The sequence below is a fragment of the Lolium rigidum genome, chromosome 1 (genome assembly GCF_022539505.1).
Source record: "Lolium rigidum isolate FL_2022 chromosome 1, APGP_CSIRO_Lrig_0.1, whole genome shotgun sequence".
Classification (NCBI taxonomy): domain Eukaryota; kingdom Viridiplantae; phylum Streptophyta; class Magnoliopsida; order Poales; family Poaceae; genus Lolium; species Lolium rigidum.
The window spans coordinates 305,725,001-305,794,706 of record NC_061508.1 but is presented as its reverse complement, the minus strand read 5'-3'; the positions used below and the strand labels follow the sequence as shown (position 1 = coordinate 305,794,706).

Here is a 69,706-nt window from a genome sequence, read left to right as displayed (position 1 = left end):
TTGACTCGATAAAATGTGCCATTCCAACAGCCGAAAAAGCACTCGACAATATATTCTCGGAACGCCAAAGTTGCGATCAATTTCCGAATGCCGCAAATTTGCGAAGGTAAGACCCCGGATCCGTTCGCTGGGCGTGGCATCGCCGAAGACTGCGCTTCCGCTACTTTTATCCGTATCAACAGATACGAAGAAAAATCCTAACGGACGCGTTAGGTACCCGATAAATTTTACTGGGACTCGATAGAATGGTAAGACCTTAAGCGGCGCCTGTCGAAGTTTGCACCAGTATCCCGAGGTCATGTCCAGGGACGTGATCTTGAAGTAGGTTTTTGCGGATTGCCACGAGAGCAGTTAACTAGTACCTGATCCGTCAGATGAACTAGCCCCAACTACCATTATCCCTGTACAATATAGAATTTTATGTGAAGAAATATAGGAAAGTTAAAGCTGTCGAATAAAAATAAATAGTGGAGATTTTCCCTGACTCTACGATTCAAGCAAAATCTCGGGGGCTACTGACATAGGCATCCCAAATGGGCCTGCCGAAGATAGTACCCGGGGTTTACTGAAGGCCCACTACCCGAAGAATAAGAAGATTCGGGAGCCCAAGATATATTAAGGAAAGTTAGAGTTGTAATAGAAAGTGTTATTTGTAATCTGGCGGGATGAGTTAGAAACCGTCCCGGACTCTGTAACTTGTACAAAACGAAACCCTCGGCTCCGCCTCCTATATAAAGGGGGAGTCGAGGGACGAAGAGATCATCGAATCATTGTTTACAAACCCTAGTTTTCATAATCGTCGAGTACTTTTCGGCTGAAACCTTCGAGATCTACTTGCCCTCTACTTCCAACTAAACCCTAGCCTTCAATCCATAGGCATTGACAAGTTGATACCTTGTCACTCTCCACCTCAAGAAGCAAACACTTGTGTGAACTGTGCATTGATTCCTACATACTTGCATATTGCATTTGTTATATTACTCTATGTTGACAATATCCATGAGATATATATGTTATAAGTTGAAAGCAACCGCTGAAACTTCATCTTCCTTTGTGTTGCTTCAATGCCTCTACTTTGAATTATTGCTTTATGAGTTAACTCTTATGCAAGACTTATTGATGCTTGTCTTGAAGTACTATTCATGAAAAGTCTTTGCTATATGATTCATTTGTTTACTCATGTCATTTACATTGTTTGGATCGCTGCATTCATTACATATGCTTACAATAGTATGATCAAGGTTATGATGGCATGTCACTCCGTAAATTATCTTTGTTATCGTTTACCTGCTCGGGACGAGCGTAAACTAAGCTTGGGGATGCCGATACGTCTCCGACGTATCGATAATTTCTTATGTTCCATGCCACATTATTGATGATATCTACATGTTTTATGCATACTTTATGTCATATTTATGCATTTTCCGGCACTAACCTATTAACGAGATGCCGAAGAGCCGCTGTCGTTGTTCTGCTGTTTTTGGTTTCAGAAATCCTAGTAAGGAAATATTCTCGGAATTGGACGAAATCAACGCCCAGGGGCCTATTTTCACACGAAGCTTCCAGAAGACCGGAGAGTCAACGAAGTGGGGCCACGAGGCGGCCAGATGGTAGGGCGGTGCGGCCCAAGCCCTGGCCGCGCCGACCTGTCATCTGGGCCCCTCATGTGGCCCCCTGACCTGCCCTTCCGCCTACAAATAGCCTTCGTCGCGAAACCCCCAGTACCGAGAGCCACGATACGGAAAACCTTCCAGAGACGCCGCCGCCGCCAATCCCATCTCGGGGGATTCAGGAGATCGCCTCCGGCACCTCGCCGGAGAGGGGATTCATCTCCCGGAGGACTCTACACCGCCATGGTCGCCTCCGGAGTGATGAGTGAGTAGTCTACCCCCGGACTATGGGTCCATGGCGTAGCTAGATGGTTGTCTTCTCCTTATGTGCTTCATTGTCGGATCTTGTGAGCTGCCGAACATGATCAAGATCATCTATCCGTAATGCTATATGTTGTGTTTGTTGGGATCCGATGGATAGAGAATACTATGTTATGTTGATTATCAATTTATATCTATGTGTTGTTTATGATCTTGCATGCTCTCCGTTATTAGTAGAGGCTCTGGCCAAGTTGATGCTATTAACTCCAAGAGGGAGTATTTATGCTCGATAGTGGATTCATGTCTCCGTGAATCTGGGGGAGTGAGAGAAACCTCTAAGATTATGGATGTGCAGTTGCCACTAGGGATAAAACATTGATGCTATGTCCGAGGATGTAGTTATTGATTACATTACGCACCATACTTAATGCAATTGTCTGTTGTTAGCAACTTAATACTGGAAGGGGTTCGGATGATAACCTCGAAGGTGGACTTTTTAGGCATAGATGCATGCTGGATAGCGGTCTATGTACTTTGTCGTAATGCCCAATTAAATCTCACAATACTCATCATATCATGTATGTGCATGGTCATGCCCTCTCTATTTGTCAATTGCCCAACCGTAATTTGTTCACCCAACATGCTATTTATCTTATGGGAGAGACACCTCTAGTGAACTGTGGACCCCGGTCCATTCTTTACATCTGAAATACAATCTACCGCAATTGTTCTACCGTTCGCTGCAAACAATCATCATCCACACTATACATCTAATCCTTTGTTACGAGCAAGCCGGTGAGATTGACAACCTCACCTGTTTCGTTGGGGCAAAGTACTTTGGTTGTGTTGTGCAGGTTCCACGTTGGCGCCGGAATCCCTGGTTTTGCGCCGCACTACATCTCGCCGCCATCAACCTTCAACGTGCTTCTTGGCTCCTACTGGTTCGATTAAACCTTGGTTTCATACTGAGGGAAAACTTGCCGCTGTACGCATCACACCTTCCTCTTGGGGTTCCCAACGGTCGCGTGCTGTACGCGTATCACCCCCTAGTGTGTCACCGCCTCGTCGCCCTTCCGACTCCGCCTCTTCGCCTATAAAAAGGTCACTGGCCTAAATCTTCGATACGGAAAAGCCACGGCACGAGAAACCTTCCAGAGCCGCCGCCATCGTGAAGCCAAGATCTGGGGGACAGGAGTCTCTGTTCCGGCACGCCGCCGGGACGGGGAAGTGCCCCCGGAAGGCTTCTCCATCGACACCGCTGCCATCTCCACCGCCATCTTCATCACCGCTGCTTGTCTCCCATGAGGAGGGAGTAGTTCTCCATCGAGGCTAAGGGGCTGTACCGGTAGCTATGTGGTTAATCTCTCTCCCTATGTACTTCAATACAATAATCTCATGAGCTGCCTTACATGATTGAGATTCATATGATGATGCTTGTAATCTAGATGTCATTATGCCGCTCAAGTGGATTTTACTTATGTGATCTCCGGAGACTCCTTGTCCCACGTGTGTAAAGGTGACAGTGTGTGCACCGTGTGGGTCTCTTAGGCTATATTTCACGTAATACTTATTCACCGAGTTATGATTTGAGTTGGATGTCTCTATGAAATTGTGGTGTGTTAGTACCTCCTGTGAATGCTCAAAGTGACAGCGTGGGGTGTTCATTAGTACTTGGGAATACATCTTTAAGGTTTGCCTACATGATGAATTAGAGTTCGTTATCTTTCCAATGAGTAATTCAGAATAGCATAGTGAGGTGCTTATTTATATTCCTTTATGATTGCAATGTTGAGAGTTTCCACTAGTGAAAGTATGATCCCTAGGCCTTGCTCCTAAATACTGCTATCGCTGCTTGTTTACTGTTCTACTGCATATGTACTGCCTGCAATATTACCACCATCAACTACACGCCAGTCCTGGACAGCAAAGCACTTTTCTGGCGTTGTTGCTACTGCTCATACTTATTCATACCACCCGTATTTCACTATCTCTTCGCCGAACTAGTGCACCTATTAGGTGTGTTGGGGACACAAGAGACTTCTTGCTTTGTGGTTGCAGTGGTTGCTTGAGAGGGATATCTTTGACCTCTTCCTCCCTGAGATCGATAAACCTTGGGTGATCCACTTAAGGGAAACTTGCTGCTGTTCTACAAACCTCTGCTCTTGGAGGCCCAACACTGTCTACAAGAATAGAAGCACCCGTAGACATCAGACGTCCTCTCCGTCAAGGAGTTCCCCAAGAAGCTCCTCCTCGCGCACCTCCCGGAGGACTTCGACATCATCTGCACGCACCCCATGTTCGGGCCGGAATTGGCGGGCGGCGGTTGGGCCGGCCACCCGTTCGTGTTTGACAGGGTCCGCGTTGGCGACTGCCTGGCCCGCCGCGCGCGCGCCGAGGCGTTCCTCGGTGTCTTCGCGCGCGAGGGGTGCCGCATGGAGGAGATGTCCTGCGCCAGGCACGACGAGCTCGCCGCCGCGACGCAGTTCCTCACGCACACCGTGGGGAGGATGCTTGCCTTGCTCGATCTCAAGCCGACGCCCATCGACACCAAGGGATATTGTTTCCAAAAGACAATTCTTTGTTGCCTTCATCGCTGGATGGAGCATAGCGACTTCTCCTGAGAATGGACCCACATTCCAGTTATATATGTGTTGGTTATCCTTACCTTTAGAGGTCTTCCTTTTCTTGTTTGATGGCATGTTTGCAATACCCATGGTTGTTCAAGGAATAAGCTACCCTAGAGAATGTAAAATTTAAGTTGTTGATTTCACACAATTACCAAATTACTTTTCATTAAGTTCTAACCGACCACCAAAATTGTAAAATAACAATTGATAACTGCTTGCATGTGCATCTACTCCTGTTTCCATATGACTCATTTTTTAAGGGTAAGTAAGTTTTTTCATATATGATACCTGAGAACTTAATTGCATTGGAATTGCAAGACCCGCTAAGCCATAGGTTTAGAGTATATACCATATGGGAAGTTTAAATCGCTTCCCAGCTTAGGATCACTTAACTGACTAGTTGTTATCTTCTATGGTGTCTTCGTGTGAGCCGGTTCTGCAGCGTAGCTGGTCGACGATTCTACGCTGGTTGGGCGGCTTCGTGTGAGGACGGCGTGGCTGGTGGGCAGTTCTGTAGTGGTTCGGCGGATTTGTGTGAGGGGGGCGCCGTTCCGCGGCGTGAGCGCGAAGGGGACATGTTCATGGAGGACTTGTTTAGTGCCCGATGATGACCACAATGAGCCGTTCAGCGGGCGGGCTGGCAATTGTTTTAACGTTGATGATGAACTGTTTTGATCCAGTGGATGTAAATTGTACGGTCAAGATCATTTGGATCGCCCCACTCAGGGTCTTTTTGTACTGGTATAGAAAACCAAAATGTTAATACAATGCTAATCATTTCCAACAAAGTCCATAAACCTGATATAGTTTACCAACACACACTTAAATAACCAATCATCGTATTTAACACCCGCACGACTAACATAAACCTAGTTGTCTTCTATGTCGGTCATGTATAGGGAAGCTTCTTGCTCTTTGCATTTCTGAATCACCTCAGAGCAAGAATAGTTAAAAATGACCACCCTAAACACATTTGGCTTCACTACTTGAAAGTGAGGAAGTACCCTATCATAACACGGTGATCAATGGCAAAATTTGTTTACTCGTTGGAATCCTTCAGCCTTATTTTCCACTCGTAGCCAGTTTTGGTCTTAGTGTGATTGTTATCGGGACATCCCTAACCTAGGTGTTATTAGCGCCTTGCGGAAGAGGGTAGGAGAAAGCTCCTCATGGAAGTGTACAATCTTTGCCGGCCTTGCTCCCTCTCAGCCTCTTGCTATAGCTTCTTTCTCTAGGAACCTCGACGAGGATCTCAACCTTCAGCTTCAAGTACTTCAAAAATTGAAAGGAGATAATCAGCAATGCAAATACATTTTAACAGGGAAAGCCTTATTCTGACCCTTGAGGCCTTGAACACACAGTGTGCAATAGTTTAATCATCAGCACTAGAACAATAAAGAACAATGAAGAACAGTTAGCCATAATTGATAGTTCAAAGCAATAAACATTAATAAAAAAACTACCTTATAATAATAAGCACAAAAAAAACCACAAAGATGGTCCTATCGTACCAAAATAATACATAGATAGTGTACTAGTACATGGTTTGTGGATCGCTTTAACTAAACTGTGCCACTGTTTAGTCATCCGCTAATGCAAAAAAGTAAACAACAAAATAATGTGTGTCATACTAGCAAGCACACATATTTCAATAGATGATCCCCCCTTAGCATAGGTAGCATGTGTGTTTGTAGATAAATCATAATTGGCATATACGACCAAATGAATCATCAAACCAAAAACAATAATTGTCCCCAAAATCAACAACAAATGAAACTCTATGCAGTCAAGTCCAATCAAATTAAGGGGACAATTCAAATACGAATCTGCACATTAACCTATCTTAGACTAGTGGTAAGTGAAAGCCGAATATTACGAAGAAAGAAATTTTTAGAATTGAGGGTGAAGGTGTGATAGCCGGTATGTGTGACAGGGAGAGAAGCACCATTGCCTACTATGATTATATGTGCTGAAAAGGGGACGGAGGAGGAGAGAATACCGTGATCGGATGCCATATGAGACGAGGCGCCGGAGTCCATGACCCACTCCTGGCCGCTAGGAAGCTGCATGTTCTGGAGAGCTGTAAGAAGAGCTGGGTCGATCTGTTGTTGCTGTTGCGGCTGGTGGGCGATCATCATGTTGTTGGCGGGCTGCTGGTAGCATGTGGCGGTGTAGGCCTGGTATGGTGGCAGAGCTGGTCGAGGCCCCAAGACGCCGGGGGTCGGGGCGCGCCAACGGGGCTGCCATGTGGAGGGCATCGCAGGCTGCTGCTGCTGTAGTTGATGAGCGCGCGTAGGGAGGCCGGTCCAGGGATTAAACATCTAAGGACTGTTGCTGTCACGGCCGCGGCCGCGGCCACCGCCACGTCCACGGCGGCCTCCGTTGCCACCACCCCGGCCAGGCTGGAAGGGCGAAGGAGCGCGCAGAGAAGGAGGACCGCTTCCATGGCCGGTGGGAGGAGGGGCGCCCCCGGCGTGCGGTATGTTGCCGTCGTTGGGAAGCACGCTGTTGCCGCTGGCCTAGAGCGTGGTAGATGCCGCGTGCTTGGCATCAGTCTTCTTTTGCGCCTCCTCGAGGACCAGGCGGAGCGCGTCTGCATGAACGTGGGGAACGGCACCTGGTAGGGAATGAAGGAGCGGAGGTGGTTGTATTGCTCGTTGAGGCTGCGTAGAACCGTGAGGACGAGGGTGTCATCCGAGATCTTCTCACCAACATCACCGAGAGCATCGGCAAGAGATTTTAGCTTGGCGCAGTAATCATGGACACTCATGTCGCCTTGTGGCGTGTTGCGAAATTCCGCGTCAAGGGCGAGGGCGCGGCTTTTCTTGTTGTCGTGGAAGAGGTTGGCGATGGAGTCCCAGATCTGTCGCGCCGTCGAGCCAGGGGATATGACGATGCCAAAGAGCTCGGGTGAGATCGAGCCGTAGATCCAGGAGAGGACGGTGAAGTCGTCACGCGCCCAATCGGAGGTGGGGGAGGTGTCCGAAGGCGTGGCCTCGGCGTTACCGGTGACGTGGCTGGTGAGACCATAGCGGCCGAGGGCGACAAGGAAAGAGCTCGCGCCACTTGATGTAGTTGGAGTCCTGCAGATCAAGGGTGATGGCGACGATGGTCTTGACAGAGGAGACGTAGGTGGAGGGGTTTTGGGGAGGGTTGCTGTCGATGGCCTTGCCCATCTCGGCAGCACGGCGATCGAGCTCGTCCTTGCGCGTCTGAAGAAGGGATTCACGCTGCTTCAGCTCGGCTTCGAGCTTGGTGATCTCGTCCGGAGTCATCGCGACAGCGGGGTATGTGGTAGGGTTTCGAAAAATCTAGGGTTTAGAGGGGGGTAGGATCGGCTGGTGCTCTGAGACCATGAAAGCCGAATAGAACTTGAGGCTGCGTGATGAAAGTCACGGCCTCCCCCCTCATATATTTATATGCCAAAGAGATACAAGTACAAGGCAATTACAATACATATCCGTATGTAGCTAGGAGTCTTGGAGTCTACTCCAAGGCGGCGTGGACGCCGTGTCCTTCTCCTTATCTAACAGTAAGCACATATATAATACAAGTGCAGTCGAACTAATACACGCCGTATCAAACACTAAATAGTAAAGATTGGCCTAATTGGCAGATGAAACCTCATATAGTGAACTACAATCAAATCGATTCATACACATATCTACACATTATAACAACTTTTTAAAGAGCTAACCAACAAATACTTCTGTAGCTAGACTAACACATGCAAAATCAAACTAAAGACCACCGTTCGAGTTAGAGATCTACATGCATGTGATCCACAACCACTGAAACTAGCGTCCTAATAATTCTTCCACTCCAAATTAAGTGACTCGAATAAAGATTTGTATGTATCTACACACCAAAATGCCTTCTAGATGCATACAAATCTATATAAATCCGAGCCACTTAACTTAGGACGGAGGGAGTACATATCTACCATCCCAATGCTTCGTAAGTTAAGGAAGAAGTCTCACCGCCATGACGACGTAGTGCATTCCAACAATATGAGCAAAGGTCTTGTCCGAATCTTGCAGTATTAATGGTTGCGACATATCTTATGATGTGCTGATGATAGAAGAACCACCTTCCAAGTTGAAAAAGGAAACGATCGATTCGACTGTTCCTAGCAAATGTGACACGGAGGTGTTGAAAGAACCAATCCCCACATGCAAAAGGATACAATTTGCCCAGGTTTGGCTCCGGTGGCCCTGGTTGGCCTTTTTTTTTTAAATCATAGGCACAAGGAAAGCAGCGGACAGCCCAGGGTACATTCGGCCCATCCCAAGAACATTGGGCCCAATTTATCAATAATAGAGCCCACATTCTTACGTCACGTGCCGTCTTTGTGTACATTCGGCCCATGTTAGATTCGGCCCATCTAGCTCCGATCTGGTGGTTCACGCCACGCATCGTCCAACCGCACCAATATCTCCAGGGTAAGGGAGGAGCGGCGATCCGTCGGTGGCGAGCCGGACGGCGGAGAGGATGACGACCATGGCCAACGGGCAGGGGCTGCGCGAGGTGCCGGACGCGGAACCCGACCCCCTCTCCGACCCCGACGAAGCGCAGCCAGATCTGGAGTGGGAGGGCGAGCGCGAAACCGGCGCCGGCGGCAGCGACGAAGAAGAGGACGTCGACGTCGACGGCCTCGCCAGCTTCTTAGAGTTCGAGATCCTCTGCGGATCCAGCGACGAGGATCCTCTCGATGTAAGTTCCGCTCGACCCATCTCTCACTTGATTTTTCGATTTCCGTGTGCTGGTCGTGATTGGGAATCGACTGCAGGAGCAGGAGGAGGAGAAGGATATGCCGGTGATACATGATGCTAAGAAGGGTAAGAGGAAGTCGGACGGAGATGGCAGCGGTAGCGGCAGCGAGGATGAGCATCAGAAGAGGGCGAGGAGGGAGAAGGGAAAAGGGAAGGCTTTGCCTGCAGAGCATCCTCAGATCGACACGGGCATGTTCACAAATATCCCTGTAGAGCTGTTCCTGCAGATATTCAAGTTCCTCTCTTCCGAGGACCTCATCTCGTGTGCCCTCGTCTGCCGCTTCATGAACGCCGCTGCATCTGACGAAACCCTTTGGCGCCGTTTGTAAGCTCGCTAAAGATTGCTCCTTTTTATGAAAGTTTGCATCCTGTGCAGTTGGACTCAGACTAACATTTTCTTTACCTGTTTTCCATTTTGCAAAGGTATTGTATGAGGTGGGGCCTGTCATCTAATGCCACCTCTAACGCTAAACTCAGGGACTGCGCTTGGAAGAACCTCTACATTCAGGTAGCCTCATCTGTTTTTCATCACTAACATACAGCTCTTTTTTTTTTTGAGAGAGAACTAACATACAGTTTGACCTCACTGAGGGGTTGACAATCATATAACGGAAGCTAGCTTCAAAGTTCATTAGCTATATCCAATTAGTTTAATGTGAAACTTTCCATATAACTTGAACTACACTTTTCCAGAATAGATGCATGTACTACACGGGCAGCTGAATGTGTATAACTGAAATTTTTGTTTTTTCTAGTCATTTGAACTAAATATTGCCTTTTTCACATTATAACACATGCATTTGTTAATGATTTTGTTGTTCCTAATCCCAGCAAGACAGAGAAGATATGGTTGAATTCGTCAGGTATACACCTACTGAATTCAAGGAGTACTATATCCAGATGCAGGCTGCAAAAAGGAGTCAAGCTCCTCTTCCCTCAGAAGTATTCACTACTTTTATGCCTTTGTGCTATCTCTTCATATATGTGTAAATTTCACGAAGCTAGTTCAGTGCACTAGATTTGGAGGAATTACAAATTGAAGGAACGATTTCACTGTGCTACATAATTAGGGGCCTTTTATAATCACAATACAGCTTTTAGTGTGAACTTAAATTCCAAATAACCCTGATATCCCAGGCCAACAAGCAAGCCTCTCAAAATGAAGTCTTTATCTACGTAGTGAAGTACAAATATGAAATATTATTTACTTGTGTGAGCCGGCAACTTGTCATAACCATTTTGATGTGTGCATAGGAAGGTTTCAAAGTTAGACCCACCAAAAGCCTGTAGTTCTGTGATACCCTGCCTCCTAATCTTTAACACTGAAAATTTTCCTTAAACATGTAGCTCCAGCATATTTTGTGTATTGAATTTCTAGTGTTGTGAAGTTCAGTTTTCATTGATATATATTTTAGTTGACTTACATACCTGGAAGATTTTTTTGTTGGCCAAAACTTGACCTTTTCTTTTCTAAATTTTAAAGGTCAACGACGACAAGATTATTCTTGATAAGACAGTAGCTGATCAGGTGTCTAGTTGGAAAAGCAGAAGAGGCCTTACTGATGATGCAGTCAAGGGGCATTCTTGTTCAGGAAGTACTTGCTTGTACACCCAGATTGGTGATGCTTATATTTGTGAGAAGACTGGTCGTGTGCATGGTATATATTTTAATTTCCTCCCACACTGTCTGGTCACATGTGAACTGTGTATGCCTGAAATGGTTTGTTTCTTCTTTTTTCAGTATGCGATGATGCATGTCGTGAATTTGTCTTGGACCAATCTAGTGGGTTACTTGTCTGTACTATATCCGGGCACTGCTTCGAGAGGTTTCTGTGTCCTGATGATGAATGGGACACTTGTGATACTGTAAGTCCTAGTGCATGCCATATCTTATCTTTTTCTATACATATATTTAGCAATGGTAGACGGGTCCAGAATGAACTTGCCAGAGCGAAAAATTCTCTATAACCCTTACTTGATGATACCGACAATTCTTCAGTTCTATTTGATTTTCTATTCTGATCTTGTACCTGTTACTAAGCTTGCTTGTTTGTAATTATAGGATCAGCAGCAAGGTGGTGTGACTGATGAAGCAGAGCCATTCATGGGATCTGGACGATTTGGTACTAATTCGAGTTTTATTTCCTGAGTATTTTTTTCTTCAATCATGCATGTTGCATTTGATTATAAGAGCAAATCTAAATGTTATGGAGTTTCTAAGGGAGATTATGAACAATGTAGCTTTGGGCATTCCAAATAGATTCTAGGGATAACTCATAAAGCTGCGGCATTTCTAAATTGTACTATTTAGAAATTTAAGCGCTTGCTTCTGCTGCTATGAAGTACTCCCTCCGTCTATAAATAGATGTCTGAGGTTTTTCAAAATCTGGATGTATCTAGACACTAAATAGCATCTAGATACATCCAGATTTAGACAGATCTCAGACGTTTATTTATGGACTGAGGTAGTACTAGATAATGTTGCGGCTAGTTATTGTTTGATTATCTATAAATGTGCTTACACAGTAACAATTCCTATGTCCTATGTTACTGCATGACCAACTAAGTACTGGTAGTGGTAGAGATACTCGTCCTGAACTGTAAATGCAAATGTATCTGTTGTGCTTACTTTACATTTTATTTATCGGACACAGCAGCCCCATTCCGGGATGTCATCATAGGGTACTTAAAATAGAGACGTTCGTTGTCTTTTACAGCGAATTGAGTACTGATTCATGTTTTGATTCTATGAACAGCTCGCGCTTACCAGTTGGGTTATGACTGTGCCGATGAGAAGGAACTCGAACATGCCTTGCGATTCTGCTGATATGCTCACCCGTGTTGGCTTTGTGATACCAAGTTTTTTGCTTGGCAAGGGGAAGTAAGCAGCAGAAAGCTTTGGACTACGGTTTACTTACTTCCAAACACTGGGGAAAGTCTACACTTTGAGTGAAAACGTTGTCTGCTTCTTGGGTCAGTCGTTGTAGGTGTAGCTGATGTGTTGTTGTATATTAGTATCCTAAATTATCAAAGATGTATTCCCTAGTAATAAAATAAATGCTTGACCACTTGTAATCCTCACAACAGTATCACGGATGTGGTTGAGGCATGTAATAACTTGTATTTTTTTTATTTGGCATAGTAGAAATCAGGAAGTGTTTCACTTTCTGGTATCCGTATTCTTTCTGTTGTATGTTTGGTGTGTACTGGCATACTGGCGAAAGCAACAATTGAGAGGTGAAGAGGTGCAACTGGTATTCTCGGATCGCGACTCTTGCTGTACGTCTGGTTGCGCAGTTTTGATGCCTTGGTCAAAATGAGTTGTCTCAGTTTCATACGGTTTAATACTGGGAGAAATTCCAAGTGACACCGATTTAGTTTCATTAGTTTCATCATAAAGCAGATTTTAGTACTATATAGATTCGATGTTGTAGATATTTGGATTTGCATTATGGCAACAAAAAAAAAATACTTTTTTAATATTGTTCTTTGCACCGTTCATGGGGTCGCTTTAGCGCACGGTGGAATGTGACCTCTTTACGAAGGTGTCTACACGGTTGGTGCGGAAAACTTTATTACCGCTGCATAGTCGCGGATAGCAGCTCGTCATGTCTACTTTTACTTTCCGTAGTTCTGAACCATTTGTGTCGTCTTTCTTCGTGCTTGCCTTTTACTTTGGATATTTTGAGCAGGTTTGTTCATCTTAGCTACAGAGAGACTGGATATAATGCTTAAAGATTTTAGGTAGTAAAATGCTTAAAGATTTTAGGTAGTAAATTAATGCTTAAAGATTTTAGGTAGTAAATGCTTAAAGATTTTAATGGTATGAATACTTTTTTAGGTGCATCCCAACTTGTCTACACTATTTAAAAAGGAGGAACATGTTTCTTATTCTGCCAATACGTCAAGCTTTTGGTCGTTGTTCGTCGCTCCCCTTGCGCTCGCCCCGCACGCGCAGCTACTGGGCCAAGCCCAACTCTCACCGAAGAGCCATATTCGCTCCCCTATCTGTAACCGTGGAGGCAGAGAGGTTCACCTGCGCACCCCTGATCCCCAACACCGCCGGCGCCCCCTCTGGATCCCCATCTCCACTGTCCCCCTCTGGATCTCCGTCTCCACCGGCGCCCCCTTCATCCCCAACACCATTGCCGCCCCTTTGATCTCCGTCTCCACCGCCCCCTTGATCCACAACACTCCTTCTCACACAGACCCTATTTGAAGGCTGGAATCGAGTTTGCATGCCTGGGGAGGCCGTCGTGGTAGTGACGAGGTCGTCATTGATCTGCACCTGATGGTAGGTGGGCGACAAGGACGGCGCCGCGGCCTCCACCAGCTTCCACGGGAACGACGCCATCGGCAGCCCCTACGCATCCTTAGTCTGCGCCCGCGCCGGCGAAATCCACCGCTGCAACACCTCGTGCCTGCGCCGCCGCGTCCTCCAACTTCATCTCCTTGGTCTCCTCCCTCAAGTCCTGCCTCGCATCTCAGAGGCCCTCGCCTGGTGAGCAGCATCACGGAGGCCGTCGCCTGCCTCCACCCCTCGACGCCTTCCGTAACCTGCAGGGGTGTTCTCCAATTAGTGCCGGAATTATTTAGTTTCATAGACTCTAAATTTAGCAGGCTAATAAGTGTTGGTTCAGGATTGAGGTTCTATATTATTTAGGTGTGTTTATAGTACATATGGAAGCATACTGGAGGTCTGAAGTCTGAAACGCATTGTCAACAGTTTCCTTGATAACAAGCACACGATGTCCAATATATCATACGGTAGTGCCTACCCTGTTCTTAATAATAAGAGATATTATTTTCTCACTGTGTCTGTTGTACGAATAAATATTCATGTTTGTACTACTTTTTTTTTCTTCAGAATTAGGGTGAGTTATGCACCACCTGAAAGCACACCTTGCACCAAATGAACTGCTGGGATCAGGTTGGACATTTGAGTATAGTGTTGGCATGCATCCCAGCTACGAGAGGTATTATGTTTTTCCGTCAATGCAATGTGGTTTGCCGGAGGATTTTTGTTACCCTCTGTTTGGATTTATATGGCCAGAGGGGCAAATTGCTGGCTCCTTGGCGCTTAGTTATTGGCAGGCTAAACAAATGCTCCAAAAACATGTTGATTCCATGTGTCTTCAATTAACAATGAGAGAACCATTACTTTCATGGTCAGATCGAGATATATTTTGTAGTGGATCTTCAGCTAGGATACATATGCATTTCCCATCTTCTGCAATGATGTTTTATTTTTATTTATTTCCTGTGGGAGCTACAAGGTCTTTGTAAAAAGGGGACATATTTGTTCTTATCATGGTGCGAGTCACCTCTTTAATTGTGCATCTATTTCTTTTAAATTTTGGGCAAGTACTATCGTACTAAAATATTTTGATGTCGCAGTCTGCATGATTTGTCCTAAAAAACCCTGCATCTATTTCTTTGTCCTAAAAAACCCTGCATCTATTTCTTTTACCTACGAGAATATTTTGCTGCTCTAGCTTTCAGGTACTGGACCAATGTGCTTGTATTGACCATCGACATATTCTCTCTGCTCACCACTTGGCATCCAATGTAAGAAATCTTGAAATATCATGAAATGCTAAATATTTGTTGCAATTAACTTTTGTTTTAGCATGTCTGTTAACAACTCATTTTCTACTCTTACGAGTTATGATCCCCACCATCGAGTCCGCCAGCGTCGACGCTGCCAGGTGGTGGATGCCTGCTTGCCAGGGCCACGTTGACGCGAAGCATATATGTCCACTGCCTGTCTTGCCGTAGGGGAGTTCCGCGAGGTCCTGATCCGGCATTGATCCGATGACGCCTTCATGGCTAAGAGGTGCGTTAGAACCTTATACTGCGATGTGTCCATACATTTGTGTCATATTTTAATGAATCATGCACCAGTTTGGTGCTCCCTACGGCCGGCGACGTAGCAGGCGGAGGTTCCTCTTGACTCGTCGTGCAACACCTTTGTCGATCTGGGTGACGCTGCAGTAAAGATAGAACTGTTGTTGTGCCAATTGTCTCCCTCCCACGCCAGTGAAGGTGCATGAATAAATATATCTGTTGCCCTGTGTATAAATTATACTTACGTGCCTTTTCAATTTAAACCATGAAATATATCATTATATTACTTTAGTTTTCTGCATCTACTTGACTAGAACGAGTATGCTTCAAACATAGCTAAAAGGGATGCTTTCCATGAGAAAGAGAGATTTTTCTAAATATCTGCACTCCAAATACACATCATGGCTCTTTTTGTTTGTGTAAATTTGTTCATAATGACTATCAAATGTCCATCCAGTACTCTGTTTTGGTTTACCAAGTACTAACATTATAGGATGTCGCATATTCCATCTCATATTTGCTTAAGTATTAGCATATGACTTGTTAGGCTGCAGGCTCATTCTCAGTTTTTAAAAGTATATACGAACCTTCAGATTTTTCAAATATTTGCAGAAGTTTCGGTACTAAAGAACATCAGTTTATTCAAATATTGTTCGAAATAAGGAGAATTAGCAAAGATGATTTGCAAATTAATGTGTGAAGAGCATCTTTTTTTATCTATTCATATGATTTAGCAGCTTGATTTGTGTCTGTCGGTACCGGTGCCCTCGGTGGGTTGGTAGGTGTGGCTTTGAATTTTGCAGAGATATTTTGGGGGCATATCTCCTATTTCCTCCCAATTAACTTGGATTGTGTTGTACCAGCTAAGATCTATGTCTTCCTTTGGTTGGTATTAAACAACACAATCGTTACTAGAAAATTTAGGGAAAATATAGGCATGTTAGTGATCCAACTTGTGTTCTATAATCAGAGATGTCTTTTTTTTAATCATTTCTTCCGTTACAATAGTCTGGACAATGTCGCTCAAATTATTCAGTTAACTGTGGGAGATGACCTTTTGTCAATTTTATGATCAAAGATGTTATTTTTTCTATCATTTGTTCGTTACAATCTTCGTGCCCAACAGGTCAGCTGTCGCTCAAATTATTCAGTTAACCGTGGGAGATTGTAAGGGTATTTCACCCTTATCCATTATTTTGGTAACGATGACACCGTGCTAAAGTATTTGGCCTAATATGTTATCAAGGTTAATCTCAGGTATTAGGCAATGAGGCATAAATGGTGTATCAAAGGAACAAGAAGGCTAAAGGAGACCCCCACTTCAACAACAATCAAAAAGGGGTCTACAGCAGAAATCCGGTCTGCAGCCCGGTCCAACCGGGCCAGCAACCGGCCTGTCCGGCGCACAGCTCGGTCCACCGGTCGCCAACCGGGGAAGTCCGGCGCACGACCCGGTCGGCCGGTCGCCAACCGGGCTCTTCACCAGAACGCAGCGAGTCCGGTTGCCGACCGGTCAACCGGCCTACGGACCGGCGAGTCCGGCGCACGGCCCGGTCGACCGGTCGCAAACCGGCCACCAACCGGCCGCTAACCGGAGGAGCTCCAGGACCAGCAAAAGGCGTCCGGTCACTGGCCCGGTCAGACCGGCCTCACCACCGGGCTGTCCGGTCTGTGGCCCGGTCAGACCGGGTTTGTCGAGGAGAAGCTGAGGTGGCAAGTGACAACGGCCATATTTCGAAGAACACTATAAATAGCCCTTCTCCTACCTCTAGACGGTTAGGCAACACATTACAAGCTGTTCTTGAGCTCTCTCTCTCTCACTCCATTGCTAGAAACACCAAAAGCCTCAGATCTCCCTCCTCCTCCACTCAAACTCAAATCCCTCCGGGGAATCATTAGAGGAGGACCCGATCTACCGTTCTACCAAGCCAAATCTCATTCCCCCTTGTATTCATTGAGAAGCTTGCTTCCTAGGGTTCCTTGGAAACCCTAGGTAGGCAAGAGGAGTCCGGAAGCATCCGGGCCGTGGATTTGCTCCGGGCAAGATTGTGAAGGTTTGGAGGCTACCTCAAAGTCTACCACAAGTGAGTGAGCTATTCCTTCGTGGGATAGGCTCCGGAGAATAGGGTGAGCCTTCGTGGCGCGGGGAATCCTTCGTGGGACCTCCACTCCTCCAAACGTGACGTACCTTGTTGCAAAGCAAGGGAACACGGGAATACATCCTCGTCTCCGCGTGCTATCGGTTATCTCTAACCGAACTCCTTACTTGTGATTTAATCGCTCTGTGAGAGCCTTCGTGCTTGAGTTAGTTGTATCCTCATATAGGTTGCTTCACCTAGTTTGCATTAGGCTCATCTTTATATTCCACAAAGCCTAATATTGCAAAGAAAGAATTAAAATTTGTAGAAACCTATTCACCCCCCTCTAGGTTTGCCATCTCTATACTTTCAATTGGTATCAGAGCCTGGACTCTTATTAAGGGCTTCACCGCCTTAAGAGTGAGATGGATAAACTCTTCGAGGGTCTAGATGACGACTCTAACCTTTCGGTTAAAGAGATGAAATCTAGATTCTTGGCATATGAGGCCGAGAAGAAGAAAAAGGAGGATGAGTTACAAAACCAAATGACAGAAATGTCTGCCATGCTTAAGAACCTAACTGCGGGTGGAACTCCTAGTGGGGCTTCGGCCTCTAAGGAAACCTACCATGATGTTAACCATGACTATCCCAAAAACACTTCACCCATGCCTCATATAAACCATAGTGGGACCGTTCCCCATTATGATGGAACTCACTTTCCACATTGGAAATCTGCTATGGAATCTCATATTCGCAGCTGCAGTGTGGAGCTATGGGAGCTCATTGTTCATGGACATCGGGAGCCACAAGATCCTACTCGGTTGACCTCCACCGAGTTCTACAACCGTCAACTCAATGCATCCGCACGTGACAAGATTAGAAGTGGCATCAACCGCAAGCTTCTTGATCAAGTCGATGACATTGTCTCCGCTAAAGAGTTGTGGGATCGGATCGTAGTACTCCAAGAGGGAACCGATTTGATCCAATCAGCTCTCTATGAGACCGCAAAGCAAGAGGCCCACCAGTTCATGATTCGAGATGGAGAATCCGTATCCGATGCCTATGCTAGGCTTGGTGCTCTGAAAGTAAGGGTCAAGGGACTTGGTGCTGAGAAGTACAATGACGGCTTCGAGATGAACGAAGCCTTCATAAAATCCAAGGTCATTGCTATGATTGCCGTCAAACAAGAAGACACCAACCTTGCACTCAACTTGCAAATCATGACCAAGAGTGCCGATCTCAACTCCGATGATCTAGTCTCCTATGTGGCCGCCAATGAAAGCATGGCCAAAGCCGGAAAGAGGCTCAAGGCAATGAATCGTGTTGATGAAGCCTCACACAACCATGAAGCGTCACACAACCTTGCTCTCAAAGCTAGAGCCGACCATGGAAGCAAAGAAGACTATGAAATTGAAGAGGATGAAGAGATGACTTCAACTAGTGACATTGCTACCGACTTTGCTTTCTTTGCCAAGAAGTACAAGGCAAAGTTCCCAATGCTCCTCAATGACAAGAAGAAGAAGAGAACTTGCTACAATTGTGATGAAGATAACCACTTTGCAAATGAGTGCCCTTATGAGAAAAGGGTAGACAAGCCAAAGTTCATCAAAGGGGTCAAGCCAAGATTGAAGCCGAACCCAATCAACGATCGGTACAAGAAGAACAAGGGAAGAGCTTTTGTTGGGGCCGAGTACTTGTCCGATGAAGAAGAGGAAGATGAGGAGAAGGAGGCCGGAGTGGCCGGTTTAGCTTACTCTAAGCCCGGGTCACTCTTCACATATGACTACTCCAAAGATTACTCCACGGAGAATGATGTTGGCTCTTCCTTCATGGCGAGAACAACTCAAGATGATGACTCCGATGACTCTCCCTCCTCTCCAATCATTGGCTCTTGTCTTATGGCAAGGGAAACCAAGGTAATGGAACCTCCACCTTCCCTATCTAGTGTTCTTGATGATGAAAACGAAGATCTAGAAGAATTAATAGTGCTTAAGGAACTCTATGATGTTAGATGCACCCTTCGTGGTGAAGCTCTTGTCAAGTTTGATTTCTTGATGGACTCACTCAAAGAAAAGGATGAGTCCATTGAGGAATTAGAATATCAATTGAATGAGAAGGAACGGAGATTCAATCTCCTAAGACAAGAGCTAAAAACCGAAAGGTGCATATCTCAAGGCCTTAAGCAACAAATTGAAACTTATGAACTTGATAAAGTTAAGGACCTAGAAACTATTGATAGGGCTCAATTATTGACCCAAGAGCTCAATGCCTCAAAGGAGGAACTTGAAGTTGCTCATGCTTCTCTCACTAGGGATCTTGACCACCTTGAAAGAGCTAACAAGCTTGTCAAGGATGAGCTCAAGAAACTTGGAGAGAACCATGATCTACTTCAAGAGTCCTACAAAAGGGCTCTTGGATCAATGAAGGATCCCATTGATGTTGAAAAGCTTGCTTGTCCCTCCATTTCCTTTACTAGTGAGCATGCTAAACTTGTTGAGGAACATATTCGTTTACAAGAGGAACTTTCTTTGCATGTTGAGACCAATGCATATCTTGAGTCCTTGGTGACCAAATATGGTCTTGACTATCATCCTAATGAATCTTCTTGTGAGCAAGCATCTATTCTTGAGGAAAATGTTAGGCTAACAAAGGAACTTGCAAAGTTCACCACCGCCAAGAACAAGATGGGATTGGATGACCTCTTGAGTAAGCAAAGGTCAAACAATCAAAAGTATGGACTTGGATATACTCCCAAGTCCCACAAGAAGAACAACTACAAGAAGGAGAAACCCGCTCAAGATAAGAACAAGAAGGTCACTAACAATGGCAAAGCCTCAAAGGGCAAAGCCACTAGTGGTGACCGCACGAGGCCAAACGATCACTATGCATTATTTGTTGATTATTATGGTGATGTCTATGCTAACTATGTTGGCCCTCCTAATGGCTATGCTTATAGAGTGTACTCAATTTGGGTACCAAAAGATATTGTTGCCATTGCAAAGGAACCCATTAATCGATGGGTTCCTAAATCCTCTACTTGATTTTGTAGGGGTATTCCTCCGGTGGTCCAAAATGGGTGTTTGATAGTGGATGCACCAATCATATGACCGGAGGAAAGGGTGTGCTTGATCAATTCATTGAAGATATCAACAAGAAGTCAAGCATTACCTTTGGTGACAACTCAAAGGGAAAGGTACTTGGGTATGGCAAGGTAGCAATCTCTAAGGACTTGTGCCTTGAGACGGTTATGCTTGTTGAACACCTTGGCTATAACTTACTTTCTATATATCATCTTGCCGATGCCGGTTACAATTCATATTTCACTAAATATTATGTGCAAGTCTTTAGGAGTGACAATCTCAAATTGGTCCTTGTTGGATATGTGGAGAACAATCTTTACGTGGTTGACCTCTCGAAAGAGAGCCCTTCCTTCTCCACATGTCTAATGGCGGCCAAGCATGACGAAGGATGGTTGTGGCATCGCCGCCTTGGTCATGTTAACATGAGGAATCTTAAACAACTCCTAAAGGGTGAGCATATTGTGGGACTAACCGGCGTTTCTTTTGAGAAAGATCGTGTTTGTAGTGCATGTGTAGCCGGAAAGCAACTCAAGAAGAAGCATCCCATCAAGAGTATTGTTACCACATCTAGGCCTTTGGAGCTCCTTCATTTGGACCTCTTTGGGCCATCACATTATGATACTCTTGGTGGGAGCAAGTATGGACTTGTCATTGTTGATGATTACTCAAGATACTCTTGGGTCTTTCTCCTTAAGTCTAAGGACGAGACTCATAGAGAGTTCATCACCTTTGCCAAGAAAGCTCAACGTATGTATGAATCCGAGATCAAGGCAATTAGGACCGACAATGGCACCGAGTTCAAGAACTACACTATGCAAGAGTTTGTGGATGATGAGGGCATCAAGCATGAGTTTTCGGCGCCATACACCCCTCAACAAAACGGTGTTGTTGAAAGGAAGAACCGGACTATCATTGAGATGGCAAGAACCATGTTGAGTGAATTCAACTCACCCCACAACTTTTGGGGAGAAGCCATCTCTACGGCCGTCCACTACTCCAACCGGCTCTTCCTCCGTCCCCTCCACAACAAAACTCCATACGAGCTCCTTACCGGTAACAAGCCTAATGTCATGTATATTAGTGTCTTTGGATGCAAATGTCTTGTTAAGAACAACAAAGGAAAGCTCGGTAAATTTGAAACTAGAACCATAGAAGGTATATTTGTTGGATATGCGGAGAACTCTCACGCCTATAGATACTACAACCGGTCCTCCGGGACTATTGAAGTATCTTGTGACGTGGTGTTCTTGGAGGATAATGGCTCCCAAGTGGAGCAAGTTGTTCCATGTGTTGCAGGTAATGATGATGATCCATCTAGTGCCATCAAGCATATGGGCATTGGACACATCCGGCCCATGGAGGTTCATAAAGATGATCAAGATGATGGAGTAGATGTCTCAAGCACGCCACAAGTGGAGCCCAGCTCAACTCAAGCCGAACCATCAAGTGCAACTCAAGAACCATCCTCTACTCAAGATGAGTCGCAATCCGAAGAACAAGAAGAAGATCCTCATTCCATGGAGCAAGATCATGATGACGATCAAGAAACATCCTCAACTCATGATCAAGCTCAAGTGGTCCCTCATGATCAAGTACTAGCAAGAGATGAATTCATTGATCATGAAGGAACCGTTCGGAAGATCAAGGCCGCTACAAGGGCAAGTGACATGAAAGTGGATCAAGTCCTTGGTAGCATCTCAAGAGGAGTGGTAACTCGTAGACACCATGCATTACTTATTACTTATTGTCAACATCATGCTTTTGTGTCTAGTTTTGAACCACTTAAGGTACATGAAGCCTTGGTCGATCCGGATTGGGTAATTGCCATGCAAGAAGAATTGGAGTGTTTCACTCGTAATGAAGTATGGTCTCTAGTTGAGAGACCCAAGGATCATCGCATCAATGTCATTGGGACCAAATGGGTATTCAAGAACAAGCAAGATGAGAATGGCATTGTTATACGAAACAAAGCAAGGTTAGTGGCGCAAGGGTTTGCCCAAATAGAAGGTATGGATTTTGAGGATACCTTTGCGCCGGTAGCCCGTCTTGAAGCTATTCGTCTCTTGCTTGCATTTGCATCTTTCCACAATTTCAAATTATATCAAATGGATGTGAAAAGTGCATTTTTGAATGGTCCCCTAAAAGAAACCGCATATGTGGCTCAACCCCCGGGTTTCGAAGACCCATGCCGACTCAACCACGTGTATTTACTCCATAAGGCACTCTATGGTCTCAAGCAAGCTCCACGTGCTTGGTATGAGTTCCTTAGGGATTTCTTACTACATGATGGGTTTTGCATGGGTACGGTCGATTCCACCCTTTTCTGTTGGAGATATGCCCTAGAGGCAATAATAAAGTGGTTATTATTTATATCTTTATGTTTATGATAAATGTTTATATATCATGCTATAATTGTATTAACCGAAACATTAGTACATGTGTGATATGTAGACAAACAAAGAGTCCCTAGTATGCCTCTTAACTAGCTTGTTGATTAATGGATGATTAGTTTCATAATCATGAACATTGGATGTTATTAATAACAAGGTTATGTCATTGTATGAATGATGTAATGGACACACCCAATTAAGCGTAGCATAAGATCTCGTCATTAAGTTATTTGCTATAAGCTTTCGATACATAGTTACCTAGTCCTTATGACCATGAGATCATGTAAATCACTTATACCGGAAAGGTACTTTGATTACACCAAACGCCACTCGCGTAAATGGGTGGTTATAAAGGTGGGATTAAGTATCCGGAAAGTATGAGTTGAAGCATATGGATCAACGAGTGGGATTTGTCCATCCCGATGACGGATAGATATACTCCGGGCCCTCTCGGTGGAATGTCGTCTAATGTCTTGCAAGCATATGAATGAGTTCATAAGAGACCACATACCACGGTACGAGTAAAGAGTACTTGTCTGGAGACGAGGTTGAACAAGGTATAGAGTGATACCGAAGATCAAACCTCGGACAAGTAAAATATCGCGTGACAAAGGGAATTGGTATCGTATGTGAATGGTTCATTCGATCACTAAAGTCATCGTTGAATATGTGGGAGCCATTATGGATCTCCAGATCCCGCTATTGGTTATTGGTCGGAGTGAGTACTCAACCATGTCCGCATAGTTCACGAACCGTAGGGTGACACACTTAAAGTTGGATGTTGAAATGGTAGAACTTGAATATGGAATGGAGTTCGAATATTTGTTCGGAGTCCCGGATGAGATCCCGGACATCACGAGGAGTTCCGGAATGGTCCGGAGAATAAGATTCATATATAGGAAGTCATATTCCAAGTTTGGAAATGATCCGGTGCATTTATGGCAGGTTCTAGAAGGTTCTAGAAAAGTCCGGAAGAAATCACCATGGAAAGTAGAGTCCCGGAGGGACTCCACCTTGCATGGCCAGCCAACCCTAAAGGGGAGGAGTCCAAGGTGGACTCCCCTAGGGTGGCCGGCCAACCCCCTCATGGAAGGGGGAATCCCACCCCAAGTGGGATTCCCACCTTGGGTAGGTTTCCCTACATATGGGAGGTTTCATTGTTGGGGTCTTATTCGAAGACTTGGATACCAACACTTGGGGATTTCCACCTATATAATGAGGAGGAGAGGGAGGGGGCTGCCTACACTTGGCCGCACCACCTAGGGCTGCCCTTGGCCGGCGCCCTAGCCTCCCCCTCTCTCCCCAAACCCTAGCGGTCTCTCTCCTCCACCACATCCCGCATGCTTAAGCGAAGCTCCGCCGGATTTCTCCACCACCACCGACACCACGCCGTCGTGCCGTCGGATTCAAGAGGAGCTACTACTTCCACTGCCCGCTGGAACGGGGAGGTGGACGTCGTCTTCATCAACAACCGAACGTGTGACCGAGTACGGAGGTGCTGCCCGTTCGTGGCGCCGGAAGCGATCGTGATCAAGATCTTCTACGCGCTTTTGCAAGCGGCAAGTGAACGTCTACCGCAGCAACAAGAGCCTACTCTTGTAGGCTTTGGAATCTCTTCAAGGGTGAGACTCGATAAACCCCTCGTTGCTACCGTCTTCTAGATTGCATCTTGGCTTGGATTGCGTGTTCGCGGTAGGAAAATTTTTGTTTTCTATGCAACGTTATCCTACAGTGGTATCAGAGCCAGGTTTATGCATAGATGGTTGCACGAGTAGAACACAATGGTTTTTTGGGCGTTGATGCTCTTGTTATCTTTAGTTTGAGTACTTTGCATCTTTGTGGCATAGTGGGATGAAGCGGCTCGGACTAACTTTACATGACCGCGTTCATGAGACTTGTTCCTCGTTCGACATGCAACTTGTATTGCATAAGAGGCTTTGCGGGTGTCTCGTCTCTCCTACTATAGTGAAGATTCAATTTACTCTTCTATTGAAAACATTAGTATCAACGTTGTGGTTCATGTTCGTAGGTAGATTAGATCTCTCTCGAAAACCCTAAACCACGTAAAATATGCAAACCAAATTAGAGACGTCTAACTTGTTTTTGCAGGGTTTGGTGATGTGATATGGCCATAATGTGATGATGAATATGTATGAGATGATCATTATTGTATTGTGGCAACCGGCGGGAGCCTTATGGTTGTCTTTAAATTTCATGTTGAGTAGTATTTCAAAGTAGTTGTAATAGTTGCTACATGAGGTGAACAACCATGAAGACGGCGCCATGAACCTTGACGCTACGCCAACGATGATGGAGATCATGCCCGTTAATGATGGAGATCATGTCCGTGCTTTGGAGATGAAGATCGAAGGTGCAACGACAAAAGGGCCATATCATATCACATATGAATTGCATGTGATGTTAATCCTTTATGCATCTTATTTTGCTTAGAACGCGACGGTAGCATTATAAGATGATCCCTCACATTAATATCAAGATAATAAAGTGTTCTCCCCTCGTATGCACCGTTGTAACAGTTCGTCGTTTCGAAGCATCTCGTGATGATCGGATGTGATAGATTCAACGATTCACATACAACGGGTGTAAGCCATGTTGCACACGCGGAATACTTGGGTTTGCTTGACGAGCCTAGCATGTACGGACATGGCCTCGGGACAACGGAAACCGAAAGGTTGAACACGAGTCATATGGATGATATGATCAACATGTTGATGTTCACCATTGAAGCTACATCATCTCACGTGATGATCGGTTTTTGGTGTAGTGAATTTGGATCGTGTACCACTTAATAACTATGAGGGATGTTGTATTAAGTGGGAGTTCATTAGTAATTAGATTAAAACATGAACTAATTATCATAAACATAGTCTGAGTAGTATTTTGAATTAATTTTGTAGTATTGGCATCCGTTTACTACTATGCGCTAGTCTTGTTACTGAGATAGAAATACTGTTAAAATCTGATTAGAAACTTTACGGATTGGTACCGTATTGTTAAAGAATCAAGAATTGATTAAGTCCTATTGCAAACTTTTAGTAAACCTCACATTGTTGATTCAAAGAGCTATGGTTTCAATTAGTACCTAATGTTATCTTGTCTCCGTGAAACTTGAAGTTCAAATTTGTTTGAAAAGTAAGGAGCTGAAAATTTAGTTTTCAGAAATAATCAAGGTATGAGATATAAGTGATATCTAAGACCTTATTGCAAGATGATAGAATATATTTTGGTGAGACTACATGAACTCATAAGTTTTATGGGAATGTATGAAGGTTGAAGACGCCAGGCGTCACAATCCTCCAACTATTGGGGCACTAATGATATTCGCATATCCATGAAGTTATCATCCTTAGTATGCACCGTTGCTAAGACTCGTCGTTTCGAAGCATCACGTGATGATCGGGTGTTATAGATTCTACGTGTGCTTACAACGGGTGCAAGCTAGATTTGCACATGCGAATACTAAGGTTAAACTTTATGAGCCTAGCATGTACAGACATGGTCTCAAAAAGTTGTCATGAATTGATGGATAAAATTATGAGTGAAATTATTCATCATATTACAAAGTTACTAATAAGTGAAATCTAGAACACTTGTCATATGATGATCAACTTCAAAGTAAGAACCTCAAGGTTATTGGTATTTGACCAACAAACCTAGAAGTTATTGATGTTGAAGTGTTTTTCTGAGGAAAGCTAAAAGAGAAACTGCAAAAGATATTCTGGCAAAAAGATAAGAAAAGACTAGAAAGTCTAGCTCAGGTGTATATAAATGATATACATGTTATGGTTGTATTCCTAGTTAAGTCACACAATGAAATTCTTGGGTATTAGTACTATATTGGTTGGTATGAAGTGTCATACAAAACAACGCAATACAAGAATACAATGGCCTAAGTGATCGACAGGGAATATGATAAAAATGCACGTCCGGAACAAAATAAAGTGTTATTATGTTCGTCGTTAGCATTCTATCTAGCCCTTAGAATTTATAATAAAGAACTTAATAATTGTTATTTTGCTCTGGTCAAATGAAAACAATGAGTTGTTTAAATTATGACATTACTCCATGTACAATGGATAAGTTATTATAAATCTTAATGGTGAAACACACATACATAACACTGACGCTAAAAATGCCATAAGGCGAATGATTTGAATTCCACTTATTTGTGGAACCGCCATTTAGGTCATGTTAGAAAGGAACGCATGAAGGAACTCTATGCAAATGGATTTTTGGAGTCATTTGATTTTTGAATCATTTGGCGCTTGCAAATCTTTTCTAAAAGAGAATGATTAAAATACCGTTCATAGGCCAAAAGTTGAACGGGCAACTAACTTAGTGGAAAAATACATGATGATGTATGTGGTTCACTGGGCATAGTTGTGTGCGGGAGATTCTTCTGCTTCATGAAAACTTTCAACAATGAATTGAGTATATATATGTGGATATATTCAATAAGGAAGAAGTTTGAAACATTTGAATGGATTCAAATAAATTTCAGCATGAAGTGAAAATCATCGTAATAGAAAAGTCAAATATCTATGATTGGATCATGGTGAAAATATTTGAATTACGAGTTTTAGCGAACATCTAAGAGAGTCATGAAATTGTTCTACAACTCACATTTCTTGGAGCATCATAATGATGATATAGTATCCGAGAGATGTATCCAAGCCTTGTTGGATTAATGATGAGATAAAATATTATGACGCCATTATATTTTTGTGGATTATGCTTTAGTGACTACCGCTTTTACACTGAATAGAGCATCATCATGATCCGTAGAAATGACACCATACGAGTTATGGCATGGGTATAAACCCTAATAGTCCTTTCTTTAAATTTTGGTCTAAGAGTTTACAAACCAAAATCGGATGAATGTCTTTGTTGGTTATCCCAGAGATTTAATTGGGAATTCTTCCCACAAGACAAAGACAAAAGTGTTTGTCAATGTTTCTTATTTCCGAGAAATTGTTTCTAGTGAAGTATTTGAGTGGGAGGACAATATATTTTGATAAGGTTTATGAACCTGAGCATAATGATCAGAGTAGCGCAGCATCGGAATTGGTTTCGGAAGCGGCCATGAAGATCATGGCTCCCATGACTACAAAAGTGTTTTAGCCATGGAGATCGAAGTACATATTGAACCTTGATTTTGAACAATGATAAACCAATTACAAACAAAGAAGTTATGATGGGCCCTGACTCCGTTAAAATGGCTATATGCCATGAAATCCAAGATAGATAAATACTTTTTGAAAGTAAATGGATCTATAAAATTTATAGACTTGGTTGGAATATCTTTAAAGAAGCTCGACTTGTCGAAAAATTGTTTACGACAAAGTTTAAAGAGTTGACTACGATAAGATTAGATCTTCCGTAGCAATGCTTATAGTCTATGTGGATTATTCTAGTAATCACTACATATTTCTTTTATGAGATATGCTAGTAGGATGGCAAAATACATTAATTATCAGAAGTATGTATTAAAAGGTGTATACAAGATACAACCAAGAGTTTTGCTGGTCCGTGGAATACTAGATATGTATACAAACTTCAATTTGATGAAGTAAATATAGCGGAGTTGGAATCTTCACCGGATGAAATAGTCAAAGAGTTTTTGATTTCATCAGAAACGATGAAGAGGCTTGCATTTGCAAGAAATTAAGTGGGAGCGCTGAGACATATTTATAATACTTTATGTAGATACATATAGTTGGTTATAAATGATGTAATTATATACTTGATTAAAAGGTTTCATTGAGAATTAACTTCAATGAAAGGATATGGACTGAAACAAATTTAGTGTCAAGATCTATGAAGATAGATTGAAACACATAAATAAGTTTAAGTCGAAGTACATATGATGGATATTGAAGTAGTTCAATATAGAAATATTAAGAAAATGTTCTTGTCATGTGAAGGTTTAACAAGACTTGAGTGTATCTGACACTCAATGAGTAAAAACACATGAGTGATTATAGATCACGAATAATATGTACACAATCAGATATCATGTGCTATAAAGTGTTATGAGCATATACCAGAATGATTCATATGATGATCATTGGACGACAGTAAGAATATCCTTGAGTACTTTAGAAGAACTAAGGATATATATATATTTTTGTATGAAGAAATGACAAACAAATCGCTGTAAGGTGTTACACCGATATTGGTTTTGTCACATATAAAATATAATTTCAATCTCAAATTAGACTAAGTGTTGTTTAAAAGGTAGCACAATGAGCTAGAAGTTGTCTATGCTAGATTTAGAAGAGTTCTAAATATTGTGACGGATTCTACAAAAGAAGGCAGAGTATGTCATTGTTTTGACAATGACAAAGGATGTTAAGTCAAGAGGTTCTTTGAGAACTTGGTGTAGTTCCGACGAGTCGAACTTTGAAGCTATATTGTGTGTGACAATATAAGTGACATATTTCGGACAGCGGAATTAAGGTTCCACCAGAAGATCAAACATATATAATGCCAACTCATTTGGAAATGAGTGATGCGTTGAGACGCAAATGAATTACAAAATACATACGTTTCTGAGCGTGTCAGATCCGTTGACTAAAAACCTCTCCCGTGAGCAATACATGATAAAGCACCATAAGGCCAAGGTGTTATATCTTTACAAATGTAAACTAGATTATTGACTCTAGTGCAAGTGGGAGACTGTTGGAGATATGCCCTAGAGGCAATAATAAAGTGGTTATTATTTATATCTTTATGTTTATGATAAATGTTTATATATCATGCTATAATTGTATTAACCGAAACATTAGTACATGTGTGATATGTAGACAAACAAAGAGTCCCTAGTATGCCTCTTAACTAGCTTGTTGATTAATGGATGATTAGTTTCATAATCATGAACATTGGATGTTATTAATAACAAGGTTATGTCATTGTATGAATGATGTAATGGACACACCCAATTAAGCGTAGCATAAGATCTCGTCATTAAGTTATTTGCTATAAGCTTTCGATACATAGTTACCTAGTCCTTATGACCATGAGATCATGTAAATCACTTATACCGGAAAGGTACTTTGATTACACCAAACGCCACTGCGTAAATGGGTGGTTATAAAGGTGGGATTAAGTATCCGGAAAGTATGAGTTGAAGCATATGGATCAACGAGTGGGATTTGTCCATCCCGATGACGGATAGATATACTCTGGGCCCTCTCGGTGGAATGTCGTCTAATGTCTTGCAAGCATATGAATGAGTTCATAAGAGACCACATACCACGGTACGAGTAAAGAGTACTTGTCGGGAGACGAGGTTGAACAAGGTATAGAGTGATACCGAAGATCAAACGCTCGGACAAGTAAAATATCGCGTGACAAAGGGAATTGGTATCGTATGTGAATGGTTCATTCGATCACTAAAGTCATCGTTGAATATGTGGGAGCCATTATGGATCTCCGGATCCCGCTATTGGTTATTGGTCGGAGTGAGTACTCAACCATGTCCGCATAGTTCACGAACCGTAGGGTGACACACTTAAAGTTGGATGTTGAAATGGTAGAACTTGAATATGGAATGGAGTTCGAATATTTGTTCGGAGTCCCGGATGAGATCCCGGACATCACGAGGAGTTCCGGAATGGTCCGGAGAATAAGATTCATATATAGGAAGTCATATTCCAAGTTTGGAAATGATCCGGTGCATTTATGGCAGGTTCTAGAAGGTTCTAGAAAAGTCCGGAAGAAATCACCATGGAAAGTAGAGTCCCGGAGGGACTCCACCTTGCATGGCCAGCCAACCCTAAAGGGGAGGAGTCCAAGGTGGACTCCCCTAGGGTGGCCGGCCAACCCCCTCATGGAAGGGGGAATCCCACCCCAAGTGGGATTCCCACCTTGGGTAGGTTTCCCTACATATGGGAGGTTTCATTGTTGGGGTCTTATTCGAAGACTTGGATACCAACACTTGGGGATTTCCACCTATATAATGAGGAGGAGAGGGAGGGGGCTGCCTACACTTGGCCGCACCACCTAGGGCTGCCCTTGGCCGGCGCCCTAGCCTCCCCTCTCTCCCCAAACCCTAGCGGTCTCTCTCCTCCACCACATCCCGCATGCTTAAGCGAAGCTCCGCCGGATTTCTCCACCACCACCGACACCACGCCGTCGTGCTGTCGGATTCAAGAGGAGCTACTACTTCCACTGCCCGCTGGAACGGGGAGGTGGACGTCGTCTTCATCAACAACCGAACGTGTGACCGAGTACGGAGGTGCTGCCCGTTCGTGGCGCCGGAAGCGATCGTGATCAAGATCTTCTACGCGCTTTTGCAAGCGGCAAGTGAACGTCTACCGCAGCAACAAGAGCCTACTCTTGTAGGCTTTGGAATCTCTTCAAGGGTGAGACTCGATAAACCCCTCGTTGCTACCATCTTCTAGATTGCATCTTGGCTTGGATTGCGTGTTCGCGGTAGGAAATTTTTTGTTTTCTATGCAACGTTATCCTACATTTTCACCAAACGGGTTAAAGGGGGTGGCCTCTTTATATGTCAAATATATGTTGATGATATTATTTTTGGTGGAACTAACCCCAATCATAACAAAGCTTTTGAGCTATTGATGACTAGGAAATTTGAGATGTCCATGATGGGAGAGTTGAAGTTCTTTCTAGGCTTCCAAGTGAGGCAACTTGCAAAAGGCACCTTCATCTCTCAAGAAAAGTATGTGAAGGACATGCTCAAGAAATTCAACATGACCAATGCAAGCCCAATGAAGACACCCATGCCCGTAAAGGGGCAACTTGGTTCATGTGACGGTGAGAAGGATGTGGACATAAAGGTATACCGCTCCATGATAGGATCCTTGCTCTACCTTTGTGCCTCTAGGCCGGATATCATGCTAAGTGTAGGGATGTGTGCTCGTTTTCAATCCGCTCCCAAGGAGAGCCATTTAATGGCGGTCAAACGGATACTAAGATACCTTGTTCTCACTCCTACTCTCGGGCTATGGTATCCAAAGGGGTCAACCTTTGAACTCATTGGCTATTCGGATTCCGATTGGGCCGGTGATAAGGTTGATCGGAAGTCTACCTCCGGGGCTTGCCAATTTATTGGCCGGTCATTGGTGAGTTGGTCATCCAAGAAACAAAACTCCACCGCCCTATCCACCGCCGAAGCCGAATATATATCCGCGGCATCTTGTTGCACTCAATTGTTATGGATGAAGCAAACCTTGAAAGACTATGGTGTGTCTCTTGGTACGGTGCCTCTTCTTTGTGACAATGAAAGTGCAATAAAGATCGCCAATAACCCGGTTCAACATTGTCGCACCAAACATATTGACATTCGCCATCACTTCCTACGTGATCATGTTGCCAATAAGGATATTGATCTCACTCATGTGGGAACAACCTACCAATTGGCGGATATTTTCACTAAGCCTTTGGATGAAGCCCGCTTTGTTAACTTGAGAGGAGAACTTGGTATTCTTGATCCTAAAAACTTGGATTGATTAACTTCTTGCACTATATTCTTGCATTTATCTTGCTATCTAGCTTAGAGGCATAGCACATATGGGGATAGTCATCTTACCATGTCTTGGTATGATGCATACCTATGTGTGCAACATAAATAGACCCAATGTCATTATATGGACCCAAGCATGTCTCTTCGTGGTCACATGACATTTGCGCTTTCACATAGGGGGAGTAATCCCCCGCCCCTCATTGAGCCTTCATTACACTTCGATTTGACTATATAAGGCCCAATGATCTTATTGCGAGCATCATTTCCAAAATAACTTATGATTCTTGATATACACTTCGAATCATGCCCATTGTTGCTATTCACATCTTGTTTGGATTTTCTCTCCAATGGATATGCCTAGAGAACTTTGTGTCTCCAACCCCATGTCTATGCTCATCTCATCATCATCTATCTATCTATATGTACATGTCATCATTTGAGCACTCACACACATTTACACACAGCATAGGGGCAAAAACGAGGCAAAATTAGACAATTCTGGGCTGGCCGGTCCCTGGCCCGGTCGGACCGGGTCCCTGACCGGATGGTCCGGTGGACCGGGCGGCAACCGGGGTCTGGGCCGGGTCAGCCGGTCCTCAGCCCGGTCTGACCGGACACCTGACCGGTCGCGCAGCCTACTATATATTGGGGAAGGGATACCCCTTGGGGTCATCTTCCCCATTGTTCCCCAATCCCCAACCTCCATGGCCGGCGCCCTGACCATCTCCTCCATGATCTAGGCACTTCCCCCCACAAGATCTTCCCCAAACTCCACCACACCATAGATCGGGCCCCTTGGAACATCTCCACCGAAGGATTTGGTCCCTCTCCAACTAGTTTGGGAATTTTTGAAGTTCTTGGTGTTCAAGCCCTTCCTCGTGTTCTTCTTGCTCTTTGATCAAGAAGGACAATGTCTTCGGGTAATGTACTCTCCCTTCCTCCCTAATCTCTAGTCCTCTTCACACATTGCAAGTCCTTGCCAAAATTTGAGGAAATCTTAGGGTTAGGGTTAGGGTTTGCAAGTCCTCATGCCTTTAGAGTGTCTCTCAACACACAGCACATATTCCACTCTATTGCTATAGCATGTACTCAAGTTTTTCGAGTTTTTGCATGAATTTGTGGTAGAAAATCTGGGCAAACATCACAAATCGACAGACCCGGTCACCAGCCCGGTCGACCGGCCGCTCAACCGGCCGTCCCGGCGTGCGGCCCGGTCCACCGGTCGCCAACCGGATCGTCCGGTCTGCTGCCCGGTTGGACCGGCCTGTGCGCCGGGTTGCCCAGTTTTCGCACAATCTCATCACTACACTTGGATATATGCTATGCTTTTTGGATTCCCTCTTATTGATGACATGTACACTTACCCCACTGCTATCCTTGCTCTATTTTCTCATTCACAGGAAGTTGGAGTGGTGAGCCACCACGTGGTGGTGTTGCCAAGCGAGGTAGGACGGATCTTCCCCGCCGTTCTAGTAGTCGTGCACCCCCTCAAGCTCATCAAGGTACTGACACTAGCAGCTCAGCTCGGGGCAGAACCAAGTCTGTTGCTACCAAGCACAAGGATAAGAATATTGCCCAAGAGGATGATGAGGTAGTACCAACCATCAATGTTGGGGCTGCAAATCGTCTTGAGTGGCAGGAATGGAGGACAGTGAATCCCTATCGTTTTGAGAAGCCAACTTACACTCGTTCGGACAAGGCATTCTGGACCAACACACAAGCAGCCCTCTGGGAGGGTTTCTATGATTCTCATGAGTTTATGAAGCATGGTAATATTGTATCACCCAAGGCCATCAATCCTGACGAACTTGCCTTGCATGAAGCCACAAAGTATCGGTTTGTGGTTCAAACCTTGAAGAGTCTGGGATTGTATGACCTTGTGTGCCTCAAGCCTGATGATACTCAAGATGATCCTACCTTTTGTCCCCTTCTTGTCCGTCAGTTTCACTGTACTGTCTTCTTCCATGATGATGAAGCCCGCACCCTCACTTGGATGACCGGCAAGACAAAGTACTCATGCTCCTACTCTCAGTTCCGTGCAGCCATGGGTTGTGGTGATGACAGTGATCCAGGGTACAAGATTCATTCACGGTCCAGGCTTACTAGGGGTGACATCTCTTTCTGCTATCCTGCGAACCCTACGCCTGGACCTCCCACTATCTCTGGGATGTACTACTCCTATCTGGTACTTGCCAAGCTGTTCCGTGAGAATCTCATCAGCAAGTCTGGAGACCACAGTGAAGTCCGGAACTATCACCTCAACTTGATGTACTATTGCCATCCTGACAGGGTAAGGAAGATTGATGGCTGTGATCTTATCTACTGTGAACTGAAGAGAGCAATTATGGACCGCATGACTCCCAACTACGCCCAGTATGTTCAGCGGCTCATCAACTTCATTGTTCCCGCTCCTCGGAACGCTATTGGTGAAAAAGTCATCATGGATCCATTCAGGTTCCCCATTCAGGAGGCCACTCGTTCAGACGTTCCCTCCATGATGCCCACCACTGAGCGCCGCTCCAAGGCACACCATGATCATGATGCTAGCTCCAATCACTCTCGGCGCTCCCAGCATGGGGCCGCTCGATTCTTCACATGCATGTTCCAAATGTGCAAGAACAGCAATGATGTTGCACATCAGACCCTTACTATGACCCAGGAGACACGGAGGCGCCAGAATGACTTCATGGCCTCAAGGAACCACCCTGTTCCTCCTCCTGGACCTGAGATGGAGCCTGTGATAGCACCTCAGTGGGAGATGCCTCTTTTTACCGATGAGATGCTCCAGAACTTCGACTTCTCCGTGTACGCTCATGGTGCTCTCCCTACTAGGCCTGCTCGTGCTCCTCCTGCTGACTATGCTGCTGACTATGCTGATGATGATGCGGGTGATGATGATGCGGGTGATGATGATGCACGCGAGAGCTCCTCCTCGCTTGGGTTTGGTCACTACTGATGGGTGCGATAGCATCTCTCCTCTTTTCTTCGCCTTTTTGGTGTTCCGATGCCAACGGGGGAGAAGAGAGTAGAGTCTAGACCACGGGGTTCCTTGATTGCCACAAGCCATGGGAGTTGCTTTATTTGGATTTTATATGGCTTGTGCTTGTTTACTTTGAGTTTTTCAAGAACCATTTGCTATTTCCAATAAATCGTGTATGGATATGTATGGACGACTATTATGTGTGCTACTCTATGTTAGGATGATTATGCTATGCTTATATATCTTGATATGCACATCTCCATACCATGCTTGTTTCCTAAAGATATTGGGGGAGCTTCTCATGTTTCACAAAATGGTGCACTTTGCATTCAAACGCAAATTCTCCAAGTGCACACATTATGGGGGAGCTTTCGTAATATCTTATATGGAATCAAGGTTTAGAGCTTATCATAATATCTATTTGTGACTCTAGCTCGGTTTGTCATCGTATACCAAAAAGGGGGAGATTGTAAGGGTATTTCACCCTTATCCATTATTTTGGTAACGATGACACCGTGCTAAAGTATTTGGCCTAATATGTTATCAAGGTTAATCTCAGGTATTAGGCAATGAGGCATAAATGGTGTATCAAAGGAACAAGAAGGCTAAAGGAGACCCCCCACTTCAACAACAATCAAAAAGGGGTCTACAGCAGAAATCCGGTCTGCAGCCCGGTCCAACCGGGCCAGCAACCGGCCTGTCCGGCGCACAGCTCGGTCCACCGGTCGCCAACCGGGGAAGTCCGGCGCACGACCCGGTCGGCCGGTCACCAACCGGGCTCTTCACCAGAACGCAGCGAGTCCGGTTGCCGACCGGTCAACCGGCCTACGGACCGGCGAGTCCGGCGCACGGCCCGGTCGACCGGTCGCAAACCGGCCACCAACCGGCCGCTAACCGGAGGAGCTCCAGGACCAGCAAAAGGCGTCCGGTCACTGGCCCGGCCAGACCGGCCTCACCACCGGGCTGTCCGGTCTGTGGCCCGGTCAGACCGGGTTTGTCGAGGAGAAGCTGAGGTGGCAAGTGACAACGGCCATATTTCGAAGAACACTATAAATAGCCCTTCTCCTACCTCTAGACGGTTAGGCAACACATTACAAGCTGTTCTTGAGCTCTCTCTCTCTACTCCATTGCTAGAAACACCAAAAGCCTCAGATCTCCCTCCTCCTCCACTCAAACTCAAATCCCTCCGGGGAATCATTAGAGGAGGACCCGATCTACCGTTCTACCAAGCCAAATCTCATTCCCCCTTGTATTCATTGAGAAGCTTGCTTCCTAGGGTTCCTTGGAAACCCTAGGTAGGCAAGAGGAGTCCGGAAGCATCCGGGCTGTGGATTTGCTCCGGGCAAGATTGTGAAGGTTTGGAGGCTACCTCAAAGTCTACCACAAGTGAGTGAGCTATTCCTTCGTGGGATAGGCTCCGGAGAATAGGGTGAGCCTTCGTGGCGCGGGGAATCCTTCGTGGGACCTCCACTCCTCCAAACGTGACGTACCTTGTTGCAAAGCAAGGGAACACGGGAATACATCGTCGTCTCCGCGTGCTATCGGTTATCTCTAACCGAACTCCTTACTTGTGATTTAACTGCCTGTGAGAGCCTTCGTGCTTGAGTTAGTTGTATCCTCATATAGGTTGCTTCACCTAGTTTGCATTAGGCTCATCTTTATATTCCGCAAAGCCTAATATTGCAAAGAAAGAATTAAAATTTGTAGAAACCTATTCACCCCCCCTCTAGGTTTACCATCTCTATACTTTCAGAGATGATGTTTTGTCAATTTTATCTCTCTAGGCTTAACCTACCCATGATATTAACATTTTTACTACTGCTGCTCTTTAGAGTATTTGGAATTTACATAATGAATGGAATTTGTTTTCTCGTGGTCGACGATCGGATAGATATGGATGTCGATGATCAATCCGATGAAGAGGTTGAGTCTACTATGCAAAGACTCTCGAGCAACACATGCCTCCCCGACCTCGAGCACCACCGGCCTTCCTTCCCAACCACTGTACCGTGGAGCTGCCAAGGCGGTGGTTGCAGCTCATCCTCTTCCTCTTGCGAAGAACATGATGTGGGCAGAGAGGTGGAGTTCTTCCTCAACTGGATGAGCGAACCTGCTTGCCCTGCACCACCCACATCGCCGAGTAGGAGAAGGAGCTACAGAGTGTGGAGCAGGTCAAGATGGAGATGCAGGAGGACTATGTCGCGCTTGATTTCGTACGATTTGTCAATCTCCATAGTTATGCTCTTGAGGAACTGATATAGATTTATCTTGAGAAAGACATTAGGATGAAACGTTTTGATGGAGCATGCTAAATTTCCTATCTGAAGATTTTTCCGTAGGTATGTACCAATCATCATATTAGTAATAGCTTGTATTTTGTAGACGTTAGGAATTTAAGATGCTACATTGGTGCAAATTTTTCTATAGGTATTTACAATGTCTAAACTAAAGGTATCAGCTACATTTCATATTACCATTAATTGTTGCAAATTTCATAATATATTTGTATCATGATTGATATCTCAGCATAATATGTGGTTTTCACGCCGAGCTTGATTTATCTCTTGATTTATCTCATTGTTATATTCTCATCATTTGTAAATTTTTAAGTCTTTTGTTCACTAGGAACGATATTTTCTTTCCCGTAGCAACGCACGGGCATTTGTGCTAGTAACCGAAAAAAACTCAGCTACAATCCACATAAAACTTAACTACAAGCCAATTTGTAACTCATATACACAAATCACGATGCAATTGGAACCAAGCACTAATTTAGAGAACTAGCAAAACCAATAAGAAAAGATCTTGAAAATGCTTCCGTTCTCTACTGGATGAGAGCTTTTACACGCTTACAGCAAGTCAAGGTAAGATCAACTCATATCTCTGTTTCCAGTAGAGCACGGAAGCACTCATGGAAGATACGCCCAAACCGGCGAGGCGACGTCCGGCCGGGCGGCCGCGACGATGTCGTCATGCCCGACTACGGCGCCCGCCGGCCGATATGGTCTTCTGGTGGTTGATGGCCGAAAGAGTAGTAGTCGTTCCACGGGGCCGACGGAGGGACGGGCGCGAATCTCAGGGTCCCGAAGAACTGCCTGGTGGTCATCGTCGCCGCCGCAGTACCAGCAGCAGGAAGGCCGCCGCGATGGCTCCCCACGCGCGCGCCGGCGGTGAGCACCAGGAAGAGGAAGGCGAGGGTGGCGACGAGCGCCAGGTGGGCATAGACAACGGAAGGCATCGCCATGGGAGCAGAGCAGAGAAGACGGAGACACTGCAAATTGCGGCAGTGATTATGAGGACGAGCGAGGCGCGCGTGATGTTTGTGTATGGGTGCGTGCGTCCGCGATATAAGATGCGCTCGGCCATTAATGGGTTCTTGGATTCTTGCGCGCGCGTGGCTATCTCTCTCCAATCTCCATCGGCAAGAACTCGACGGCGCCGCAAGCGCAGCGCATGCACCATGACCCACCCGCAGACCCGCTCAATCGGTCGTTCCAGGGTCAAAAAGGTAGAGCTTGAGTGACAGCCAATCAGCCATAGCTTCGGCTCCGAGAGGCCGAGTGATCGGCTGACAGAAAGACGGAATGGTTCCACTGAAAAGTCCAAAAAACGACAAAGGCACGAGTACAAAATTAACCCAAGATCTCGCATTGCAAGAGATTTGCTAGCTCATAAATAAATTTGGCTAGCTAGCAAGAATAGAAGATATGATTGGAGTCTGCCAATTGCCCGCATTGGGAGCACGCCCCATTTAAACGTCCATGGCACTTCGCCACATGCTTGTTGGATGGTAGTCGTCCAAAAAAACATCTCAATTTTCGGAGGGAACACGGTCACCACACCTCTTTACATTGTGTGACAGTCGCACCGTTTGAATGGCTAAGGAGAATGGATCTCTTCAAGTAAGCCCCCGAGGCTTCCAACAACCAAGAAATCACGTCTTCATGTGCCGACTCCGAAAGGGCCTAGATTTCCCAGTATGGGTTGTCCCATTCATTAAGGCCAAACTGCCTATGGAAGTTAAGGCGCCACTCCCCCTAGGTGTCCTTCCGAGAAGGGATCCCTTCCACCGTGATGAAAGGCCCAACACAACAACTAAACAGTCAGGGATATTTGGCTCAGAGAGGGACCATTCCAATCCACCAGTCAAGCCAGAAAAAGGTATGGTTCCCATTGCACACCTTGTGTTTTGCTCCAACTTAAAATACCATAAAAAGGGATATATACAAGATTCAGCGGATCGGAGGTATACAATGTGAAGGATAAAGATCAGCTAGCTACGGGCTAGCAAAGACGTTGGATTTTGGTCTTAGGATGTGGGCACCTACATGTTCTCCTATTAAGTGCAACGAGACACAAGTGGAGGAGCCTATGAGAAGGAAAAAAGGGGAGGAGGAAGAGGAGAAAAAAGAGGTCACATCGACACCAACGAGGTGACAACGTAGGACCTAGACATGGATGCGACGAGGGAAGACATGTGGTGCACCGGTTTGTGTCCCCTTCCCAAGTCTAATTAAATGCATGATCAGATACTAGTGCAAAATCCCCAAAAAGGCAAGTTCGTGAACATTGAACACTCCATATACGTGAAAGAAAGAATGTATGTATTGTTGGAATTCGGTGGTAGAGGAAAGAGTGACGACGGAGGTTTGGTTTTAATGGGTCGTGGCACAAGGTTGGTGGTGTGAAAAAGAGGCAGATACCGCATAAGGAGGGTGAGTGTCTCGCGCTTGAAGGTTAGAGCCTTCGAGGCTTATTCACGAGGTCTTGCATGTTTTACCTTCCTTAAAAATGACTGAAACAAACATAGAGCCCGGTGCAAATGATGTGATTAGGATTAGTCGGTTCAAATTGTTCAAACATTTTGACTGAGTACAAAAAACATTTTGATTAGGACTAGCAATTCCTCCACCGGTCCCACCATTTGATCCGACGTGGGCAACACAAACGTACTCTCTCTGTCCTATTTTATGTTGCGATTAATTTTGCGTGAAAATCAAATTTTAAAGTTTAACCAATTATATAACAAAATGTATCAATTTTATAATATAAAATTAATATTATTAGAATCACGATCAAATATATTTTTATATATATTATACATATTTCATATCATGGATAATAATAACTTTTGCTATATCGTTGGTCTAACTTTACAAAGTTTAACTTCAACTAAAATTTATAGGTAACATATTTTTGGAATGGAGGAGTAAGTCAAAACCTGGAGCGGCAGTGGCATGACGATCATCCGGTCAGCTTATTGAATATTGATCGCATTGAGGCATGCACTGGCCACTGGGCTATCTGCGTTACTGGACCGCACTGACATCAGACATGGGCTCAGTCTCAGATTAAGAGACCGACGCGACGATGATATCTCGGAAAGACGTCGATGTAGACGGCAGTGTTGGGAATGCACGATGCCTGCCGTCCAATGACCAGTGGTGTTACCGGAAACACACACCAAACCAAACGTAACACGCAGTACTATCTATGATTTGATATTAGATTAGATAGAAAGATGGTGAGGTATGCACGCATATATCTGAACTCTGGACACAGAGATAGCGCAATTCTAATTTTCTTTTGAGAAACAGACAGCGGTATTGTGTCCAGAGTTTTTGAAACAAAGAGTCCATGGTATTGTGTCCCAAGTTTCCACTTAGACACAGCGAGCACGACATAGACTAACAGTGGCACATACATGCACACACAACATCTACTGAAGATCGGAATCATGGAGCACTAAGATTGACAAGGTCATCTTTAACGTCTCGCTATCGATCGGAAGGCGTCATCACCTAGTCAAAGGATATTTTTCATGGTGCACCCAAGGGGTTTAATCCCTAGTGGGACGGGGGGGGGGGGGGGCAACAACACTCCTAACTATGAACAAGAACATCACGCCCTGCTGAAATGATAGTGTGCTTCAGTGAGACCCACATATCGATTCGAGCCTTCCATGTAAAAAAAGACCCACACATCGTTAGCCTAACAAGCATATTCAACAAAATAAACTGACAATCTAGAAAAATATAAGTAGAAACCTGTTGAAGACGTAGAACCAGAAATATTATGATTTTTTTATAAACCTACAAATATTTTATGCATAATTGGTGGAAAAAGGAGATACAAAGCTAGCTTGCTAACGACATTTTAGCATATTTTCGAGCTTACTGTATTTAAATTAGTGTGAGCTTTCTTGAATTTTTCGTTAATTTCATGATAATTTTTTTTAAGGAAAGCAAAGTGGAAGAACCCAACATCAAGTTTTTATTCTTCAAAAGTAAGAACCCAAACTCAATTTTCGTCAGTACCTTAACCTAAGTGACTGGATTGCATATTCCCTTCCCTAGCTAAGCTGACATCTTCTTTTATAATAGTATTTTTTTCTGATAATGGGTGCTTATTACTTATAGAAAGCAATTATATCCGACCTCTGCAGAGCTAACATGCACACAGCCGTTCAAAAGTCTCAAAAGTTTGTAGCTCCAAAAAAGTCATATTACATATCAGACATGAGCAAATGTAAAACACCTAAGGCGAAGGCGGAGGCCCAATCCGTAGATTATGCTGCCACCCATGTAGGGAAAAAGTATCCCTCGCCGTGTTCTCGAACCTTTATAATAGTATCGAATATGCAATTATATCAATGACACTTTATACTGACCGCCTAGCAATGGCTAAAAAATTAAATACAACTAGTTTCAAGAACTGGTGGCATGCAAAGTTGTCTGATACCAAAATTCAGTGAAGAAGTCCAAATTCATTTGATGCTGACGAAAATTTGAGCATGTCCATTCGTTTGAATCTAAACATCTGATGCACTCCTGTAGCATGATACTTTTTCCACTTCCACTCAGAAATATAAGGAGCTTTGATTTTTTGTATGGTCTCTAGTGCACGGTTTTGACTATATTTTTATCTAACAATATGCTTAAAGATAGAAATGATAGATAACATAAAATACATATGTTTAACTCATTTGATGTTGATGGAAATTTGAGCATATTCATTTGTTTGAACAAACATCCGATGCAGTCCTGTAGCATGATACCTCTTCCACTCCCCAGTGCACGATTTTTTTTGCGAAACACAGTACAATCAAAGACGCTCATACATACGCGCACACACTCACCCCTATGAACGCACGCACGCACACCCTACCCCCATGAGCACCTCCAAGATACTGCATCGAAGAACTGATCCGGCGGGTCTTGAGATTGACGAAGTCACCACAGGCGCCTGCTTGTCGACGGGAACGTCGCCTCCCACTGAAGAATATTCCGCCTTTATGAGACACCAAAGTGTCAAATCTAGGATTTGAACTCTGGTGGGCTGGGGGTGCCACTACCCTCCTAACCATCCAACCACAGGCTGGTTCTTCCCCAGTGCACGATTTTGACTATATTTTTATCTAATAATATGCTTAGAGATAGAAATGATAGATAACATAAAATAATTTATAATTATATAGTTCTAATATGCTTAGTCCATATAGTTTCATTAATGATCAAAGTTTGAAAAACTGATTACGTGCATAATTTTGTGTTTGTGGGCGTCTGCGTTGTGTTGTGTTCTCAAAAAAAAGAGTGATCAGTATTAGGTTCAGATGCACACAGATGCTACCGAAAAGCAGCAGCTTTGTCACGACACGGAAGGCGTATCTGCAGAATGCATTCAAGCTAGCGATTTGATTCTTTAATTCACATGCTCGCAGTGACCTGACCACCAGAAAATAAAGCAAAGGCGCGCATGTTAAGAATAACTGGTTAGTGTATAGTCTAGTGCTTAGTCACTCACATGCATGGCTTAGTTAGGAAGCTGCTTTGCCGAGGCACTAGCTCCTGCTGGCCAGGATTTGGAAACAATGAGGTTTCTTTTGCTGTAAAGGTCAAAAGGAGACACATTGTGGCCTCACAACTGAGTGATATGATCTCTGCCTGCAGATGCTCAGTTGTTTTAGTTCCACGGTTTGACTCACCCCGAGCTCAAGGCATCCTCCACTAGTATTGGAGAGTCTGTATTTCAGGTGTTGTCTTGGTGGTAGATATATTGCTGTTGCTAGGTCTAGTATGGTGTAGCGGAACTTTTGTTTCTTAGTTTTCTTTTCTCTTTTTTTAGGTGTGTGCATCCGTATTGCCATTAGGGTGTTTCGTTGTTGCATTGTATTTGATATCTTTTAATTTTTTTTTCGAAAAGGGAGCAGTGCCCCAGCATCTGCATCCAAAGGATGCACACAACTTTTCTTTATTAGATAATTCACCAAACCTTACAAGAAGAATACAAAGATCAATTTGAAGCCACCTTCCTAGAGACAACTCGCTAAACCTAAAGAAAGATGAAGGGGGTGTCCAAGAACAGAGTCATTACCCTGACCTCATACCAACGCACATCATCTAAACACTGACTGTCTGCCCAAGCCGCCCATTGGCGGGTGAGAAGCACAAACAGTCTAGCAGACCCTCAGCGCACACCATTGCATACGTCGAAGAATCGCCACCGCCTTCTTCCGCGAAACCATCTCCAAGAAAGATCAGCGCATTGACCTTGTCTGGCCTGCCATCAACGTCACCACGACGACAGACGACACCACCATCATGCGCACGTCCATCACGCTGCGTTCGTCTCCGAGGCTCCGCTGCACTATGCCGCCGAGACCCGCCAACATCGGCACAGTAGATGGAACACCGCTCCGCCAGATGACTTCCTCCAGGTATCACTTGTTCAAGAACGATGCCCTCAAGAGGGAAAAGGACACCACAGGTGCCGCCATCATCTGATCCGTATGTCCAGATCCGGTGTTTCCCCCGGAACAAAGAGGTTGAGGTCGGATCTGTAGCAACGATGCCTTCAACAAGGTGATGACGCCCGAGGACGCCACCATCGTCGGCTCCGACCGAATCGGAGCCTGGTTCTCACCGGCCAGACCCTACCCCAACGCTGCAGATCCGCCTGAAGAAGAGTCGATGCCGTCCGCCGCACCACCGATGCGGCGCCGTGTTACCCGACAGCACCATGCCCAGTCCCTCCTTGCCGGACAGCCGCCGCCAACGCCGGCCGCCAAAGCGGTTCGAAGGGGACGAGGAGGGGTCCCGGCGCCGCCGACCAGACTTTTCCCGGGCGCGCCCCTTGGCGACGGCGGAGGAGGGAGGAGGCAGGTGGAGGGGGTGGGAGGTGCGGTGGCTAGGGTTTCCTCCCCCGCCGCCCACGTGGGAGCGAGAGGGAGTTGCCCGCGTGGGCTGCTGTCCTTTTAAAAATAGGGAGAATTTCACTTCCCGGCTTCTGCAACAACTAGGGATGCACACAACCATTTGGCATGAGTACTAAGATTTTTAATCTTGGTTAAGATTAAAGCATAGTTGAAAGATCGAGATGTCGCCTAGAGGGGGGGGGGGTGAATAGGCGATTAAAAACTCTTTCGGATTTGTCTTGTAATAATGCGGAATTAAACTATCGTTTAGTTTACAAGCACAAACCCTAAATATGCTAAGCTCAACTAAGTGTAACAATAGCAACTAGAGCTAAGCAAGATAGGCACAAGATATATGTAGCACAAGTGATAGCAAGATATATGTACTTCAAGCACGATGGCTATCACAAGGAAAGAGAGCTCGGGTATAGAAATAACCGAGGCACGCGGAGACGAGGATGTATTCCCGTGTTCCCTTGCTTTGCAACAAGGTACGTCACGTTTGGAGGAGTGGAGGTCCCACGAAGGATTCCCCGCGCCACGAAGGCTCACCCTATTCTCCGAACCACACCCACGAAGGATAATGGCCCTTTCCTTATGGTTAGCTTTTCCTCCGCTCCGGAGATGGCAAGCTCCACAACCACTTCACAAGCTCCACGAAGGAGAAGCCCGGGCCTCTTCACAATCTTCTTGAAAAGATCACCGGAGCACCAACCGCCAAGCCAACTAGGAGGTCTCCCTCCAAGAGTAACAAGCTCACGGTCTCTCACTCGAACAAATCGTGGTGGAGAGCTCAACACTATGCAATGATGCAAAGCAAGAACACCGGAGGTGTTCAAGTCCTTCACACTCAAATCTCACCAAAGCAACGAATGCTAGGATGAGATTGGAGAGGAAGAACAAGGGGGAAAGTCAACCAAAGACTCCAAGATCTAGATCCCAAGAGATTCCCTCACTTAGAGAAGAAACGGTTTGGTGGAAGTGTAGATCTAGATCTCCTCTCTCAAATCCTCAAATATGAGCAAGAATGGTTGGAGGATTCAAGGGGAAGAGCAAGTTCTTCAAATAGTAGCAATGGAGGAGAGAGAATGGGAAGAACTCGTTGCTCAAGGTGGAAGAAGGGTCTATTTATAGCTAGGAGCAAATAAAACTGTTGGGGGGGGGGGGGGGAAGACAAGAAAACGGGCAAAAAAACAGCTCTAAAAACGTCCCGGGCCGGCGCGCCGGGCCGGCCGAGCCGGATTTGGCGGCGATGCGGCCGGTGGCCCATCCGGTCGGACCGGCCCAGCAGCCGGGCGGTGCACGCGCGCGCGCGGGCGGCGGACAAGCATCCGGTGCGCGGTCCGGAGAGAAATCCGGCCGGGCCGGGGAGGCGGCCGGGCGGCCCGGTGGAAACCGGCTTTTGGGCCGGAGTAGACCGGCTGGCCCACTGGTTCCCGCCCCGGATGGCACGAGCGCCTGGGCCGGTTTCGGCCGGGTGGGCCGGCGCGGGGCCCGGCAGGCCGGCCGACCGGCCGGCTGCTCCTCCTCCTTTTTTCTTTTTCTTTTCTTTTTATTCTTTTCTCTTTTTCCCTTTTTCTTTAATAACAAATGCTCCCGAACTCCGATTCGAATGAAACCAATTTTGTTTGGAAGATAACAACGAATGCTATCTAATAGAAAGTGAAAACCCAAGAATCTGTAGGAGGGGATTTTATCATGAATATAAAAGGTAGAACCTTATATCATGAATAACCGGTAAAATCACCCAACCTCGAAAACGCAATAGAAGATGCATGCGAACTCCGTTTTCGATGAACTTGGGCTTGTTGTAAAGCTAGCAACAAGCTCAAGAACCTCACATAGAGAAACACCAAGAAGCAATAAGGATATGCAAAGTATGCAAAGGGTTGAGCTCCCTAAGACGATGTGATCAAGTTACCCAACCGAAAGCCCCTCTTAATAGTGCGGCTATCTATCCTATAATCCGGTCTCCCAACATCCACCTTGAGACCGATAAAAGGAAAACCTAGCAAGGCCATACCTTTGCCTTGCGCATCCCGCTTGATCTTGATGATAACTCTTCAAGCTTCACTCAAGCCGGAATGCCTCTCTTGACCAATGTTGTTTCGTGACGACTCACAAATGCTCCCCCATACACTATGATGGGAAAGCTCCATTGATGCACATCTTCACAAGTCCATTATCATCAAATGGACGGCAAGCTTCAAGTATGTGATTCACTTGAGACGCTCATCTTGAACTTGCCCAACTCAACCTTGTACCTTCACATACTCACATAAGATAGAGCATGGCTTTATCTTCATGGCATCCATACTTGAATCCAACACATGGAGAGCAAGTAGTACCTATGGAATATTCCTTCATATAAACTCAATGAAAACATTAGTCCATAGGGGTTGTCATTAATTACCAAAACCACACATAGGGGCAATGTACCCTTACAATCTCCCCCATTTTGGTAATTGATGACAACCACAATAAGAGGGTTTATATAATGAATATTAGTGACAAGTACGCAACTTATCCGAGAATAAGTTGTATACAAGAGGTTGTATTTGATATGGTCAAGTAACACAAAGCTACTAGCCCATATCAAAACCGGCTCTACTCACACAACTACAACAAATGCAATGGAAGTGAGTAGAACAAATATATATAGAGAGAACTCCCCCACAATGTATGCACGTGTGATGAACATGAATTCATTGCATATATTGTCAAGATTAACCTTTGGGATAGTCCACTATATATATACAACCATGCAAGACATATAAATATGAAATGCATGAGAGGCAAAACACTTAAGCACAAACCAAGCTTAAGTATAAAAACCATTCCCTTACACCCTCTAAACTTCTCCCCCATTGGCATCGATTGTCAAAATGGGTGAAAAATGTAGAAGGCCAATATAATGTGAGTTCCTCCCCAAAGTGTGCACTTCTCATAATTTGAGTGGAATCAAGTGCACATATCCAATGATGAATACTTGAAGGAAATCAAACTATATTGAGGATATGCAAGACATATAAATATGGAATGCATGAGAGGCAAAACACTTAAGCACAAACCAAGCTTAAGTATAAAAACCATTCCCTTACACCCTCTAAACTTCTCCCCCATTGGCATCGATTGTCAAAATGGGTGAAAAATTTAGAAGGCCAATATAATGTGAGTTCCTCCCCAAAGTGTGCACTTCTCATAATTTGAGTGGAATCAAGTGCACATATCCAATGATGAATACTTGAAGGAAATCAAACTATATTGAGGATCAAAGATTGCAAAAAAAAATAACATGGTGAAGTGAGCTTCAACAAATAAAGCAAGCAATCAAAGATCCAATTGGACAAACAAAGATATCATGATAAGGAAGATATAGTGCTCTAAAAATAAGAAAGCTCCCCAAGGTTCGTGCACAATTTATAATGTTTGCATTTGAATGCAATATGCACAAACATGGAATCCTCACTCCCTATATATCATTTAGAACACAACTAAGATAAAGAGAGTATGCTTATCAAGAACAACTTGAGTCCAACAATTACGAGATATGAGTGCATGTAGAAAATAAATAAATCAAGCACTCATAAATTTTCTTTACCAACCCACTAAAAACGAAAGGGGTAAAAGATGGCCGGCAAAGATCAAGGATATCAAGGTGATGGATTAACACTCTTATGTATATGAGTTTCTAAAGTGGACAAAGTGATCCATAAAGAAACATGCACACACAAGAGGTTAACAAAATAGATAAAACAAGATATCCAAGATGAAGTCATAAAATATACCAAAGGATGTTTGCTTAAGAAGCATATATAGCCAATGGCTCCAATTTTCACTTATGGTATATATGAATGAACTTCAACCAAGTTAAACCTCAAAAGCATTATAACTAACAATAAGGGAAGTAGAGCTAGTTGGAGTGTTTTGAGAAAGGCAACAAGTATCACAAATACGGATTTATTTCACAAATTCATCAATATTGCACACAAGAGCTCTTTGAGGAATTGATATGCAATAAATTGCTAGAGGGCATATTTGTGATAGGTGAATCATAAAATATGATATATATATATAACCTATCATATGCATCTTCTCAAATTACTCAAATGTTCAATAAGAAGTTTTACTTTAAAAGGGTTTTTCAAGAACCGCAATATTTTCGAAATAAATAATTTCATGCCAAGATACAACCTACAAGAGGTTGGATGCTATATGAGAGAGCATGAATAAGATACTTGTTACCGAGATGGCAAAGGCTTGATGTAGTAGATAAGAGTTTATTGATCATCCTAGCTTGACTCCAATTCTCATATGGTGACAACACCTTCCTTATAGATGAGACAAGCCTCCATTGCATCTCCAATGTACCTAAAACAACATTCAAGTACATCTTGGTCCCCAAACTTATTGGGTCCAACATGGTTAGACTAACCACAATATATAGGACACACTCCATATCAATATGTGCATATTTAGATGAAATTTGAATTTCATGCACACCTTAGCCATTTAGGATTTGATGGAGTATACCCTATATAATGGATCAAAGAAAGAAAGCATGCTATAGATATAAATAAATTACATATAAGCATGCACAAAGACTTTTAAAGATCCAAGAAAGATATACTTTGGACAAAACACCAAATGAATTGAATAGGGCATAAAGGTGTGACCAAACAAATTTGTTGTCCAAATTATATCAAAGACGCAAATCACAAAAGATTTGTTCAACAAAGTTCAACAAATGAACTAAGAAGAAACCATTGAGCATAAAGGATGAAATAAAGCAAACATGCTCAAAGATTTATCTCATTCAAGCAAATGAATCATGTAAGAAAGAATGAGATAGCAAACTCCCCAAAAGAGCAAGGTTCAAACAAAATAAACCAAACCCTATACACTTTTCACAATGGCACAATGTACCGTAAGGAAAAAGGTTTGTCTTCCAAAACAAACACTTGATATGAATCAAGAGAATTTATCAAAAGATTTTTCAAAGGGACAAGGAAGACACATGGGAGCAACAAAGATTTGTTGGAAATAAAATAAGGCAATAATAAACAATCCAAGGTGAAGATGATCCAAAAATTCAACCACATACAAGGTTATCAAATGTCAAAGACAATGAGTATATTGGAAATAATGTACGGTGGAGTATTCACAATGTTAGTAAGGATCAACTTCACAATAAAAGGCATAGGATAAGTATATAGAATTGAGCACTATGCACGGATGAAGATTCTTGATAGCTTCAACTAGTCACACAATCACGCACGGCAATGATTAGAATAACTTGAAGCAAACGGTGTCCCAAATAAGATATAGAGATATGTGTTTGAGGAAAAATCGCACCAAGAATTTCATATTCAAACAAAAGCCCACAAGATGAGTAATAAAATATTTTTATTAGGAATGGAGCTTGTTTGAGCAAACATGCCACCTAGGAACAAGATAATTAAGAGCATCAACTCTAAGTGGCATAACCTCATATGTTCACATTTTCTAGGCTTGTGATATGTACAAAACATATTACTCCCCCATAATGTGATAAAACATTTCTTCTAAATAAGAGGCAACTAAAATTCAACTAGAGATGATTAATGAATATTTAGAATTTGAATTTCTCATGAGTATGGCGCACCACATAGTGACTAGATAATTTGCAATATCAATACTAAGTGGTGGTACCCATGTACACACATTTTAAAGAAAGAGAGATGCACAAAGCATATCACTCCCCCAAAATGGGATGTTCCATTAATCACTTCAAAGAGAGCCAAATAAGATATCATCAAGATGCATTAGGCTCAAAACAATACACAAGTATATGGTGAGTCAAACAAACATACTTGAACACACAAGATAAGCAAGTAAGACACAACACATACATACACATATTTGGTACAAAACCAAACATGCAAAGGGGCAAGTAACTTACAATAAGCATGAAGAGTTGAAGTATAAGTTACCACAAGGAGGAACATTGGATTATGAGATATAGATGATAATCCATACGACTTGGCTTGGTCAAAATATAATATATGAAGATCCCTTAATTCTTCATGAAGTAGCCAAGTCTCCAATGACCTCCACATGCACCTATTGATCAAGTTTGAGATTGTTGGTCCCCAACCAAGTTGGGTCCTAAGAGATTAGTCACAATAGGCTTGGCAACCCAAATGGTTCTTTTCTTGAAACCACTTTGAGTTCCAACAAACTTGGCAAACACATTGCCATCCTTATCCTTCCCTAGAGAATAATCATTATCAACAATTATAGGGTTAGATAAGGTACCATCTAAGCAAGAAGAAGCAAAGTGCCCCTTCTCACGACATAAGTAGCAAGTGTTCCCCTTTCTCTTCTTTATTGATTTCTTCTCTTGGGGAACAATATCTTGATTCTTCTTGGGAAGTGCCCTATCTTCAACTTGAGGTCGAGCATGAGCTTGACCTTGACCTTGTGGCCGTTTCCCTTGTTGTTTCTCACTCAAGTGCTTCTTCTTCTTCAATGGGCATGATCTAACATGATGCCCTTCAACCTTGCACTTGAAGCAAACCAACTTGGCCGGATCCTTGACTTTGTCTTGGCCCTTCTTCTTCTTGTTGCTCTTGCTCTTGGACTTGTTCTTGTTATTGGAGTTGAATCCAAGTCCACTTTTGTCATTGGGGGATTGTTGCACACTTAGCATCTTGTCAAGTGCGGATTTCCCTTCATGACGCTTTTCCAAGTCTTTCTTCAAAGAAAGGACTTGAGCCTCGAGCTCTTTTATTTCCTCTACATGGTTAGTAGAAATACAAGTACTAGAGGAAGTAGAAGCTTCATTGTTAGAGCAACAAGGCAAAGTGAGTAATCCAACACAAGGTGTATCACTAGTTTGACTAGATGGATTACAAGGACTAGCACATGGCAATGTAACATTTGTAGTATAGATTGTGCTAACATCCATATGAGGCTCACAAGATGTTACCTTAGTGATACTTGCCTCATGAGCTAACTTTAGCCCATCATAGGAAATTAGAAGATCATCATGAGAGCTTGAGAGCTTTTTATGACTTTCTTCCAATTCCCTATAATTGCTAGTTAGCAACTCAAGTTGAGCCCTTAGCTCAACATTCTCCTTTAAGGTCGATGCTTCACAAGAATTAGAGTTAGTAGCACAAGCATCAACAATAGTTTTCTCATTTTCATGCATATAGGATTCAATTTTTTGTGTAAGCATGAAATTAGCATGCTTCTCATCTTTTAGCTCATGCTTGAGGAGAGTGAATCTCATTTCCCCATTTTCAACATGGGACTCCAACTCCACTATGGTTTCCCTATATTTATTCAAGGTATCCATAGAGTGTTCGAGATAAGCACGAGCTTCTTTATTACCATGAAGAGAAGCATATACCATTCCCATATCATGCACCAAGATATTATGTTCTTCATCATTATCATCATCATCACTCTCATCATTAGAGGATGTGTTAGGAGTCAAAGTAGGAGATACTTTTGGTCCATTTGCCATAAGGCACATGTGCATACCGGAGGATGAAGATGAATATATTCTTGAATCCTCATTTGAAAACATGTCTTGATCCATAGAGTGTTCGATTTCCTCTACATTGTTAGTCAACAAACAACTAGAGGAAATAGAAGCATTTTGATTATGGGAGCAAGACAAAGCAAGCATATCATCATGGGATCTATGTAAGCAATTTACACATGATATGCAAGGACTATCAACACAAGTATGTAGGTCATTTTCAATGCTAGATGTGTTTAAGTCCAAAGAGAAAGCATTACAATGGGATAGAGATGAAGAATCATCACTATTGAGCACAATATCAACATTGCAATTTTCCTCACCACTCACCATATCATTACCTCGTGTCTTGCTACACGTTGGTGAAGTGAAAGAAGATGATAACTCATCACGACCGGAGGTGGAAGCAACTTGGAGCTCTTCATGATGTGAAGGGGAAGAGAGCTCCTCGGAGTCACCACCGACCAATTGAGAAGTGGATCCACCAAACATTTCCTTAAGCTTGATCCACATCTCATGAGACGATTTTCTCTTTATATATATCAAGAACCTACGAAAATCGGGTCTCAAGGAGAATAAAAGCTCATTAGATACTTGAGCTTCAAGATGTAAGTTTTTCTCATCCTCTAAAGATAGATTTTGAGAATCCATCGGAGGAGAAAAACCGACATCTAGAAATTGCTCTATATGAGGACACAAGGTCCGAAGGTTACAAAGCAAACAATTTCGCCACAAAAGATAATTTGTGCCATTAAAGACAATTGTGTCATTGTGCACTATACTAGCCGACATCTTTACTCTCAAGGCGGTGAAGCCTTAAACAAGGAGAGACCTTGCTCTGATACCAATTGAAAGATCGAGATGTCGCCTAGAGGGGGGGGTGAATAGGCGATTAAAAACTCTTTCGGATTTGTCTTGTAATAATGCGGAATTAAACTATCGTTTAGTTTACAAGCACAAACCCTAAATATGCTAAGCTCAACTAAGTGTAACAATAGCAACTAGAGCTAAGCAAGATAGGCACAAGATATATGTAGCACAAGTGATAGCAAGATATATGTACTTCAAGCACGATGGCTATCACAAGGAAAGAGAGCTCGGGTATAGAAATAACCGAGGCACGCGGAGACGAGGATGTATTCCCGTGTTCCCTTGCTTTGCAACAAGGTACGTCACGTTTGGAGGAGTGGAGGTCCCACGAAGGATTCCCCGCGCCACGAAGGCTCACCCTATTCTCCGAACCACACCCACGAAGGATAATGGCCCTTTCCTTATGGTTAGCTTTTCCTCCGCTCCGGAGATGGGCAGATGGCAAGCTCCACAACCACTTCACAAGCTCCACGAAGGAGAAGCCCGGGCCTCTTCACAATCTTCTTGAAAAGATCACCGGAGCACCAACCGCCAAGCCAACTAGGAGGTCTCCCTCCAAGAGTAACAAGCTCACGGTCTCTCACTCGAACAAATCGTGGTGGAGAGCTCAACACTATGCAATGATGCAAAGCAAGAACACCGGAGGTGTTCAAGTCCTTCACACTCAAATCTCACCAAAGCAACGAATGCTAGGATGAGATTGGAGAGGAAGAACAAGGGGGAAAGTCAACCAAAGACTCCAAGATCTAGATCCCAAGAGATTCCCTCACTTAGAGAAGAAACGGTTTGGTGGAAGTGTAGATCTAGATCTCCTCTCTCAAATCCTCAAATATGAGCAATAATGGTTGGAGGATTCAAGGGGAAGAGCAAGTTCTTCAAATAGTAGCAATGGAGGAGAGAGAATGGGAAGAACTCGTTGCTCAAGGTGGAAGAAGGGTCTATTTATAGCTAGGAGCAAATAAAACTGTTGGGGGGGGAAAAGACAAGAAAACGGGCAAAAAAAACAGCTCTAAAAACGTCCCAGGCCGGCTGCCAGGCCGGCCGGCCGGATTTGGCGCTGATGCGGCCGGTGGCCCATCCGGTCGGACCGGCCCAGCAGCCGGGCGGTGCACAGCGCGCGCGCGGGCGGCGGATAAGCATGCGGCGCGCGGTCCGGAGAGGAATCCGGCCGGGCCGGGGAGGCGGCCGGGCGGCCCGGTAGCAACCGGCACTTGGGCCGGAGTAAACCGGCAGGCCCACTGGTTCCCGCCCCGGATGGCACGAGCGCCTGGGCCGGTTTCGGCCGGGTGGGCCGGCGCGGGGCCCGGCAGGCCGGCCGACCGGCCGGCTGCTCCTCCTCCTTTTTTTCTTTTTCTTTTCTTTTTATTCTTTTCTCTTTTTCCCTTTTTCTTTAATAACAAATGCTCCCGAACTCCGATTCGAATGAAACCAATTTTGTTTGGAAGATAACAACGAATGCTATCTAATAGAAAGTGAAAACCCAAGAATCTGTAGGAGGGGATTTTATCATGAATATAAAAGGTAGAACCTTATATCATGAATAACCGGTAAAATCACCCAACCTCGAAAACGCAATAGAAGATGCATGCGAACTCCGTTTTCGATGAACTTGGGCTTGTTGTAAAGCTAGCAACAAGCTCAAGAACCTCACATAGAGAAACACCAAGAAGCAATAAGGATATGCAAAGTATGCAAAGGGTTGAGCTCCCTAAGACGATGTGATCAAGTTACCCAACCGAAAGCCCCTCTTAATAGTGCGGCTATCTATCCTATAATCCGGTCTCCCAACATCCACCTTGAGACCGGTAAAAGGAAAACCTAGCAAGGCCATACCTTTGCCTTGCGCATCCCGCTTGATCTTGATGATAACTCTTCAAGCTTCACTCAAGCCGGAATGCCTCTCTTGACCAATGTTGTTTCGTGACGACTCACAAATGCTCCCCCATACACTATGATGGGAAAGCTCCATTGATGCACATCTTCACAAGTCCATTATCATCAAATGGACGGCAAGCTTCAAGTATGTGATTCACTTGAGACGCTCATCTTGAACTTGCCCAACTCAACCTTGTACCTTCACATACTCACATAAGATAGAGCATGGCTTTATCTTCATGGCATCCATACTTGAATCCAACACATGGAGAGCAAGTAGTACCTATGGAATATTCCTTCATATAAACTCAATGAAAACATTAGTCCATAGGGGTTGTCATTAATTACCAAAACCACACATAGGGGCAATGTACCCTTACAATAGTCCCCAAGATAAATTGGATGCATACCAAGACCAGCCTAGGCCTCAAGTATAAATAGAAACCTAAATCCGCGTCCGTGAGGATTTGAACTCAGGTGCTGGGTTTGTACATCCACTCCCCCAACCAGTTGAGGATTTGGTATCTTTTGATATTAATATATTCCCTTTATCGAAAAAATTGTAGAATGGCGGTGAAACTGAAATTACACATACAGCCTGGAATATGCTCAGCGGACCAGGTATATATGCAGATTTTCAGAAATTAGTGCAAACCATATTTATAAATTTGTAAAATTACGAAATTTATAGATATTAAGTAGAAACTGACCCTACATAATCTGTCCTGTAGCATTCACATTTTCTCATTCTTCCCTCACAAATGGTGATGTTTGCCTTGTCATTTTCTGATTTTCACACAGGTTGCAAATGGACATATTATTTTATACAAATTTACATACACAATTTTGTACCCAATATCTACGTGTTTATTCTAATTTTGCAAACTTAAAAATATGAATTTTTTCATGTTTATAAAAACGAGTTCCAACGTACCAAGTTCTGAAGATTTGCTCTCCACACACCTCTGGAGTTTTGAAAGTTAACATTTCGGACAACTGCACGATTATATCAAGTATAATGTTGAAACTTGAAATTTGATATTTTGTTACGTTTAATACTTCAAAAGTATTTCAATAGAATATCCATTTCGTATAACTACACGATGTATGAAGTATAATGTTGTCCACTTATTTGTATTATATAATATACTTAGCCACTTCTAAGTATATTTTTAGACATATCTACCAAAATACTTTTGAAGCATCAAACGTAAAAAAATATCCATTTTCAACACTGGACACGGTGGTTGTTCGAACAAGAACCATGAACTATAATCCATTTATACTAAATGCTAAAAGTTCTAATATATTTCCAACTAAACCGGCCACCAGTTTTCGGTACCGGTTTCACATTTCAGGGTTTTCAATTAATGTGAAAAAGAATACCCCATCAATGAGCGTTGAGATATTATAATTATTATTAAAAATACACAAATTATGTCATAGGCGCAAATGACAAAATATATGATTCCTCTTGCCTTTTGTACATACGATAAATTGTAAAAAAGAACAGGATTATATTTGGCCATTTCTCAATCGACTGCATTCTCTATGTTCATGATATTTTTCCCAGATCCTGTAAAAGTAATTATACTGGTTCGTGAGATTTTGGTCGTTCTCACTTTATGGAATTATCACACTTCCTACACCTATGATTTTGACAAAAATAGTATTATCACTTCATAGCAACCCCTACAAACTTTTTTCACAACTTCTGTTCATGGTTTGTTTGAAGAACATTCAGAAGACCAGAATACAGTATCTATCTAAAACATGGCTAGGGCTGAGTTAAATGGTTTTAGAAAGTTTTGTGTTCATTGTAAATGATTTTTACTGTATAGCCCACGGAACATCATACTTCAGGATTCATAAGTCTTTCTTTTTCAATATATGTGGAGCCAGAAAGTCTAGAATGTTTGATTACACCTATGTTCACAACATCAGCTTTTCAAGGACCAGGGGGACAATTAACTAGATGCAGGTACTAATGGTTAAATGAATCAGTGAGAGTAAGTTCTTAATCCATACTAGGACTGGAAAAAATATATGTGGGGTCCAGTCTTCAAACCCTGGCAGCAAGTGAAGTACACACTTTGGATCAAACAACCCTAAGCATCATATATGAGGGTTGTCATAGTACCGTTCGATGTGGAGACACATAGGACTGGCATAGTGGCATGCATCACCATTAATTTTTCATGCAGTTAATTGGTAAAGCCTATGACATTATACCTCCCACTAATGGCCAATAGGAACTTTATAACCACACGCGAAGGTAAAACATTATTTTCTACAAAAGCAAAGTGTTTTTTTTTTCAGCAACTCAGGGCATCTCACACCAGCTGCTCTCCCATAGAAAAGCAGCGTTGATGGAGATTCCAACCGACCTGAAAAAAATAAATAAAGCAAACAAGATGTGTTAGAAATAACCTATCACAACTCAGACATGCCTTAATCAGGAAATATCTTTCTCAGTCACTACCTCTTGCTGGGACATTTTTAGCAGCAACTAGGTTTCCTTTTTCAAAAGTGAGGTGCGCAAGCATGCAGTACTACCTAGTACACCGTGATTTGTTTATAAACTGGGACCATCAAGTGATTTGCGCACTTACTTCATATTCTAATACTATCATAGTACCACTACTGATGCGTGCAATCTTTGGCTCTCAACCAATGGATCCAAGAAGGAAAAAAAATGTGTATTATACAGCCATGATCTTTAGAAGTATGAAGTCAAAGAAAATTGAAAAAGCATATAAGTTTAAAAGTGTACAGCACAGCCAAACTATACAATCACAGAAAATACTCTGTATAATTAAGCCAAGTCCTTCAGAGGTGTTAAGTATAACCAAACTCTATAAGTACAGCAAAATATCTGATCCAGTCAAATCCTTCAGATGTGCAACTTAGTAACACTTTCAGAAAAAAAGACTCAGGGCAAACAACTCTTATGCAGATACCAGACCACTTCCAAGACTGAGCATACTTGCTGGTTATTTTACGCAATTATATGCAACTCTAATGCAGACAAAACAATGGAACATGTTAGAAAATAAATGCTTGACTACGCAAAGCTCCTGCCTCCTAGGGTTGCAACCACATATTAGGAAAAAATGCAACCACAGATTATTATAAGAGTTCTGTCACCAAAAGTTTTAGTAGATGATGCTGCGGTTTGTAGTAGTAATAGTGTGCTGTCATGTAGTAGTACCTAGTACACTGTGATTTGATCATGGACTGGGACCAGCAAGTGATCTGTGAACATTTGGTTGGGTCACATATTTAAAGATCATAGTGCCAGTACTGGTGCATGCTTTGCCCCTGAACCAAAGAGAAAAAGGTGTACAACATATCCATGTTCTTTTGAACTGTACAATACAACCAACTTGTCTCCCACACAGAGTTTGCGGTTCATTACAAGAAAGGAACAACTATTCTAATATAAAACATACTTGGTACAACAAAATCACCGTATTATGATTTTTTTTTTGGTTTCTTCTCCGCATGCACATCAGCACAGGGTAATTGCAAATAAAAAGTCTCAGTGCAGCAAAATTATTGTGGAAAAACTTAATGTGTATATATGGAAGGTAGTGTACAGAGGTTACAGATTGATGGACCCAGTACTGAGGTTACCTGTTTCATCTGCATGAAAAAACAAAGTGCCATTCACGGTGGACCTCTTTCAAGTTAACATAATCATAGCAGGAAAACTTTGAACAAGCTCACATACACCTCCTCAAGTTTACAACGTAGGAAGAGTAAAATATCAACAAACAAACTGCTACAGATCAATAGGCCCTCCTCAGAGACAAAGGTAAGTAAAAGTTTTTCACAAAAGAGTGAAAAATGAAGGCACAAGTTTCATTGGGGACAAAAGAAAATTAAGGGGGACAAAATCCTCCCAAGCATCGATCGCATGCCTTTGCCTTTCATGAAAAACACACGAAGCTCCAGAAAACACCACCAGAGTATCATATACCCAAGCTGCAAATTCCAGGTAGGGAACGTAGCAGAATCCGATCATCTCAGGTTGGTGGACTATTATGGCCAATGCTAGGGCTATGGCCTGGAGTGGTTGACTCAGTTTGCTCAGCATGTGCCTCCAGGGCGCTCCTTCCAGTGCAGGGAGGACGGATGCTGATGATAGGAGCCCGCACTTCTAGCCTTCTTGCATGAGCTGGCACAGAGAGCTGCATGAAGAAGGTAGTAATGAGCAGCAACATGAAAACCACGACGGTTTTCAATGAAATGGTCATGGCGTCGATAAGCAAAATAGCCGGTGGTAGCTAGTTTGAACAACGGTAGAGACCAAGAACTAAGAACTGAATACACAAGTTACTCACTCACTACTAAGATGGCTAACCTCTAGAGCCAGTTCCCTTCTTTATATATGCAGATTGTGTCACTAATTTAGTTCAGCAAAGGTACTTTTGGAGGAGTTGGGTGATGGGAGGACCAGGGAGGTGATAACAACAATCCCCAGCCCATTGTTTATGATTTGGATGTCCTAATATCTCTTTCCCCCCACAAGTTCTATGCTAAAGGGAACACCTTTTCCCAATCAGTTTTATTCTCTCAGAAACATCGAAGCTTCTCTTACCTGGATAGACACTCTATGCAGTGTGGGTTATTAAACAACCAATGTCATATGAATATGCCTCGGAGCCTGGCCTGAACCCTGTGGCAGCATGACAGGTATCAATGTGATATTTTAAGACCAATCAGAGTGATGTTTTCATGTGAACCATCCTTGTTACCAGCATGGTTATTTCTTTACTTTTTCACCAGTGCATCAATCAAACAAACAACTACCTTTTTATCAACTGTTAATAAGGACTAAAGGTGCAATTATGAATCATCTAGTCACCACCATCATCAGTTATTCTAATGAAACATGTCCTCAATCACGTATGTTTAACGCACAAGTTGACCTAGTTGGCGGGGTCATGGTCTCATGGAAGCCTCATTAAGGAAGCAACTTGCAAACTTGAACTATATCCCTGGACATATTACAGTCAAAGTTTAAGCAACAACAGCAAGTTGGATCTTCTATCACAGCTTATCAAGCCATAGTTAGAGGGAACAACAGCAAGTTGGAGCTTCTATTTATGTTGCTGATCGCTGCATATAGAAAAGAGTAGCAAATGCCCAAAGCTATTATATGTATATATATGCGTATAGGGTATTGCACCACCAAAAATTGTTCCTTTTCTGTGGATCCCCATTTTCTAAAGTTTCAGAAACTTTGATTTTAATTTGGAAAAGGCTCTTTGAAGCCTTTTATTGATTTGGAACCTTGCTTCCTACTGGTCGGCTCGGAATTCATCAAATAAGTTATTCTAGGTTCTCTCGTCCTTGGTAACAAAATGCAATTAGTATCATTATATTCCTCTCATTTCATTTAATAACCCCAAAAAGTGTCAGAAAATTGACCATATGGCATAAACGCATGAGAATTTTCATCATTATTATCACAACTCTTTTTTTACAGTTGTTAGCAAACTGTGCCCAACCCCTGTTACATACCACGCCGTTCAGAAAAAGGAAATATTAACTCCCATCAGAGAAAGGTTAGCACTAACTGGTGTGATCAGCAGCCATCAAGTGTACATCAAGTGGGAATGATTAAATGATGCAAAGAGCTGTTAACAGTTTACGTGAGAAACACACCTCTCTTACTCACCAGATGCCGGTTAGAATTTTGAACTTAGGGCCTCTTTGGTTTGCAGAATTCCTTTTCCGCAGGTATAGGTAAATTCAGGCTTCCAATGGCATGCCCTCTTGAATCCTGTAGGATTGTAAACCATAGAAATCTGCACCAAAGTGTGTTTGTTTACACCATAGTGAAAACATAAGAACTCATGAGGCATATCATTTTTTCCAGTAGGTTAGACTCGATAGAATTTCCTTTGAAGTTGAATGTGGAGTGGCCCATACTACAAATTCCTAGGTTTCTCGTACTACAAACCAGACATTTTCTATAGTAAGAATCAACGATTTCTAAAGGAAAATCCTGAAGGATTGAAATCCTACCTTTGACCAAAGAGGCCCTAAAGGTCAGGAACATACCTCAAAGCCATTCTCTTATAAAGTGTCTGGGCACTTGGTGTCATAAAAGTTGCAGAACTGGTAACTAATTTACATTAGTTTTTCATCAAACTGCAATAGCAGATTTCGTTTTTCTTGTCAGAAGTAGACTTAGTTCACAGAGTAATATAGTCTCTTATTCAAACTGCAATATCATGTAGTTTCTTTTGTCAGAACTGTATAATCTGAAAGAAGGATACTCTGATGTGTCATATAGTTCATGTTGATGGTTATATGCAATTAGCTTCTGTAGGTTCAGTTTATTGATAAGACGGTTCCTGCAGAAGAACACAAGCAGCCTCCATACAACAAATATGCTCCATATTTAGTTTGATAAGCTTGAGCAGGGAGTTGTGAAGTTGAAGCCAATTAAACAATCTACCCCGAAAAGTTGAGTACATAGGAACATTCCCATAAATAGAAAGATATGAGTTGCCTAGTTTAGGATTTGCAAAGCCAAGCAATAACACGGAAAAAATTTCAAAAGCGCGCTGTGAAAAAATTCTGATATTCTCACGAAAGACAGCAGAAATAGTAACAAGTGGTTCTCTTCTGATACAAAACTAATTAACTACTCAAATTTTAATCTGGGACGTCAAAGTAAATCATGACAGCACACCCTATCTGTTATTCATAGCATGTAACAGCGAGTTACAATATCATATGATGTACATCATGATATACCACTATAAAGTGCCTAACTGTCAACCTATACAAGCAGTACACACTAGACATACATGACCTGAAGTGTCGAAAAGGCCACAGAACAGACCCATCTCTTATGTACAATATTTTTGCTTCAGGCATGGCTCCCTCCTTTGGTGCTACCGAGCTTGGATAGTAGGTAGAGGCAACCCGAGGAGAGGAGAATCGACGCGGCGAAGCAGAAGAGGTCAGTACAGGATGTGATGGTCACCCTCTTGCTCTTCTCGGAGATGCCAACCAGCAGAACCATAACGATGACATGGCCCAGCTTCGTCTTGAGGTCACTCACCGAGTGGATTTCCAGCCACTTGGGCCGTTCCTGCAGACATAATAAGAGATATAATGACACTGAAATCAACGGCATTGCTTCTCCGATTGTTGATAGGAAGCATGGAAACTAACCGGAAGCCTGAACAAGCCGAAGAAACTGGAGCCTTCGGCGGATTGTTTTGCAATGTCCATGTTACTGATGAAGAGCTCGTACAGGCCCGTCCCGAAGACAAACATGACCGTCCCGATGAGGTACATATCTGAGTAGAGACAAGTAATGCACAAGGGTTAGTTATCACTTATGAGGACTACACAACAGAACCGACGGCATGTGTAATCTCGCCGTGGTGACAATTGCGCCGACATGTAGAACCTGTATAGCGGTGAATTTGAAGGTTCTAGTGGTGGGTTGTGTGTGCATGACTGACTGATTGAAGTACAGAGCAAACATGGGGTGAATTAGTATGTGGTTAGTTACCAATGGCTTCAATCAGCATGAACACGACCTTCCCATCGCCGCGCAGGTAGTACTCGACGAAGGCGTCCATCACGAAAGTGCATCCCTGCGTAATCAAGCGCACAGAGTTAAAATCACTGATTTGGTATCCGAACAGATTAACCTGAGGGGCTGAAGAATCGAACACCTTGAGGAAGCAGAGGACGGATCCGGCGAGAGATCCGGCGATGGCGAGGAAGGCCATGAAGCGGCAGGCGTAGATGGCCTTCTCGATCCCCGCCTCCAGGTCCGACCCGAACCCCGCGCGGGCCGGCAGCCCGAACGGGCGGAACCGCACGCTGCCGTGGGGCTCCGTCTCCATGTGCACGGCGCTCGCCGCCGCGGCGGGGCTCGACGCGCCTCTAACCCTCACGCCGCGAGGCCGCGCCTTGGGCCTCGGCCTCCATGCCCACCCTCCGCGGCACCCCGCGCCCACCGAAACCTCGGCCGACGACGCCACACCGGAGCCGAAGGGTCTGGGCCTCATCGTCATGGCTGCCATTCCGCCTCCACGGCGCGGAGCTGGTGGCTAAGTAGGCAAGAAGCGCCACAAGTGGGGCGCCACGTTCGGTGCACCGGTGCGGGTGCGGACGCGGAGGGCGACGGCGACGGGGCAGCTCGTCGGGACGCGGGCCGACGAGTCCACGTTGGCGAGGGGAGTCCCCCCTTGCCCGCGCCGTGCATTCCTCCTACCGGCCGGTGGCGACAGGGACGGAGATACTTCCAAGCTTGGGCGGGTGATGTGGCGGCCTCGTGTCGTCGTCGTCTTCCCCGGCGAGCCTCCGCCACTCCTTTCCGCGGACTCTCTCGTTGCTCGTCGGCGCCACGACAAGCGTCGCGACTCGCCAGTCGGCCAGTGGCTCTGAACTCTGACTGGTCGGTGTGCTGGGCCACAATAACAGCCCAATGTGAAGAGGTCTGATCTGATCATAGTTCAGCCCAGCAGATCTAAAAAAAGGACTTTCATTCCAGCAAATGATAGTCCGTTAACTACTGGGCTGATTTCTCGGCCAACAAACTCTGAATATAAAAAAAGGAAAATGACACAACACAGCCTCCTTAGGACATGTGGCGAGCAGGAGATTACTTCCCTAAGATTTTCTGACACAATAGCGCGCACGTGCGGAGCAAGTTGCTTTTCCTTTGCAAAGGTTTTTTTTTAACGATTCCCCATACATAGGCTTTTTTTATCCCATAAATTTGACCATGAGCTTTCCTCTCCTGAAGGGTCTAGCCTTGGAGATTGATGATGAGATAGCTGCGGATGAAATGGACAAGGAAATGTTGCAAGAAATAGTTAATAACACTAAGCTGAGTGAGGGTTACCTCACTCTTGCTCGTGATATTGAAGTTATGGAGGCAAAATCTCCGGAGGATATATACAAGGTGACTTGCATTTTGTCACTTTCGTGTTTGTGGAGTGTCTTTTTAGTCCATGAAGTCTATAATAGAATTATTCTTACACTTCGTAATCTGCAGGTCCATTTGATTGATGGCCGTGGTGCCAGCTCCAGTCTTGATTCTGCAAGACAGAATTTGGCTGCAACATTTGTTAATGCATTTGTTAATGCTGGATTTGGCCAGGTTAGTTCTCGAGAAGCCTTTGAGGTTTGTGTGAGGAAAGCGTGGATATTAAGATCGTTTCTTTATGCAGGACAAGCTGATGACTGCTCCATCTGATTCTTCCAGTAGCGGGTCGTCTGGAAACTGGTTATTTAAAAATAAGGAACATGGAAAAGCCAGTGCAGCGGCTAGCCTGGTTCGTTACATCGTTAATTGCATTTTGTACCATAAGGTTTCTGTTCATAATAGAGAAGAGAGTGGAGGCTGTGTTGTGTCATTTTCCTTTTTTTTTTCTAGATTCGTTTTTTTAAAATAAAATATATTGAGAATTGTAAGTTCAAATTATGAACAGTTTCACTTTTGCGATCCTCATGTTGAGATATTCAAAACTAAGTCCCATGTTGATAAGTTTCGGGATATTTTTTCCCGTACTTCCAGTACTAGTGTGATTGTACTCATGATGTGTACCTAACTGTACTACTGATAAGTACTTCTATTTTTAGTGTATTTGGTGCAATTTTTTCTTTTACTTGGTAATTGTACTCGCTCTGTTTGCGACTGTATTTTTGTACATTTACTTGCTCGTGCATGCAAATGTACCTGGTCGTGTGCGCGACTGTACCTAGTCGTGTGCGCTACTGTACTTATGTACATGTACTTGGTCGTGTGCGTGAATGTATTTGGTCGTGTGTGCTACTGTTCCCGGTCGTGTGCGCGACTGTACTTGCTCGTGTGCGCTTTTGTAATTAAACTCGCCCGTGTGCAACTGTACTTGTGTCTTGTATGTAACTGTACTTGTGTGTTATACACAACTGTACTCGTGTGATATACATAACTGTACTCATGTGTTGTACATAACTGTATTCGTGTGTACCTTTATCTTTTTTCACGTTTTGCAATGGACAACAAAAAAACCTACGTATAATAGCTAGCCATGTATGGTACGTTTCTGAACCTAGCAGACAGCAGTGCAATGCATGGATCGATGGGATGGCTTGCTTGTTTTGACATGCATGCATGCGCGGCGCTAGGTGTGGATGAAATTGGTCGTGCTTGCCCTCGCCGCGATACGTACGAGGAAGTACGCGCTTTTTCGTCCGCGGAGGTATATAGGCCCACGTGCCCTGATGGCTCGCGTCGCACGGTGGAGAGTTCTCTTAACGCCACGCGTCGTACGGATGCTCGCGGACGGCTATGTATGCTCTAGTTGAACAAATAACTATTGCAGAAATAGAGTAAAACTGGTGAACATAATAGATTGGCAAGTTGGAGCACCATGTTGCAGTGATGAGCAAGGCGACTTAGAGCCTTTCGAAAACACCACCAATACACAAAGATGCCTTATCCACGCATATCCTCCAACAAGAACAACAAGCATGGCAAATTGGCAATAGATAAAGAATGCTAAAACATAAAAAAAAAACAAGAACAAGAAGCATGGCAATGCATTGATAATGCAAAAACATAGGGACAATCCTATACGTACAACAAAATATGTACAATTTTGGTACGCCGCCTAAAACGAACCATTCATTACATCTGGTGCATGCAGCAGCAGCATCGGATCAGTAATCGTACATAAATCGTATAGCCATTCATCGTATTGCTTAGCTCTGAGTAATAAAGCGTCGTTTATCGAAAAAGTAGTTCCAAAAACATAGAGAACCTGCAACACACTTTTCTATATAAAATGGTACAAAATGTATGCAGTAGGCCCCTAAGTTGTTCCACGTACGTACATCACATTGCAGCTAATGAACTCCATTGCAGTATGTCCTTATTATTCTACCAGATAGATGGACATGCTTGCCTGCCCGGCCTATATATCTTCGCTAGTTTTTTTTTTGGAGATAACATAATATATCCTGGCAAGTTAATGACTAATACTCGGATCTAATTGCAGCAGGTCTGTGGGAACGTTGCGCAGAAGGTGAAGTTGCACCCCGCACCGACGCACTCCCCAGTCCAGGTGCAGTCGGTCGCACCATTGTCACACGGGATCTGGGTGAACCTTATGCGGCTCTGGAAATGGCAAGCCGCGCGATTGCACGACGTCCCAAACGGCGAGATGATTTCAGATGTACAACTACGAAAAGAGGCCTCACCTGCAGAAAAAAAAGTTGTTATTTGACAATTGATCTAGTTAACGTATACTTGTTACATGAACAAAAAATGGGTACCACGTACGCATGTACCTGGTGTCACTGCCAGCACAAGGAGAAGGGCGAGAGGAAGGAGCAGCGTTATGGGAATCCTCATGTTTTGCTGGATCATGTGCTGATCGATAGTAGAGGAATTAGTCTTGTGGATGGTTGGCTTGTTGGCTGAATCGTGAGGTGTGGAAGAGAAAGTTAGGACACTATCAGGCTTTATAGCGGGCGTAGGGCAGATGCTCCCAGTTTTAATTGGCAACAAATCAATGGCACATTAACTGCATTAATAGCAAATCAACAGTATTAATGGCGAATCAATGAGGGTGAGTGGCGGATTGAATTCCCCAACGGCGGGATGACCTGAGATTTACAACTGTGAAACGGCTCAGGCTGGTCATAGTGCATAGTATCGTATACTTGTCTATGGTTCTATCTCTATAGTGGGTAGTATTATAAAGTAGTATCATAATCTTATAAATTTATTGTTTTGTAGAATCCCAATGCAAATCTATGTACACGATCTATTTAGCATTAATTTTTCTCGTAGCATGTGCTATGATACAATATCTACATATGGTACTCTAATACTATCTCTCCTCCTTAATTAGATGCTACATCAGCATTTTTGTGGATCTATGGTGTATGATACTACCTAACATACTAGCACTACTTGCGCGCAGCGAGAACAATTGTTACTTGGCGATTGATCTAGTTAACTTGCTATGTGGCAGCACAAGGAGGAGGGCGAGAGGCAGGAGCATCGTCAGGGGGAATCCTCATATTTTGGCTAGATGATGTGATTATCGATAGAGAAATTGGTCTTGTGGATGGTTTGGCTGAATCGTGAGGTGTGGAGAAGAAACAAATATCAGACAGTTTATAGTCAGTGGGCGTAATGCATCGATGCTGCCAATTCAAATTTGCAACAAATCAATGGCAAATGAACTGTGTTAGTTCTAGCAAATTAAACGGATGAATTAGCGGACTGAATCAAGAAAATCAACCACTATATATCTACCTGTCAAGGAAATGTTTGGGATTCTACTGAAGGAAAAATAAGGAATAAATTAGGACCTTGGCAAGGAAAAATGTTGGTGATGGGAGGGAGAGTTACCCTGATCAACTCATCCTTGACTAGTGTTCCTTTATACATGCTCTCCTTCTATAGGATACCAAGTGGTGTGAAAGAAAAATTGGATTGAATCAGAAATAGTTTCCTATGGGATGAAACTGAAGATAAAAAATAAATATCATTTGGTTAATTGACAGACAGTGTGCATGCCAAAAGATCAAGGTGGTTTGGGGGTTTTAGACTGGGAGAAAATGAATATTGCTTTTTTAGCTAATTGGATATGGAAGCTTTTTAATGAGGATGGAATATGGTAGCAAATCCTTAGGAAAAAATACCTCCAAAGACAGACTCTTTGCTAGGCAGTAACGAAGAATGGGGACTCACATCTCTGGCAAGGACTAATGGAGGTTAAAAAATTCTTTTGGCAACATTGCAGGGTTTAAGTTGGGAATGGAGCTAGAACAAGCTTTTGGGAGGATTAGTGGATAGGTCCTTCTTGTCTAGCAAAAACCTTCCCAAGACTGTTCTTAGTCTCTATGAACAGAAATGTTATAGTACAGAAAGTTTTTGATGCATGTGTAGAAGAGCTTAGGTTTAGGAGAGCAATTGTTGGAGGACTTAGAGAACAATGGAATGATTTTAAAAAGCTGCTAGAAAGGGTTAACTTAAATAATGAACCTAACAAGTTGATTTGGAAATTAACAAATTTAGGGAAATTTTCAGTTAAATCCTTGTATCTAGCAATGCAATGCAATGCAATGAAGTGGTTCCCTCCATGTTCATGTGGAAAGTTAAGATACCCCTTAGAATTAAGACTTTCTTGTGGTTAATGCTGAAAAAAAACATACTAACAAGAGATGTGATGTTGCAACGGGGAGGTAAATGTGAGAAGAAGTGTCTTTTCTGTGGATGTAATGAATCTATCAATCATCTCTGTTTCAAATGTCCCCTTTTAAAATGTCCCCATGCTAGATACATTTGGAATGTGGTCAGCTGCACTTTTGGTTTTAATTTCTAATTTGAATATGCTGATCATTGCCTATCCAATTGGTTGAAGGCTTTTGGGGGGAAGAAAATGGAAATCCTTGCTGTAGGAATAGCAGCTGTAATCTGAAGCCTTTGGAAAACAAGGAACTTGGCATGTTTTGAGAAAAAAATGGCCTGATGAACCTTATGTTGTGATTCTAAAAATCTGCTACTATATTAACTGCTGGATTTTGTTACGGGTGAAGAAGGACGCTAAAGGTCAGCTGGAATTTTGTGCAAAGGTGCTGGAAAGAGTGGCAATGGAAGTGTTTGGGTCAAGGAGAAGCTGGATTTCATGGACGCCGAGGCTGATGTAGGAAGAATAAAGGGAGAAGGGAGGGAAAAAGAAGACTGACAACAAAAGGAAAAAAGAAGAGAAGATGCAACCTGGTGCAACATAGTTACATAGTTGATCCTGATGGGAGGAGGTGGAAGTTGGCAACAATGAAGCCTTTTCTTTCTTGGTCTCAGTTCGTTTTGCACCTGCAGCTTTCTATCTTTTACTTTTGCCTGTTGAGAACTGTTGTTAGTTGGAAAACCCTGTTTGTAGTATGTCTAAGTGTTTGCTGTGTTGTAAGGTGTATGCCAATACTTTGTAGTTTGCTAGTTTCCTTAATGAAATCGGGGTGACTCCCTTTTATCTAAAAAAACATCTACCTGTCAACGCGGATGATGTTGCCATGCGCAAGGATCCGCGGCCTCGGAGTCCGATTGGAACTAGAGCGGCCCAATTCTCAGGACAGCTGCCGTCCGGAGTGATCCGGGAATGGGAGAGGAGAGGATGGTTGTGCAAAGCTGGCTGCCGACGACTATCTCATCCTTCAACGGCGGCGGCGAATCGAAGGTGCGGGCGTGAGCGAGTATCGTTGCTCTTGTTCGGGAGTACGATCACTAACGGCGCTGATGTGAGGGCAGGGCTAAGATGGGCCCATTGTTGGCGCTGATGAGATCGAGCAAGTGAGACTGGGAAGATGCGGCCCACGTGTCGGCGCCAGAGCTCGAGAGGAAGAGAGGCGGTAGGCATTACCTGAGAAAATGGTTCCGATCAGCGTCAGCAGCCTCTGCGAATTTATTCAGGCACTGGCTGCAAAATGCTGGACTGGTTGCGACCACAAAAAAACAGGATCTCACGAGGAGAGAGATCGCAATTGCAGGCAAACTGAATCACCAACTGCGCACGATCAGGGCAGCAACACGAGTACACCCAGCATGGCAAAAGTATCCTTAGCGCCTTATAATTTGAGGAGTTAAAGGGTGGCCATTTATAGCTAATCCTCTATATTTGGCTTCTTATACTTTTATTATTTTTAAGCCTTTGTGATGTATATTCTAATCGGATTGACCAATTGGCATACATATAGTTAATCAAATCTAAAATTTTGAATTAAAACATGCATAGAGTTCATTCAAAAGCAACCACATCGATCAAGTTCGCTCTAAAAAGCTACCACATCAATCAAGTTCAACCCAAAAACCACCACATCGATCAAAGTTCATCCAAAATGTAACACATTGGTCTAGATGCATAGAGCACCTCCAAAACCATCACATCTACCACTAGCATCCCAACCGAAGGAACTCAAGCACTTCGCTGCTCATCACCATCAAGGAAATCATCATAAAAATTATCACCGCCATGTAAAATATTGCTACTAAATCATTGACATTTATTATTATAGATTGGATACAGTATGCAAGTTTCCACT

At 43.7% G+C, this 69,706-nt stretch overlaps 3 protein-coding genes, 2 long non-coding RNA genes and 1 pseudogene across 9 annotated transcripts; 5 read left to right on the top strand and 1 right to left on the bottom strand.

Annotated features, from left to right (window-relative positions):
- Window positions 1-4,492, top strand: part of LOC124660987 — a 21,196-nt pseudogene extending 16,704 nt beyond the window's left edge.
- Window positions 4,493-9,105: 4,613 nt separating this feature from the next.
- LOC124697204 (F-box protein SKIP31-like) lies at window positions 9,106-12,450 on the top strand (the record flags this gene model as incomplete). Its single annotated transcript, XM_047229832.1, is given in 8 exon segments — window positions 9,106-9,211; window positions 9,288-9,595; window positions 9,694-9,778; window positions 10,102-10,212; window positions 10,754-10,928; window positions 11,012-11,136; window positions 11,333-11,393; window positions 12,027-12,450. Coding segments are annotated over 8 exon segments (1,042 nt in total), but the record flags the coding sequence as incomplete, so codon positions are not given.
- A 1,213-nt stretch (window positions 12,451-13,663) lies between these two features.
- On the top strand, window positions 13,664-36,958 carry LOC124697175. 5 transcript variants are annotated; one of them, XR_007000759.1, is made up of 5 exons: window positions 13,664-14,037; window positions 14,138-14,246; window positions 14,766-15,106; window positions 15,175-15,315; window positions 36,941-36,958. It is a non-coding gene; the product is annotated as an uncharacterized LOC124697175 (long non-coding RNA). The 5 variants fall into 5 exon arrangements; XR_007000761.1 differs by lacking the exon at window positions 36,941-36,958 and having other exon boundaries at window positions 13,857-14,037; window positions 14,766-14,838; window positions 14,964-15,106; window positions 15,175-16,312; XR_007000758.1 differs by lacking the exon at window positions 36,941-36,958 and having other exon boundaries at window positions 13,858-14,037; window positions 14,766-14,838; window positions 14,936-15,106; window positions 15,175-16,311.
- Window positions 36,959-37,286: 328 nt separating this feature from the next.
- Window positions 37,287-37,656, top strand: LOC124697197. The gene is made up of 2 exons (XR_007000763.1): window positions 37,287-37,495; window positions 37,584-37,656. It is a non-coding gene; the product is annotated as an uncharacterized LOC124697197 (long non-coding RNA).
- Window positions 37,657-61,316: 23,660 nt separating this feature from the next.
- LOC124697165 lies at window positions 61,317-62,673 on the bottom strand. The gene is made up of 4 exons (XM_047229798.1): window positions 62,335-62,673; window positions 62,169-62,253; window positions 61,823-61,950; window positions 61,317-61,739 (listed from the first exon to the last, which is right to left on the bottom strand). Exons 1-4 carry the CDS (start codon window positions 62,671-62,673, stop codon window positions 61,515-61,517), a joined length of 777 nt encoding a protein of 258 aa, XP_047085754.1. The 3' UTR covers window positions 61,317-61,514.
- A 719-nt stretch (window positions 62,674-63,392) lies between these two features.
- On the top strand, window positions 63,393-66,077 carry LOC124660977 (26S proteasome non-ATPase regulatory subunit 2 homolog A-like). Its single transcript, XM_047198834.1, has 5 exons — window positions 63,393-63,572; window positions 63,666-63,770; window positions 63,841-63,945; window positions 65,653-65,829; window positions 65,961-66,077. Exons 1-5 carry the CDS (start codon window positions 63,393-63,395, stop codon window positions 66,075-66,077), a joined length of 684 nt encoding a protein of 227 aa, XP_047054790.1.
- Window positions 66,078-69,706: the final 3,629 nt, after the last annotated feature.

Coding starts and splice junctions, on each gene's coding strand:
- LOC124697165 (XM_047229798.1), bottom strand. CDS start 62,673: ATGAGGCCCAGACCCTTCGGCTCCGGTGTGGCGTCGTCGGCCGAGGTT. Junction 61,951..62,168: donor CATGCTGATTGAAGCCATTG/GTAACTAACCAC, acceptor GTCTCTACTCAG/ATATGTACCTCATCGGGACG. Junction 61,740..61,822: donor TCGGCTTGTTCAGGCTTCCG/GTTAGTTTCCAT, acceptor TTATGTCTGCAG/GAACGGCCCAAGTGGCTGGA.
- LOC124660977 (XM_047198834.1), top strand. CDS start 63,393: ATGAGCTTTCCTCTCCTGAAGGGTCTAGCCTTGGAGATTGATGATGAG. Junction 63,573..63,665: donor CTCCGGAGGATATATACAAG/GTGACTTGCATT, acceptor CGTAATCTGCAG/GTCCATTTGATTGATGGCCG. Junction 63,946..65,652: donor CCAGTGCAGCGGCTAGCCTG/GTTCGTTACATC, acceptor ATCTAATTGCAG/CAGGTCTGTGGGAACGTTGC.